This window comes from Rhincodon typus, chromosome 21 (assembly GCF_021869965.1).
Source record: "Rhincodon typus isolate 14 chromosome 21, sRhiTyp1.1, whole genome shotgun sequence".
NCBI lineage: Eukaryota > Metazoa > Chordata > Chondrichthyes > Orectolobiformes > Rhincodontidae > Rhincodon > Rhincodon typus.
In genome coordinates, this window is record NC_063352.1 from 37,322,086 (window position 1) to 37,390,136 (window position 68,051).

Sequence of the window (68,051 nt, forward strand, 5' to 3'; positions counted from 1 at the left end):
TATAGCGGTTGGAGGGGAAGATGATAAGGTGGTTCTTCGCAGTGTGGAGAGCTTTGATCCCATTGGCCGTCAATGGAAGTGCCTTGCCTATTTGCCTTTTGCTGTTAGTAAGCATGGACTTGTTGCATCAGGTATAGCCGATCTCCACCTTTTTAACCATAGTGTTTATCATTGTAAATGTAAGCACGTTCGCTTGGTCTTATAAGTTTTGGAAGTCTTGCAGCACCTTTTTAATTTAGATTTGAGTTAAGAACAATTAAAAAATTACATCAGACATACAACAAAGCAAAACACCATTCCGCCTCACCTATCTATGCCAGTGTTCATATTTTACTTACCTCCCTCCCACTTTTCTTCAGATATGTATTATTGAAACCCTCTCCCCATTTCCCTCAATCTTGTAAAGCTCCACCTTCAGTGCACCTGTACTCATCTCTTCAAACCACTTCCTGTGACCTTGAGATACAGCCCAGCTGTTGATCCTTTCCTAATATGTATACTCTCTCAATTTTGGTATCATCCATGTAAATTGATCTACGCCCTCTCTGCTGCCTTTCAATCCCTTTTTGTAACATTGTGCCTATAGCTGCGCACACATTCTGTAATCTAACCAAGGTTCAATACAGTTTGAAGCAACTTCCCTACTCTTCAATTCTAACTTTCTAGAAGTAAACCCTTAGTGCTTGGTCATTTTAATGATGGCCGAAGACCAGCATGGATACAATAGTCGTTTTTGCATGCTGTATAACCAAAAACTGACATTTTCCTAGCTACCATCAGTTCTGAATAAGGGTCACTGGACCCGAAATGTTATCTCTGCTTTCTCTCCACAGATGCTGCCAGATCTGCTGAGACTTTCCAGCAATTTCTATTTTTGTTTCTGATTCTATCCTTTTGTTCCTCTATCTCACCTAGACCTGCATCTTCCAAGTAATAAATGACCTGTGTGTTCTTCCTACTAAAATGTATTATCTCTGTACTGGTACTATCTACTATCTGTGTTGAACTTCATTTGCCAATTATTTGCCCATTCTGTAAGCTTATTAATGGTCTCTTGTAATATGTTGCAGTGCTTTGTAATGATTATCTTTCACAAATGGGCAACATTATCCAATGAACTATGTAATTGTGAACAATGTTATTTCTCAAGATTTTTGTAGAAAGTTGTCCTCCCCTCACCCTTCGCTCTACTCATTATACCTCAAATTTTGTGTACCTTGTATTCTGTGGCATGCACCTTGTTTGGGGTTATTTTCTCAGATCTGTTCTTAAAGATTTATTCCTACTGCAAAATGTAATCATGTTATATTTGGAAATGTAAATGGGAAAATGGAAGTTTAGATTATTAATCATATTTTCATAAGGAAAAAGTGGAATTGTGCTCACTTAATCGTTACACAAGAGCATATAATTTTGTTGGAAGCTGGATTTTGGCACATTTGTGGCCTATCCCAGCACTGGGTATCTTTAGGAAAGAAAGTAACTGTCTGGCAGAGTTTTTGATTTGGTTGTAAGTGGCAATTTGCCATTGAACTGAGAGGAGAGTAATCAGTTGGGATTCATGCCTTTAAGCCTGACAGCAAGCAAAATTACATTCTCTTTTAGAGGAAAAGAAAAGACTCTCAAAGACTAAAGAAAGAAAACTTCTAGTTCAAGCCAAGACCTAGGTCCAACTGACCGGCTATTGATTTGCGGATCACCACAATTGGTAATGTGAAATCAGTGCCAAAAATAAAAACAAAACTGCGAAAATCACCTCATTTTCCCCTTTTGGATTGGACTCTGATCCATAGACTTGGTGCTTTTTTGCCTAAAAGTTTTCATGATATACCTAAAAATTTGTTTTTTTTTCTGTCATGGGTGTTTAGATTTAAAGCAGGTCTAGTTAAAGTTTGCATGTTAGTAATAACTGTTACAGGATAAGTTTTATTATGATTTTGTTCTCTTTTCCTTGGAAACCTGGCATGTTTCTTTTATCTTAGACCGTCAGATATTAATTATCCTAGAAAATAAATTAATAAATTTAAATAAGTTACAAATTTCATTTGTAACGTGAAATAGTGGGTTCAATTTACAACATGCTATTTCTACCAGGGCTGTGACACCATTGTTTTAAATACTGAAGTATGTGAATCTTCAAATGGTAAATCATTGAATGCATTTGCTTGAAGAGTGTCCCTGAAAGTTTTTAATCTGAAATCTCTGCTTTGTGTTCATTTTTGTCAAAGTTGGAGTGGTTATAGATATGCCAGGAGAACAAATGAAATGGGCCAATTTATAAACAAGTTAGATGTTACGTTGAAGGCTGTGTAATGAAAAATCTACTTTAGTTCCTTCTAACTTAATATTTTGGAATGGTTTATGCGAGTGGTTTTTTTCAAGTCACGTCAGTATAAAAATGTGCAGTATCAAGGGAGCAATGTTCAACTTGATACATCCAATTGTTTCCTTTGCCCTTGCTTCACATAGACAGAAATTCAGTTTATAATTTTTTTAAAAATGGTTCACGAGAAAAAATAGTCATAAGATGGGGAACGTAGGTGGGATGCAAATCAATCTTCTGGTAAAGAAAATGGACTGAGTTTTTAGTTGTTTGGTGCTTCTTGTTGACTTACTTATTGGTCCACTGAAGTTGATTGTGTTTTTTTTTGCTGTAAACCTGGAGGCTTACCTTGTATCATCTATTACCAGCTTTGTTGATTGATAAAACTGTCTCCAATGGCTCCCTCCTGCATTTATGTAGCACCTTTTAACATATTAAAATGCCCTAAGATGCTTTACAAATTGTGACACAGCTCCCCGAAAGTAAATTTGGTATTGGTACCTGAGAGCTTGGATAAAGGGGTAGATTTTATTGAGTAATTTGTGGAGAGGTTTAGAGAATGGTGTTATCTGTGAAAATCTATGTTGTGCTATAACCCTCGGGTAATTATTAACTTGATAACTAGCTGCCCTATGTAGTGCATATGTTATATTCTGCTGTAGAAGATGCCCTTTTGATAAGAACAGAAGTGTTTTTGGAACAAGTAGAAATCCAATAGATACTGTGAGAGCAACTGATCCCAGGGTATTTTACAACAATTGAATTTCTTTTGATTTTAATTTTGCCACGTGTACTCGAGTACAAAGTACAGGAGTACAATTGAAACGTGTATAATGTCACTAAACAAGGTGCCATCTTAGGTACAAGTGCCAAGGTACAGAATCTTAAGAACAAAGTTAAAAGTTAAACATTGCAGTAATTATAGTAGAGCTAAAGCATTTGAAGTAAGGTTAAAAGTTACACGTTACAAACCTTTATTTTCAACTTAAAGCTAAGAAATAAAGCTGAAAGTTATAACATTGCAGTCATAAGTGTTTAGCGATGGTGGGACTGCACTTTGAGGAATCACCTAGAGACCGGAATTCCACACTGAGGCCGCACTGGGCCGAGAGACCGCCACGCCGGACTAAAGAGATCACTATGCCAGGTCAGGAGGCTGAGAGTCCAGAGGCCATAGAACATAGAACATAAAACATAGAACATTACAGCGCAGTACAGGCCCTTCGGCCCTCGATGTTGCGCCAACCTGTGAAACCAATCTGAAGCCCATCTAACCTAAACTATTCCATTATCATCCATATGTTTATCCAATGACCATTTAACTGCCCTTAAAGTGGGTGAGTCTACTACTTTTGCAGCCAGGGCATTCCACGCCCTTACTACTCACTGAGTAAAGAACCTACCTCTGACATCTGTCCTATATCTATCACCCCTCAATTTAAAGCTATGTCCCCTCGTGCTAGCCATCACCATCCAAGGAAAAAAGCTCCCACTGTCCACCCTATCTAATCGTCTGATCATCTTGTATGTCTCTATTAAGTCACCTCTTAACTTTCTTCACTCTAACGAAAACAGCCTCAAGTCCCTCAGCCTTTCCTCATAAGACCTTCCCTCCATACCAGGCAACATCCTGGTAAATCTCCTCTGCACCCTTTCCAATGCTTCCACATCCTTCCTATAATGCGGTGACCAGAACTGTACGCAATACTCCAAGTGCGGCTGCACCAGAGTTTTGTACAGCTGCAACATGACCTCATGGCTCTGAAACGCAATCCCTCTACCAGTAAAACCTAACATACCGTATGCCTTCTTAACAACCCTATCAACCTGGGTGGCAACTTTCAGGGATCTTTGCACATGGACACCGAGATCTCTCTGCTCATCCACATTACCAAGAATCTTACCATTGGCACAGTACTCTGTATTCCTGTTACTCCTTCCAAAGTGAATCATCTCACACTTTTCCGCATTAAACTCCATTTGCCACCTCTCAGCCCAGCGCTGCAGCTTATCTACGTCCCTCTGTGACCTGCAACATCCTTCCGCACTATCCACAACTCCACCGACTTTGGCGTCATCCGCAAATTTACTAACCCATCCTTCTACGCCCTCATCCAGGTCATTTATAAAAATGACAAACAGCAGTGGCCCCAAAACAGATCCTTGAGGTACACCACTAGTAACTGAACTCCAGGATGAACATTTCCCATCAACCACCACCCTCTGCCTTCTTACAGCTAGCCAATTTCTGATCCAAACCGCTAAATCACACTCAATCCCATGCCTCTGTATTTTCTGCAATAGCCTACCATGGGGAACCTTATCAAATGCTTTACTGAAATCCATATACACCACATCAACTGCTTTACCCTCATCCACCTGGCCGGGAGAAGGGAAAAAAAAAAAAACAGGGAAAAATAGAGGGGAAAAAAGGAAGGAAATGGATGGAGTGGACGAGCTCCGTCTGAAGTGCCCTACTGCACTGGCACCTTTGTCCTCTTGAGTGTGAGTTTGCTCTGTAATAACCACAGGATATGCATCTTCTGTTGGCCCAGTTATCTGGCAGAGGCTGGCTAAAAGACCTTTCTGAATTGTTGGGTAATTGACCAATGGTTAATGATTTCTTTCTGTAGGTTCTACCCTTTACTTGGCCGGAGGGGAGTTTCCTGATGGTTCTGCGAGCAAAGAAATGTGGCGCTATGACCCGTGTTTCGATATGTGGCATGAAATGGCAGCAATGAATGTGGCACGCTCTGAACTAGGTAAATCGCGTTTGTCAGAAATGTCTCTCCTTTTCTCCCCTCCCACGGCCCACCCAATAACGTGGGGAGAAGAAAAATTTAAGAGTTATGTGGTCTGTGGTTTCCCACCCAAATCTCTGCTCGTGTCTGTGTTTGTTTGCATCCCTAAGCCAGCGTCTCCTGCCTCAGCAGTCATGATATGTGAACACTTTCTTTGAATGACAATCGGAGGTTGTGGAAGGTCTTTCCACATGGGTTTTGTGATTTTTGTTTTTGAAATGTATGTGGGGATGCCTACATTAACCATGATTGAATGATGAAGCAGATGGGCTGAATGGCTTTTCTCTGCTCCTTTATCTAATGGTCTTAACAAGGTGGTGAGCTGAGGTGTTGTAACCATGACAGCATTTGATGAGACTACCAAGTCTCTGGTTAATTCACCATCCAGCTCCAAGCTCTTACGGCTTTGCTGGAGGTTCAGTAGTAGGACCCTCATGACAAGAGGGAACGTTTAAAGGCCAGTGAGTTAATCCTGAATTAAGCAGCAGCCTTCTCTACCTGTAGGTGATGCAGCCCTACTACAGAACAAATCAACATTGACTGTAGTCATTCCCAAATACAATCCCAAAGTCAATGACTTTGCATTAGAGATCAGATCGACGAGACTCAGTGATGGTGATTTGCCAAAAACGCTGGTGGAAGACAAATTCTCAACATCCTTTGGTGGGCAAAATACATATGGTTATTTTTAAAATATTCAAGGCTAAGAACATGGAAATAGGATGAACTTTTGAGTGTTAAGTGGAGTTCTCAACAATTCCTGTTGACTAGATGTTGGTTTAGTACTTGAGCTCCGTTACAATGTTTGCCCTGATGGCGTAGGAGGATATAATCTTTCCTCGGTAGCAACAGATGGTACAGCACAAGCTCACGATAAAGGTTGTCCCTGGTTTCCTCACTTGTGTACCACTTAGGAGTGTTCCCCTGGGAGATGAGGGAAAGATCCACTGTTCTGAGCTGAATACCTCTGATGCTAGCCAATCTGGCTGTTCTGATCTACCATTTCTCCCAGTGAGACAGCAGCCTTTTCCAACACTGTCTGAAGATTTCATCCAGGTGCTATTGAGTCCATCAATTCTGTTCTGATTTTCCATTAGCTATTCCCTGAATCTCATTTCCATAATTTCATTTTCCTCTATATCCACTTCCCAGTCATTGGTAATTCTGTTTCTGGCACTGTTTCAAGCTCTATGGTTTATATAACCAGCTTTTGTACATTTTCTTTTGTGAAGACGGGACATTCTTGGAATTTGAAAAAATGGTTCCTGCCTTGTTGATGAGGTCAGTACTAAGCCTATTGTAGCATTCAATTAAAAGCAAAATACTGCAGATGCTGGAAATCTGAAATAAAAACAAAGTTCCGAAGAATTCAGCAGGCCTGGCAGTATCTGTGGAGAGAGAAACAGAATTAATGTTTCAAGTGTAATGTGACTCTTACTCCTTCGGTTAGTTTAGTTTCTGACCCCTTTTTAGGATACTGACTGCACCAAGCAAATTAGTCCCAGACATAGGGGTTATAGTCTATTACACACTTTATTTAAGAACTAGTTGCCCATTAGATTTTAATGTTCTGGGGACGGTTCTGCTAAATGAGGTAAAGTTCCTTGGAATCACTTGCAGGTAGAGGAGGCTGCTGCTTAATGCCCCTCTCAATCCCTGTTTGCAACATCCCTCGACTTTTGTTTTCAATGCTGTGGCTGGCTAGCTCATTTCCAAATTGGTGCATGGGACCAAGACCACACAGACTGATCATTGTACTGGGTCCACAGAGCCATTGACCCACAGGATAGGTGGGTTATATTGGGCTATTTCTCAGGATTGGGGATTGTTGGCAAGGCTGTTCCTAATTGCCCAACTGTAGCTGACTTGAAGGTGATGGTGGGATATCTTTAATTGCTGCATGTAGCATTTGATGTAACTGTGTGTCTCGCTGGGCCACTTGACAGAGTTGTGTGTGGGACTGGAGTTGCCTGAAAGGCCTTGTAAAAATGGCAGGTTTGCTTCCTTCAAGAACACAGCACTGAGCCAGGAATGACCATTTATGATCTTCATGATCTCTTTGATTGAATTGATTTTTTTTCTTAATTTCTAGATCATTTTCAAGTCCTCAAACTACAACAGTAGAGTCTAAAGTGTATTCTTTGCATTTTTTTAGATCAATAGCATTCTGCTGGAGGTGAATAGCTACTGCATAAATCCACTGTATAAACCTTTAGATGTTTTTCCACTCCACATTCTGCCTCCTGCCCCCCTCCCCACTGCAAAATTTGCTTTCTAGAGGAATTACCAGCTCCAGCTCATTTGGTGGGACAATTTGGGAACTAAAGGTTGGATTGATTTCTTACTTTCTTCTCCCCGCTCTTGTCCCCGTCCTCCCGCCTGCAGGCCTTGCTATGTTGGATGGTTTTGTTTTTGCTGTGGGAGGCTGGGAAGGATCGTCAAGGCTGGATTCCGTGGAATGTTACAATCCCCACACAAACACTTGGCACTTCCTGGAATCCATGAAGATGGCAGTGACTAGTCCAGCTGTGGTGGCACTCCATGGGTTCTTGTATGTAGCAGGTAAGTGAATAATGCTACCTGTTAGACTCAGTCATGATGTGAATACTGCCTTGTGTGGTTAGAAGAGAAAGAGGACTTGCAGTTATGTAGCACCTGTTATGGGCCAGACAAGGCGCACACCTTCCCTGCCTCAAAAAATCAAAGTAAATTTTGGAGATAGTCTAGACTTACACTTATCTTTCTAAAAAAAAAAATTAAGGAACTATATTCCAGATATGATTTGATTGGTCCGCCACTAGGCTTTAATCAAAACACACTTTATTCTTACAACACAGTTAAAATACAACAAAAAGAAGAACTGGCATAACTTTACTCTATCAAAATACTTAACAAGATAATGTATAATTTAACAACTAATCATCAAATGTTCCAAAATAGGCAGAATTCCATAAATACAACCTTGGCAAAGACAATTCAGTTACACAGTTATTATTCTCACAAGCTGTCTCTTTCCAATCTGGAAGAAAGTAACAATCTACCCCTTTTGATTTTTGAGTTCAGTCTAGCAGCCAGAAAAACCACCAACAAACTGAAAGCAAAACCAAAATCCTCTCGTCTATTGTGAACCTGAGCCCGCCCACTCCTGATTCTTTTGTCTTACTAAAAGAAAAACACCTAGGAAAAACACCACTGTGACAACACCCCTCTGCAAGAGAAACAGGGAAAGAAGACATCTCGAAGGCACAGTATCATCACACACCTACTCAGGATCTCTCGAGTGCCAAAGTGTATTATAGCCCATGAAATAATGGTCCAGTTATAATGATGTAGGATGTGTGATCCCAATTTATCAATATCACACTTTCCCAGTGGTGATCTTTTGGTTGGAGGACAGGGTGACCTCCCCCTCCAACATTCCCCAACCCCCCCGCCCACCCCATTCGAAACACCTTGCTTCCTGCAAAACGGGTCAGTTTCCTGACATACCTTTCTCACGCTTGAATAGTATTGGTGATTTTTAAATTTCAACCAAATTTTGCCTCTTGGATAAATTAGAGGCAAGTTGAATTCAAAAGCACAATGTGGAGGAAGTTGGATGTTGTGCACTTTAATGTTTGAAGATTCCATCCACCTTTTTTTCTGTAGTTAGTTGTTCCACAATTCTCCTGTGCAGCTGATTTTGCCAAGACTTTGACTTCAGCCTTGGGTGTGGGAGGTATTTTAATTAGTTCATGGGTGTAGCTGGCTGTATTGCCATCCCCAATTGCCTTTGAACTGAGTGTCATTTCAGAGGATAGTTAAGAATCAGCCATGTTGCTGTGGATCTGGAATCACGTGTACACCAGACTGGGGAAGAATGGTAAGTTTCTCTCCCTAAAGGACATTCGTAAACTGGATGTTTTTTTTAAAATCAATCTGCAGTGGTTAATTTTCATTATAGAGTCATACAGCATGGAAACAAATCTTTTGGTCCACGCTGACCATATCTCCAAACTAAACTCGTCCCACCTGCCTGTGTTTGGCCCATATCCCTCTAAACCATTCCTGTTCATGTGCCTATCCAAATGTCTTTTGAAGATTGTAACTGTACCTGCCTCCACTACTTTCTCTGGCAGTTCGTACCACGCACTAACCACTCTCCTGTGTTTTTAAAAATAAGTCCCCCTCGTGTTCTTTTTAAATATTTCATCTCTTATTAGACTAGCTTTTAATTCAATTTTTTTTAAAAAATTCAAATGTCATGATGGAATTCTGGTCCATTTAAACCTATGTCCCTGAAACAATTAGTCTTGGATTCAGGATTACTCACCCAGTGACATTACCACTACCCAACTGCCATTCCTTTGATACATATGATGTGAGGAAGATCTCAAATTTCTACTGGTGGAAGCAGGAGTAGTGCCATTTCACAATCGAGAGTTGCAACGTTAGAGGGAATGTTTGCGGCAAATGGGGGAAGGAAAGGTGACCGACAAAAACTGCCGAGTATTCACTTTGATAGCATTTTAAGAATTGTTGAAGTTTAAGAAGTGTAATGTTAAAGAGGCTTCACTTTGCAGGAGGAGCTGTCTTGGAGGATGGCGATGGGATGGATCTGGTTCAGGTGTACAATCCTAAAATCGACTCCTGGTTTGAGGTGGCTCCAATGCAGATTCCACGTTCTGGTTCTGCTGCCTGTGTCCTCCAAGGAAAGATTTATGTTATTGGTAAGTGAGAATGATAGACCTGCCTCTTTGTAGCACCTTTTACAACCCAAAATACATTCTCTCCATTGAAGTACATTTGAACTCTCTCGAAGTTTTGATTACCTGTCATGCCTGTGCTTGCTGTTATACATTAGTTCCCATCCAACAATGCCTCAATTTAAAAAAAAAAGTTTTCCAATCCCAATATTGCTTTGGCCTTCCCAAACTCTAGTTTCCCGCACCCCCACAGTGCTTTCCCCAATTTTGCCGCCTCCTATGAATCCCTGACATTTCATTGCTCCACCATTGATGGCCGATTGACCTTTATATGCCTAAGCCCCCTGCCTTGGAATTCTCACCTCGACCCCTTCTTCATGCTTGAGGCTTAAAACCTGCCTCCTCACCAAGTTTAGACCACCTGTTCTAATCCAACGTGATGATGCCCTTGTGACAGGCTGAGATAGTAAGGACATTAGGGGTAGGCCATTTGGCCTGTTCATCCTGCTCCACCGTCCAATTGGACCCTAACTGATCTGATTGTAGCATGTTCATTTTCCTCTCTTTGTTTTGTATATTCAAGGGATATCATTGTTGCTGGCTAGGCCAGCATATTTTTTGCCCATCCCTAATTGAGTGTGTTATGTATCTCTCTTCCTAGGTGGCTGGCATGCCTCAACAGAGAACACTGACAAGGTGGAGCAGTACGACCCTAAGACCAATACATGGAAGATGTGTGCCCCCATGAATGAGAGACGCTATCGACCAGGGGTGGCTGTGATTGACAGCAAAATCTATGTGCTAGGAGGAGAGGAAGGTTGGGATCGGTAGGTATAAGCAGTTCCATGATTGAATTAGATTGCCTGGATCTTATGGCTGCCTAGATTCATATAACCTTCCCCAACAATCAGTCTCAGCTTTGTGACAATTTCAAATCAACAGATTAATGAGGGAAGACGATTCCAGATTTAAGACCATAAGACATAGGAGCAGAAATTAGGCCATTCAGCCCATCGAGTCTGTTGCGCTAATCAATCATGGCTGATAAGTTTCTCAACCTCATTCTCCCGCTTTCTTCCTGTAACCCTTGATCCCTTTGACAATCAAGAACCTGCCTGTCTCTGTCTTTAATATACTCAATGACCCGGCCTCCTCAGTCTTCTGTGGCAGTGAATTCATAGATTCACCACTCTCTGGCTGAAGAAGTTTCTCCTTATCTCCGTTCTAAAACGTCTTCCCTTTACTCTAAGGCTGTGCCCTCAGGTCCTAGTCTCTCCTACCAATGGAAACATCTTCCCAACATCCACTCTGTCCAGAGTTTCAACTAGATTCCGCACCCCCAATCCTTCTAAACTCCATCGCGTATACCGTAACTTTGCCTTTCTTACAAACTTTTTCTGTTTCTTGGTGTATCTTGCGCCCCACCTCCTGACTATTGTTTGGAGGCCTGTACACAATTCCAACTATGGTTTTTTTACCTCTGCGGTTCCTCAACTCTACCCACACAGATTCTGCACTATCTGACCCTACTTCGTTTCTTACAATTGACTTAATTTCATTTCTTACTAATAAGGCAACCCCACCCCTCTGCCCACCTCCTATCTTTTCGATAAGCTGTATATCCTTGGATATTCAGCTCCGAATCCTGATCCCCTTGCAGCCATGTCTCCGTGATGCCCACCATGTCATATCTGCCAATTTCGATCTGCACCACAAGCTCATTTACCTTCTTTCTTTATACTGCGTGCATTCAGATATAACACCTTCAGTCCTGTATTAAGCGTCCCTCTTCTCATTGTCACTTGTTTATCCAGTGCGCTTGAAGTTTGGTTCCTAACCCTTTCCAAACACCCTGTCCTATTTGTGTCTGTGCTGGAGACTTTAATAACCTCTCCTGAGTTCCCCTTTCCCACCATTTTTTTCATATTTTTCCACAGTGAAATCTACCCCTACAGATGTTAGCCTGTTGCTTTGCTGCCCACTGGAGGAAGTTTTACCCTTCCCTTCCCCATCACTTTCCAGTTTAAAGTCGTGTTGACCAGCCTATTTACCCTTTCCGCTAGAACATTGGTCCCAGCTCGGTTCAGGTGGAGACCGCCCCAGTGGTACAGATCCCTCCTGTTCCAATACTGTGTCTATTACCTTTGTATACTTGGGAAGCCTTGCTTTTTGTGTCCAGCAAAATTGAACTGGAATCATTTGAAGATGTCACCACAATGATTAAATAACTTCAAACAGTTAAAGTGTTTGAGATGATTTTTTCTTGAATGTCTGTACTTAATTTATTTCTGTATAAATTAATCAGTGCATTTGCATGGACAATGTGCATTTGCAGCCTCCACCTAAGTACTGTTGACAAGAGGTTTATTAGGCTAATTGTTTTTATTCTTTAGCGCTGAACAACAATTCAATTATGGAAACATTTCTGATCAATATAGATTACAATTTGAAAAACAAGATTTTAGAAGGAACATTTACTCTCCCACTTGTGCTAATGGATGGAATCTGATTTGAAGCCTATAATTTTCAAAAATTGTTTAATGTTAGACAGAGATCCCAGCCATCCTAAAATGGTAGGAAAGGCTGCTGCCTTTCCTATTGCCCTTTTGAGAGGAACAGAGAGGGAGGCTATTGTGCATGTGTTTTCTCTTTGAAAGAGTTACCTAACATGTCCTAATCTTCTGTTGTTTTCCCTAATTCCTGCAAAGCTTTTTCCCCCCTTTTTTATTTGGTTTAAAATGATTTCTATTACAACTTGAGTTGTAGCACACCCTTTTAGTGTTAAACCAATTGGAGAAATCAGAGAGATGGGGAGATTTCTGCCAGTGGTTCATCCAGCTACCAGACACTGCTCCTGTGGTGAAAGCTTAGATACTTGCTCCTTTATATTTCATGCTTTTGAAGGTTGTATTTTGTTCATGTAATCCTTTAGCAAACTTATTCTTGAAGTACGTTCTTGCACTTGATTTTGCATTTTCTGGCTTGTTTACATTGGCAAAAGTTTTGTGTATTATAAGAGAATTCTGAAAAAGGCAGATTTTCAAGTTTGTTCTTGTTAATTAGTTCACTTCCAATATTCCACTGCATAAGAATCGCAAACTTTGTTCCCCCTGCATAGCTGTCAAGTGTTTTTTTTAGAAACAAAATTTGTTTAAAGACCTGACCTAATAGATGTAAACTCTACATTGATTGTGACCCAACCATTATACACATAGCAGCAATATTTGTTACATATAAAGTGACATTGCATCGGATTTGGAAAGCCACAGGACTGAATATCCAGAGGAGGGTGAAGGTCTAGCTCTATTTCATACTCTATCTGTAGAGTCATGATAGCGTGGGAGGCCATGTGGCTTGGAGTTCATGTACATTTCTGAAGAGCAATCCAGTCAGACCCATTCCCAGTTCTGTCTCCACGGCCCTGCAATTTTTTTTCCCTTGGGTCTTTGATTTAGTTTGTTTTCAACTTTCATTGAACAAATAAACTAAATTGTATTAAAAAAAACAAAAAGGAAATGCTAACTTTATTTTGAAGGTGTGCTGTAGTCTCTCTCCTCAATTCACTGTGCAACTTGATTTGTAGCAACTGTGATCACAGGTAGCACGGTAATACACACTTTTCTGTCATGTTTCTAATTAGCTGCAGAATTCTTTTTAAAGGTCCCATTTTCAATTCAGGTCTGTGTGCAAGTTTTGTACAAAATCCAGTGATTCTCTACCCTCCTCCTCATTGTTTGCAGATACCATGACACCATTGAGCAGTACAGTGAAGAAACTGGCAAATGGGAAATATATGGAGAAATGCTCACAAGTCGCAGTTGGTTAAGTTGTGTCTCTGTGAAGATGCATGGCCCGGCCCCACAGTTGATCAAGAACATTGTATGAACCAATGTGAACGTTTTCCATCTTGTGCACTCTGGATATGTGCCATTGTCAGCAACCTTGTGTGAAGGTTGTCACCTGCAATTTTCAGAATGTTTGAACTGTTCTTGGGGGACTCCTGGTTCTATGGTGTAAACTTAGAGAAGCATGTTGAGACTAATTTTTAACATTGTAGCCCAGGTAGTAACCTGATGCAGAAACCCATTGAGATTTTGATACAACAGTTTCAATCGGATGAAAACTGGGTGGGTTGATTTAACAAGGACAATGGGAACTGGTCTGTTTCTCCGAGTTATTGCCCAGATGGTAAGTTGAATGTTTCTCCTGTTTATTTTAACCAAATCAACCTCTGAAGTAATTCCTTAATTTTGACTGTCTTAAGAAGAGCTAACAATAGCTTCATGACAGTGGTGCTAACTCTCATTTTGAGTCTGACTCTGCAAACATTTTTTTTAACTAAGCAGGTTATTCATTTTGGTGCAGTAGCTGTTCCTGAATAGGGCCATTTGTTCCAATTGTTTATTTCTCATACATCTCAGCTAATGGCATCTGGTCCTGCTGATTATACGCTGTATCGAGACTTTTGTTCCAATCTATCTACCCTGTTCCTTACCAAATTCAAACCCCAAAAGAAACTGTGATCAAGACTTCAGCAAATTCATTAACTATTTTGAAGGACTTTATGATATGGATGGTAATTTGCTCAATGAGTTTGGACTTCTGTAGTATCTAGAGAAGAGTTGTGTTTTCATACTCAAAACATTCAGAATGAGCATACTTATTCCTTCCTACACAGAGCTTGATCCTCGTGCCCTGCAAGTAGCAATAAGATACAGGGAACGAGATACTGCATCTATGCTCCAGTTGCTACAAGTTTATAAGTTGGTGTTAAAATCTCACCACTTGTTCAAAGGAATTTTTAAACTTGTTCTCACTTCAGGAAAGGCTTCACTCAGATGCAAATTCAAAATTTTGGTAATCTCAACTTAAAGGTTTCAATAGAGTGCTGAAGAAAACCAACCTGTCCAATGGTCTTAAGACATATGTTACTATCCATTGCAAGATGTGTTCAGTAAGTATCGCTGCAAATATTGAGGATTAAATTTAGTCAAATTTTAACGTTCCAAAAGCTTCACGTATTGTACTTGGTGCTGTGCTTAAAGACAGTAATCACAAATGATGCAATAAAGGTATTGTAGCTATACGAGTATAACCCTATGGGTTTTTTAAAAGTTGCTCATGCACAAATGCTTTTGTACCTCAGTATATAACTCTTGCTGTAAAAACTTAATGCAAATAATGTGTAATAAAATTTTGTATTAAAACATTCATTGATGTAATTTTGAACATGCACACTATCAACAATTATTTGCCACTCCTATAAGGCACTTAGTGATGGCTGCAACACCAATAATATTTAAATGTGATGCTATCCAGGACAACTTATATTGACAGCAAATCACTCCCCTTTACCTTCACATGGAAATATGACTGGTTCTGTGCTGGGTGGTAAATTTCCTCCTTCACAGCCCACTGGCTCACTATCATCTTCAAAGGGCAATCTGGAATGATGGAATGTATATGTACATACTGGCTTTATTGGTGCCACTTACATCCCCATGAATGTAGGAAAATCCTACATCTTCTGCAGCAGAGAACACAAGTTTCTATTACCTACTTATTTCTCTACTGAAATCTTAACACTTTTACCTGGCTTTAACTATTGAGGTGATTACAGCCAATTTTCTACCTACTACTATGTAGTGCATAAAGCAAGTGACTTGCTGGACTAAAGTCTTCAGCCAATTTGGCATATAGTGATGATTCAGATGTCCCCACAGGAGTATGTGGATGTACCTACTGGAGGAGCAAAACTTGACCTACTCTTGGGAAATGAGGCAGGGCAAGTGACTGAGGAGTCAGTGGGAAAGCACCATAGGGCCAGTGATAGTTTTATTAGGTATAAAATAGTTATGGAAAAAGATGAACCTGCTCTAAAAATTAAAATTCTAAATTGGAGGAAGGCCAATTTTGACAATATTAGGCAAGAACTTTCAAATTGTTGATCAGGGGAGGCTATTTGCAGGTCAAGGGATGGCTGGAAAGTGTGAGACTTTTAAAAATGAGCCCAAAGACAGTATGTTCCTGTTACTGTAAAGGGCAAGGTTGATAGGTGTGGGGAATGCTGGATGAGTAGAGAAATTGAGGCTCTGGTCAAGAAAAAGGAGGCATGTGTCAGGTATAGATAGCTTGGATTGAATGAATTCCCTAGAGGAGTATAAGGGCAGTAGGAGTATACTTGAGGGGAAATTAGGAGGGCAAAAAAAAAGTTAAGGAGAATCCAAACAGATTCTCCAAATATGTTAAGGACAAAAAGTGACTAAGGCCCTTACAGATCAACCAGAGCGTCTGTGAGAAACCATCAGGAGACGAGTGAGACATGAAAGGAATATTTCATGTCAGTTTTTAATGTGGCAAAGGATATAGAAGCTAGATAACTTGGAGAAATAAAGTGATATTGAATGTTTTAAGACAGCTGTCTTTAAGCTAAATGTTGTGTAACTTGGAAGGGTTCAGAAACAATTTGCAAGGATGTTGCCAGGGTTGGCGCTATAGGAGGGGCTCAATAAGGTAGAACTATTTTCCCAGGAGCATTGGAGACTGAAGGGTGACCTTAAAGAGATTTATAAAATCATGAGGAGCATGGATAGGGTGAATAGCCAAGGTCTTTTTCCCAGGGTAGGGGAGTCCAAATCCAGTTAGTATAGGTTTAAGGTGAGAGGAGGAAGATTTAAAAGGGACTCAAGAGCCTACTTTTTCCTCACAGACAGTGATACGTGTGTGAGCTGCCAGAGGTGGTGGTGATGATGATATGTACAATAACCACATTTAAAAGACATCTGGATGGGTACATGAATAGAAAGGGTTTAAGAGGTATATGGGCCAAATACTGGCAAATGGGACTAGATTAATACAAGATATCTGGTTGGCACAGATCATTTGGATCACCCTGGTTCCATGCTGTACATCCGACTCTAAGTTAGGGATAGGCAATAAATAATTGGCTATGCCATCAACATCCACTACCCTGAATGAATACTGGAAGAAATGACTCATTACAGCATATCTGCACAGTCAAAAGCTGGTATTTTGGACACAAGTGCTTGTGCTAAATAGGTGAAAGGCAGGGTTAGAAAAGCCTACTGATGGAAAGACAAATTTACCTTTTATAGATTACAGATTAATCCACCTCCACTACCATCTAAAGTGGAAAGTGAGTACTGTTACACTCTGCCAGTCTAGCATCGGAAAGAATTTTCAGAGGCAGACACGTTAGGCAGTGTTCAGCCAAAGCACTTTTATTTAAGAAATTAAAGTAGATTACAAATGCACTCTTTGAACAATCCTACCATGATGTTCAAAAGCATCTTAGAAAAAAGTAGAATGTACATAACTGATGGTTTGAAGCCATTTCCTGTTCAGCCACTGAATATTCCACTGATTGTCACACCAATTCAAACTAGTAAACGTTCAACCGCCTGTTGAACAGACTGAATCTGTGGTTTCAGCTGAGAGCCTTCCTTTATGGTGACAGAGGATGCAATGACTGGTCGACACACACCACACGCACGGCCCAGAGCCTGTTTAGACCTTACAAAAACGTAAGGCACATTTTTATCTTCGCACAGAAGAGGTAAATGAAGGATAATCTCCAATGGTTCAGCATCTGCAGCCATCACTATGAACTCGGCAATTCCTCTGTTCAAGGTCTTGGTGGCTGCAAAGACAAACATTTCTATTAAATCAATTTTTGGCTTAGAGAGTTGAGGAGAAAGACAAGGGAAGCACTCCACCCTTCCCTCTGCAGAAAGAATGGTTGAGTAAAGAAACTGATATTCACCCCTACCCCCCAGTGAAATTGTATACCTCTACATAAAGAGCTGATGGAATACCAATTACAAGTGATCTAACTGCTTCAATATGTACACTGTACTTGGGAACATAAATAAAGTACCTTCATTAGCTCCCTTTCGAAGCTGTTTGTAGTTCCCCGCTTGCTGCACAAGATCTAGAATTGTCTTTGTTAGCTGGGCATCCGCAAGAGGATAGGCTTTAGGGTTAACGTCTTGCTCAGTCTACGATGAAAAAAAGAAATTACAGTTGTATTTGTTAGAGCTAAAAGATATGTATACTCAGACCTTATTGTTCATGATAATATACAAAAGATTAAATGAGAATGTGGAGGGATAATAAATACATTTGTGGATGACAAAATGCTATAGGATGGATATTATTAAATTGGAGAGGGTGCAGAAAAGATTTACATGCTACCAGGACTGGAGGGTTTGAGTTATAGAGAGGTTAGCTACACTGGAATTTTTTTTTTTTTTTTAAATCCACTGGACCATAGGAAATTGAGGGTTTATATAATCTTAAGGGGCATAGAAAAGGTGAATAGCAAGTCTTTTTCCTCAGATACAGGAGTTTGAAACTATTTTTAAGGCGAGAAGGCAAAGATTTTAAAAGGGACCAGAGGGGCAACTTTTTCCCCACACAGGGGATGGTTCATGTGTGGAATAAACTACCAGAGGAACTGGTAGATGCAGGTACAGTTACAACATTTAAAAGACATTTGGACAGGTACATGAATAGGAAAGGTTTAGAGGGATATGGGTCAAACGCGACCAGATTAATTTAGAAAACTGGTCGGCACAGACGAGTTGGACCAAAGGGTCTGTTTCCATGCTGTATGGCTCCACGTCAAAGATTGGTCAGGTGATTGAATTAGGAAGGAGGTCTTGGGTTACAGGAGCATTTCGACAGATTGGTCAGATGGACTGATGGAATTTAATTGTGAAATGAGAGAAAGAGATAATGCACTTTGGAAGTAGTAACAAGACAAAGGAGTCCTCAATGACTAGCAGGACACTAAGAAGCTGTAAGTAACAGATCCCCGATGGTGACAGTTAAGGCAGCATTCAGGACACTTGCCTTTATCAGTTATGGAGCTGTACAAAAGTTTTAGTTAGACCACAGCTGGAGGACTGTGTAGTTCTGACCACCACACTATAGGAAGCATATGACTGCCCTGGAAATGGTACAAGGACATTGCCTGGGAAAAGAACATTTTAGCTAATAAGAGGCTTGATAAGCTTGGGATGTTCTCTTTACAGCAAACAGGGCTGAGGAGGGATCTGACTGATGTGCATAAAAAGATTGAGGGCACGTGCAAGGTAGATAGAAAGCGGTCATTCCATTTAGTTTAAGGGTCAATAACAAAGGGACATTGGGCCCTAATGGTGCAGTCATAGCATACCTCTGGGCCAGGAAGCCTGTGTTGAAGTCCAATCTGCTCCAGAGGTGTTTAATGACAGCTGTGAACAGACAGATTAGAAAATATCTAACAAGGGGTCACAATTTTAAGGTGAAAAGCAGGTGGTTTAGAAGGGATTTTAGGAAGGAAAATTCACCCAGAGGGTGGCAAAAATCTCAGGCACACTGCTTCGTAGTACACTAGACACAGGAAATAGCTTGACCTTTACAAAAGTACTTGTATAAATTCTTAACGTCATAACATTCAAGGCCATGGGCAAACTGCTGGAAAGTGGGACTTGCAGATTTTTAGTAGCTTAGTCAACGCAGACTCCAAGGGCCTCTTCTGTGCTGTATGATTCTATGACAAAGTATATTAACACATTATAAAAGGGACATGCAGTTGTATTGCATTATGCCAAGTCGATCCAGAGGGTAGCAAGGTCAGTAATTAATTATCTGAAAGGGTGGCATCATAGAAGAATGGTTACACAGGCATTCTATCAGCCTGCTGTATCCACACCAGCTCCCTACAAGGATAACTTTGCCAGTTCCACTCCTTGGCCTTTTCCCATAGCCCTATAATTTTCTACCTTCAAGTAATATTTAGGAAAATATTATTTAATTGGAGACAGATCAGAGAAAGCTCACTAGGGTCATCCCCAGTGTGGAGGGATTGTGTTATGAGCAAAGGTTGAACAGGTTGGGTCTCTATTCACTGGAGTTAGAAGAATGAGAGGTGATCTCGTTGAAACATACAATTCTTTAGGTGCTTGACAATGTAGCTGCTGAGAGGATGTTTTCCCTCATGGGGCAGTTAAGAACCAAAGGGCACAGTCTCAGAATTAAAGGGCACCAATTTAAGACTGAGGTGGAGGAAGAATAATTTCTAAGGATTGAGTGTCTTTTCTTTATGATCTTATAATTATCCGAGTCCCTGTTGAAAGGCACAACTGAATCTGACTCCAGGCAGCGCATCGCTAAAAACGCGCTGTGTTTTTTAAACAACGTGGCCCGAAATAATGTTCTGTGATATATATGTTTAAAGTATATTTGGAAATAACACTTGAGACAATATAATCCCAGCGGCTACCGGCATAAAGCTGAAAAGTGAGGTTGGTTTGGTGCTCTCCTGGCTGGCACAGACAGACAGGATGGGCCGGTTGGTTTCCACGGGTGTCGCACATGTAATTCCCCACCAGGTTGTCAACAGGGCCCGAGGAGGTCAGCCACCTACCCCCGCCAGGTTGAGGAAAATGAGGAGCAGGAGGTGGCCGCAGGGTCTGCGGAAGCTGCAAAGCAGTGGCTTCTAATGGGACTAGGTCCGCTAATCCGGCGGGACTGAGCCCCGAGGGTCCGGACGGGAGGCACTCCATCCTATGGCCGCTCCAGGGAAGATGGGACCCGGAAACTGCGGCCTCCACACGCGGGATGAACGGGCGGCTGACCGACCTGCCTCGCTCACTTACCATCTCCCTCTCTATACAATCCGAGTTCGTAATCAATTTCTCACTGTCCCCTCAGCTACCGCTTCACGGAGGACCGACCCGAACAGGCAGCACCGTACACACCGCTCTCACTATAACCGGCGAGACCGCCGTCAACAACGCGACAACACCGGGCAAGAGCAGACCCACCTGCTTTCATCGGCAAGTGCAAGCTCAGAGCGCCATCTCCGCTGGGCTGTATCAATTACAAATGAAAGCCACTTGGCCCACCGAAGGTTTATTTAATCCAGAATGGACACAAAGTCTCAGCAACAAAATATCCAATTTATTTTTTAAATGATTTATTGGTGGAAGAATCGAGAACCAAAATAAGTAGGTCATGAGGAATAAAAGTATAATCCTGCAGATGATGGAAACATGAATCAAACACAGAAAATGTTTGAGGAATTCAGCAGATTTGGCATCATCTGTGGAGAGAGAAATTAACTTTTTGAGTTCAGTATGACTGTTATTCCTCAGATGACATGAGGATTTTGTTTTAATGCAGCAAACGGTCAGGATCTGGAATCACTGCTTAAGAGTTTGGTGAAGACAGAATCAATCGTAGTTTTCAAAAGAGGTTTGGATCGTTACCAGAAGAACTATTTGCAAGGTTATGAAGGAAAGACTTTGACCACCACTAGGTTAATTGCTGTGGCACAGATGCAATGAGCCAAATGTTTTATATTCTGTGAATTTACTATTCTGTGACTCTATGATTTCAGAGTTTATAGGTTCTCTGCCATATCCAGCTTTGTGACCAGTTGCCATTCCATATTCTACACTACTGTATCGTAACATACTGAAATTACAACTGCACTTCAAAAGTACTTAATTGGCTGTAAAGCACTTTGGCATCTTCAGTGACAATGAAAGGTGCTCTGTCAATACAAATCTGCTTTCTTGTAATGTTTGTATCTGGATGTCCATAATAACATTGTCATGAATTATTGATTGTTCACTGTATTTGTGGACATTTGTTTTATTTTAGTCTATTTTGTGTCTGCTCAGTGACACCAGTGTTGTGGGTAAATCACCACAAGCTATCTTTAATTTGGCTACTTATTAAAAAATCTCACAGACAATCAAGTACTGAAACAATGATTTAAACTTTATTGCATGTAGCAACCAAAATAAGACCCCTCAAGTAACCAAGTTAAACTTCACAACCCAACTTGGCTATTACCTGATTAATGGTGGAATATAGTCAGAATTCTAACCAACAGTATCTGTCTCTGGAAGTGCACAGGGTTCAATCTTTTTATAGTGATTTCCTTGGAAGTTCTGCCACTGAATTGTTCTGGTGTTGGATTCTTGTACAATTTTCTGACTTTCAAGTTTGTGGTGTGACATTATTGATGATTCAATAGATGCTTTCACCTCTAATATTGATTGCACTTCTGAAGATCTCAAATCTATAGCTTGCTTTCTTATCAGAAGTAGCTCCCCTGCTCCTTGTGATGTTTGGGATTAGCTGTCTGTTTAAAACTCAGCTTTTTACTGCATTTGACCCTTTAACTTCAGAACATTCCTTCTGCAGGCAGATTTAATTGCCCATTTGTCATGAAGCAACAGGTTATCAAGCAGTGTTATCTCCTCTTTCTCAGGAAACAGCGTGTTTATGTTGTTTCTTCCCAAAGATGCTTAATTCACACATTGTTTTTAATTCCTTTATAACAGCTTCTCCTTGTCCCTTTTATCTTGAGAAACAATTTATTCCGGAAAGACTTATCAACTGCTTCTTTCAGTTCATGAAGTTATTAAAGTTTTGAAGTTTACACCTGGGTAATTTAGTCTTACTGTCACAGTTGAACTTAAAAAAAAGCTTGCTGTTTCTGGGAATCCATGTAAAATTGTCTTTAAATAACTTGCTTTTATACTAATTGTGATACCAATTCTCACATAAGTTAAATTTCCTTCTAGGTTATGTAAGTGTTAGGAGGTTGAAACCAAGGTGGTGGAAGATCTCAGCAGGCGTAGCAGCATCTGTGGAAAGAAACAGAGTGAATTTGAATCTAATGTGACTAGATTTATGCTGTTGTTACAGACTGGAGCATTTTATCCACCAGCGGGTGACCTCTAGGAAGCTCATAGTGTTGGGGGTTGGAGGACTGGTGCTACCTCTCTCTGTGACTGAGCTTTTGCCCGGACTGCACAGCAGACAACTGACAACATTTCCACCGTTCTGTAGCGTCATTGGACTCGAAACGTTATTTCTCTCTACTGATGCTGCCAAACTTGCTGAGTTTCTCCAGCAATTTCTGTTTATATTTCAGATCTCCATCATCTGCAGTATTTTTTTAGATGAGATTAAAGTAATTGTTTTTAGGTTTGACAACAACTTTATAGTTTTAGTAATCTATTATGCCCTTATAAAATTGCTACATTTACTGTATTGTCTCGTTTTATTAAAAGCAGTTACTGGTTGGTCGTCACATTGTGTAGGTCTCATCTGGTCGCTGATGGCACGCCATATTGTGTAGGTCACAGAACTGGAAGTTGGTGGACACCATATTGTGTAGGTCACGTCTGGCCGCTGATGGTCCGCCATATTGTGTAGGTCACGTCTGGCCGCTGATGGTCCGCCATATTGTGTAGGTCACAGGTCTGGTAGCCGGTGAGCCACCATATTCTGAGGGGTCAGAGCTAAGGCGGAGATAATGAGGTCGGTGAGGAAGGTGAATTCTACACTCGCCAATCTTGTCGTAAGTGTCTCCATTCGTATTTTCACCAAGGAACAGATTATTTATTCGAGAAGTACTCGGCTCCGTGTCTCTCGAACCGCAGACGGTAAATTACTAGTCAGCCCGATACGGTGCAGGCCGCTTTTTGGGTTGTAGTGGCCCTTCGGTGCTTCAGCGCCTACTCCGTGTAGACTCAGTCCCAAACCGATATCGACCTTTTCATCTAGTCCGACTGGAACCCGGACACCGGGGAAGCTACTGTGTGAGGCTGGGTCTGGGAGGTTGCTGAAGGTCATCCGCTGGCTAGACGTGAGACACCAACCTGCCTGTTCGGTTGAAGCAATCAGAAACACTGTATCTTCCCATTCCATGATATATTCTGCAAATTGTGTTTACTTAAAAATGTCATTGTTCTATATTCAAAATCACGAAATACAGACAATACCTATGTAGGGATTTGACATTGCGAAGGTTATTTTGATATAGTACCAGCTGCACAATACATCTGTCAGGATCTCGAATTTTGTATTTCTATTTCAGTAACAATAATTTTGAAATGGCAAGTGGAATTCTACTTTCACCAAAATTGTCCAACCATCTTTATATGTCTTTGTTAAACTGGGTTTCTTCATTTAAAAATTTAGTTATTAAGGTGAGAGCAATTGCCCTTGACATCAAGGTAACATTTGCTTGTGGTATTAGGGAGCACTACAAAAACTAGATTCAGTTGTTAGGGTGGAGGGGGAGGGGATGGAATCTCTCCACTGTTTGGAGTCATGCCTAACACCAAGAAAAATTGCTATGGTTATCATCTTCATCTCATCATTGTAGCTGCACCTCAAGTATCTGAGGTCTGACCATCTGCTGCTGCTGCTGCTTCATCTCTAAACTTCCCTCCATCATAAGGTCAGAAGTGGGGATATTTGCCGATGATTGGAACAATGTTCTGCACTATTTGCAACTCCTCAGATACTGAAGCAAGTTGTGTCCATGTACAGCAAGACCTAGACAACATTCAAGTTTGGGCTAATAAGTGGCAAGTTAAGTTTTTGCCATACAAGTGCTGGGCAATAGTCATCTCCCACTGAGATTCAATGACATTATCATTGACCAGAAACTGAACTGGCTGAGCTATATAAATACTTTGCTACTGAGCCAAGTCTGCCGTCAGTAATTCACTTTACGTCTGCCAATGTCTGTCCACCAACTACAAGGCACAAGTCAGGAGTGGCATGGTGGCATTGTGCTTAGCACTGCTGCCTCAAATGCCAGGGACTTGGGTTTGATTCCAGCCTTGTGCCACTCTCTGTGTGGAGTTTGCATGCTCTCCCCGCATCTGTGGGTTTCCACCTGATTGTCCAATTTCTTCCCACAGTCCAAAGATGTGCAGGTCAGGTGGTTTTGCCATGCTAAATTGTCCTGTAGTATCCAGAGATGTGCAGGTAAGTGGATTAGCAAGTAATATAGAAACAGGCAGTGAGGGATTGCTTACTTGTATAAAAAGGAAACTTGAGGCAAAAGTAAACATAGGCCACTTAGAAAATGGGGAAAAATGGATAACCAAAAAGTTTAAGAGGAATTGGATGAGTATTTTGCATCAGTCTTGATGGTACAAGACACTAATAACATTTCAAAAATACTAAATCAAGGGGCCAAAGGTGGAGAGGAGATAAACACAGTAACTATCACGAGAGAAAAAGTGCTCGGGAAACTAATGTAACTGCATACTGACTTTGTGATTTAAGTACCAGGAGATCCAGATCCTTCTGCCATCTCGGTATCCCATTTTCACCCTCTCCCCATGCCCCTGAGCCCCTTTAGCCGCAAGAGCCACATCCACCTCCCTCCTGAATATATCTAATGAACTGACCCCACCAGCAGCTTGTGGAAGAGAATTGCAGAGGTTCACAACTCTGAGTGAAGAAATTCTTCCTCATCTCAGTCCTGAATGGCTTACTGCTGATTCTTAGACTGTAACCCATAGTTCTGGACTTCCCCAGCATCAGGAACGTTCTTCCCACATCTAGCCTGTCCAGTCCCATCAGGACTTTATATGTCACTATGAGATACCCCCCTTCTAAATTCCAGCGAACACAAGCCCAGTCAATCCAGTCTTTCCTCGTATGTCAGTCCTGCCATCCTGGGAATCAGTTTGGTGAACCTTTGCTGGACTCCCTCAATAGCAAGAATGACCTTCCTCAGACTAGGAGACCAAAACTGCACACAATACTCAAGGCGTGGTCTCACCAAGGCCTTAAATAACTGCAGCAAAACATCTTTACTCCAATACTCGTATCCTATCGCTATGAAGGCCAGCACGCCATTAGCTTTCCTCACCACCTGTTGTACCTTCAGCGACTGTTCCACCATGACACCCAGGTCTCATTGCACCTCAGCTTGTCCTAAACTGCTGCAATCAGAAAATCTGCTGCCTTGTTTTTGCAACCAAAGTGGATAACTCACATTTATCCACATTATACTGCATTTGGCAAGTATTTATCCACTCGGCCGTTCTGTCCAAGTCACCCTGCAGCTTCTTAACATCCTCCTCGCAGCTTAGTGTCATCTGCACATTTGGAGATACTGTATTCAATTCCTTCATCCAAATTGTTAATGTATATTGTGAACAGCTGGGGTCTCGGCACTGAGCATTGTGGCACCCCACTCATCACTGCCTGCCACTCTGAAAAGGATCCATTTATTCTAACTCTCTGCTTCCTGTCTGTCAACCAGTTCTCAATCCATGACAATACATTACCTCCGATACTGAGCATTAATTTTGCCTGCTAATCTCTTGTGTGGAACCTTGTCAAAAGCCTTTTGAAAGTCCAGAGATTCAACATCTATTGATTCATCCTTGTTCACTCTACTGGTTACATCCTCAAAAAATTCTGTAAGATTTGTCAAGCATGATTTCCATTTAGTGAATCCATGCTGACTAGGACCAATTCTATCGCTGCTTTCCAAATGCTCAGTTATTTCATCCTTAATAATTGACTCCAGCATTTTACCACCACCGATGTCAGGCTAACCTGTCTATAATTCTCCATTTTCACTCTCCCTCCTTTTTTAAAGAGGGGGGGGGGGTTACATTAGCTATCCTTCAGTCCATTGGAACTCTCCCAGAGTCTACAGAATGCTCGAAAATCGTCATTGATACGTCCAGTAGCACCACTTCCTTAAGTTCTATGGGATGCAGAGCATCAGGCCCTGGAGACATATCAAGGTTTAACCCCATCAATTTCCTCAATACCATTTCCTGACTACAAGGATTTCCTTCAGTTCCTCCTTCATGCTTGACCCGCTGTCCCCTAGCATTTCGGGAATGTTCTTTGTGTCCTCCTTAGTGAAGACGGATCCAAAGTATTTGTTCAACTGTTCTGCCATCTCTTTGTTGTCCATTATGAATTCACCTGATTCTAACTGCAAGGGACCTACATTGTCTTCACCAGTCTTTTTCTCGTCACATTTCTATAGAAGCTTCTGCAGTCAGTTTTTATGTTTTCCACAAGATTACTTTCATATTCTATTTTCCCTTTCTGAGTTAAACCCTTTGTCCTCCTCTGCTGAATTTTAAATTTCTCTCCTGCACTACCTTCCTACACTTCCTCTGTCTGTTGGTCACCCATTCCCTATCTTCCTTAGTAATTTTTATCTGCAGTGTGACCAACTTGCTGAACATGCTATCCATGATTCCCTCAGCCTTGGAGTGATGGTGTGCATTACATTGAGTTCTTCTGATGAGGTCTGCACTGCAGAGGGGAATTGAGGAGGGTCAGATGGATAAGAGCTATCCCTCGTCATCTGTTATTCAGACGGACAGTTGAACAGATGATCACTCATCATCCAGTATGGGCCAGGACATGTAGGCTAAGCTGAAGAGGAATGACTGAGTTCTTTTGAATAATAGTTTATGCAATCTATATTTTATGCTATCTATAAAATTAAGCAACTTTTAGAATGCTGTGTTCATTTCTGGTCTCCTTGCTGTAGGAAGGATGTTGTTAAACTATGAAAGGGTTCAGAAAAGATTTACAAGGATGTTGCTGAGATTGGAGGGTTTGAGTCATTGGGAAAGGCTGAATATGCTGGGGCTTTTTTTGCCTGGAGTGTCGGAGGCTGAGGGGTGACCTTAGGGAGAATTATAAAATCATGAGGAGTATGGATAGGGTGAATAGCCAGTGTCTTTTTCGCAGGGTAACAGGGTTCCCAGGGAATCCAAAAAGAGGGTAGAGGGCTTAGGTTTAATGTGAGAGGGAAGAGATTTAAAAAGGACCTGAAGGGCAACTTTTTCACGCAGCGGGTGGTGTGTGAATGGAACGAGCTGCCAGAGGTGGTGTTGGAGGTGCCTATATTCACAACGTTTAAAAGACATCTGGATGTGTACGTGAATAGCAAAGGTTCAGAGGGATATGTGTCAAATGCTGGCAAATGGAACTAGATCAGTTTAAGATATCTGGCTGGCGTGGACAAGTTGGACCAAAATGTCTTTTTCTGTGCTGTACATCTCTATGACTCTAAGTAAAAAAACTGAATAAGCTGGAAACACTGACCAGGTCAGACAGCACCTGTGGAGAAAGGAATGATTCAGGTCAATGGACTTTCGCCAGAATTGGAAAGAGTTAGAAATGCAATGGGTTCTAGGTGTGTTTAGAGGTAGAGAAGGGGTGGGAAGAACTGAAAGGAAGGCATGAGATAAAGTGGAAGACACTTTAAATTGGAGATTAAATGATAAAAGGAATGGTATGTAAGGCCAAAGGAAGGTCATTGACCTAAAATATTGGTTCCTTCTCTTTCCACAGATGCTGCCAGATCTATTGAGTATTCACAATTTTTATTTTTATCACAGCATCTATAATATTTTTCTTTTGTAGAAGTTTATCATAGATAATAATCAATAAAAGAACAGATTTGGAGTAGGAATTATCTTCTAAACATGAAATGTGAAATGTTGCAAACCAGCTTCCCTGAGGTATCCAGGAGAGATGCATCAATCTTTCTGAAACATTTCAATTGATTGTTGACATTCGTGTGAATTTTTGATTTCAGGCGAAGAGGCTTTATTCGCCCAAAGTTGCGGCTAAGCATGAGTTCACAGCATCTGCAGAGAAACAACACCTTCCAGCACAGGAATTGCAGGTCAGTGAACAACTATAGTCTTTGTCAGAAGTGTGATTTCACCTTGATCATTTTTTTGAAAAACCTTTCTTTGGCATCAAGGCTTTATGACCCTTTGAGAAGATTACTTGCAGATAATGTCCACGGAGGTGTCCGGTAATCAAACAGTGTGCTGCAGGACATTGAGGTTGCAGGTTGTCTGCACTTCCTCTGTTACGTGTGTTTAATATGGTATTTAAGAATATTTGCAGGACTTGAACACTTCCTGCTCTCTTAATTGCCATTCACAAGGCACAGAAGTAAAACAAATCTAAGATACTTTGGGATAACAAGGTGTAGAGCTGGATGAACACAGCAGGCCAAGCAGCATCAGAGGAGCAGAAAGGCTGATGTTTCGGGCCTAGACCCTTCTTCAGAAAAGATACTTTGGGACTGGTTCATTGATCCAGCAAATAACTGACTCTCTAAATCAGAAATTCTCAGGTTTGATTCTTAATCAGTGCTGAGTCAGCTGACTTTAGTCAGATGGGGTCAGGGACGTAACTGTGCTTTTCAGCTCTTTACTGTCGTCGATTTGTGTATGATGATTGACCACTGAGGCAAAATACCAGAGAGCATGAACACAGGAAATTGTGGTGGTGGTGGTTGGAGGGTGAGTGGGTGGCGAATAGAGAGAGAGAGCGATGACATATGGCTACGCAGTTGGCCGAAAGCATTAGAAATACTTTCAGCTGGGCTGACAAAGACACTATCTACAACAACATGGCAAAATCAGCAGGTCTGGCAGATGAAGAGTCATCACACTCGAAACGTTAATGCTACTTTCTCATAGCGTCATCCAGCATGGAAACAGACCCCGTGGTCCAACTAGTCCACACCGACCATGTTACCAAGCTAAACTAGTCCCACCAACCTGCTTTTGGCCCATATCCCTCCGAACCATTCCTACTCATATCCTTATCTAAATGTCTTTTAAATGTTGTAACTGTACTGGCATCCACGTCCTCTGGCAGTTCATTCCATACACTAACCGCACTGTGTTTAAAAAAAACAGTCACCTCTTGTGTCCTTTTTAAAAATCTTTCTCCTCTCACCTTAAAATTATGCCCCCTAGTTTTGAACTTCCCACCTTAGGGAAAAAGGTGCTAATCAACTTTTTTCTGCCCCTTATGATTTATAAACCTTTGTAAGGTAACCCCTCAACCTCCTACGCTCCAGTGAAAGAAGTCCCGGTCTATCCAGTGTATTTTTTATAACTCAAACCCTACATACCTGTCAACATCCTGGTAAATCTTCCCTGAGCTCTCTCCAGCTTAATAATATCCTTCCTATAACAGGGCGACCAGAACTGCATGCAGTGCTCCAGAAGAGGCCTCACTAACATCCTATACAACCTCAACATGACGTTCCAACTCCTATACTCAAAGGTCTGAGCAATGAAGGCAAACATGCTAAATGCCTTCTTGACCATCCTGTCGTCTTGTGATGCAAATTTCAAAGAATGATGTACCCGAGCCCCTAAGTGTCTCTGTTCTACACTAGCCAGAGCCTTAACCATTAATTATATAAGTCTTGCCCTTTTTTGCTTTTACCAAAATATAACACCTTGCATTTATCCAAATTAAACTCCATCTGCCACTCCTTAACCCATTGACCCAATTGACCCATAGACAATAGATAATCTTCACTGTCCACTACACCAATTTTGGTGCATTGTAAAATTACTAACCATGCCTATATTTTCATCCAAATCACTTATATAAATGACAAACAAAAGAGAACCCAGCACCAATCCCTGTGGAACACTGCTGTTCATAGGCCTCCAGTCCAAAAAACAACCCTCAACCACCATGGTTTGTCTCCTACCATCAAGCCAATTTTGTATCCAACTGGCAAGCTCAGCCTGAATCCCGTGTAATTTAACTTTACTGATTGGCCTACCATGCAGAACTTTGTCAAAGGCTTTACTAAAGTCCAGCAAACAATGTCAGCTGCTCTGCCCTCATCAATCTTTTTGGTTACTTCCTCAAAAAACTCAGTCAAGACCTTTGTGAGATTTGGTTTCCCTCACACAAAACCATGCTGACTATCCCTAACCATTCCTTGCCTCTCCAAATACGTGTAAGTCCTATCTTTCAGAATCACTTCCAACAACTTACCCATCATCAATTCAGACTGTATAGTTCTATAGGTCTATTGTTCCCAGGCTTCTCCATACAGCCTTTCTTAAATAAAGGCACAACATTAACCACACACCAGTCCTCTGGCATCTCACCCGTGGCTATAGATGATGCAAATATTTCTTCTAGGGGCCCTGCAATTTCCTCCCCAATTTCCCACAATGTCCTGGGATGGACTTGATCAGGTCTTAGAGATTAAAACTTCCAGTACTTCCTTTTCTGTAGTATGAACTGTTTTCAAAACATCAATATTTATTTTCCTGCGCGTTCTAGCCTCCGTTTCTTTCTCCACAGTAAAAATTGATGCAAAATATTCATTTACTATCTCTCCCATCTCCTGAGGTTCAACACAAAGACAACGTCATTAACTTTTAACCACAGATGCTGCCAGACCTCCTGAATTTCACCAGTAATTTCTGTTTTTTTCAGATCTCCAGCATCTACAGTTCTTTGTTTTGTTACAAAGGCATTATCTACCAGTCTTGATTATTTAAATGCACTTTTCATGTTTTCAAGTTGACCAAGCGTGAATTTCCTTTGAACTGTAGTTGCTGTTGTAATGTAAGAAAACATAATAAGCAATTTGTGCACAATAAAGTCCCACAAACAGCATTGAAATGAATGATCAGATGTTCTGTTTGTTGATAATGATGATTGGTTAGGCCTTTGGGAAACTTCCCAGTTCTTTTTTGAACTGGTAATTAGGGCCTTTGTGTAATCAAAAGGACAGGATTTCCAATGGTTTGATAGTCCCTCAATATTATCCTAAGATGTCAGCCAGCTATTATCTTGAGATAATCCCTTGAGATCGATGTTCAATGCACTGTCCAATTAATAAACTTGACTGAATACATTGTACATGTAATTACTGCGTAGGGGAATTGAACCTGTGCTGTTGATGTCATGCTGCTTTGCAAACTAGCTGTGTAGCCAATTGAGCTAACTCACCCTAAAATCCAGTCTTCTCAACTTTGCCCCTCACCTGAGACATGGTGACTCACTGCTAGTTGTCTCTTTCTGATGAGAGAGCAATCCTCTGAGGATGGTGACTTTACTTTCACTTTGTGACTGTTATGAGATTAAAATGAGACTACAATACCACCTAGTGGTTCAGACTATCAAGGCACCAGGACCTGTTTATGAGGGCATTCAATCCTAGCTTAAGGAGGCAACTTGTTGAGATAAAAGTGTGACCAAAGGACTTTAGATAGAAGGTCTGTACTTTAAATTTAAATTGTTTAATTTGCTAAAATCATATGATGATCAATTCTTTGAAGGAACGCAATTTTTCTTCTACAGGTATCTAAATTGCCAAATGGATTAGTAATTGCCTCTCTGGAGAATTACTCACCGACCTCAAAGATTGGAGTATTTATAAAGGCAGGAAGCAGGTATGAGAGTGCCAGTAACTTGGGCATCACTCATGCCCTTCGCCTGGCAGCAAACCTGGTAAGTAACATTTTAATGGAAATCTTAGCACTTTAAATAATTCTTTACCATTGCAACACTATTTCAGCATTTCTTTCTTGCTTTATTTTAAATTGAAGATAAATTGTAATTGTTCTCACCATCCTCCGTGTGTAGATTGTTTTAAATGATCTAATTGAACTGAATTGTTCACAGTTACATTTGAGTGGATAAAGCCTGTTCCTTGATGTCCCAAGGGCACATTCACTTCACCCCAAGTTTACACATCTGTTTTCCGTCTTTCTCTCTTTCTCTACATGATACCTTATACTTGCTGGGAAATGATTCCACTGGTGCTGACAGATCTCTGGCTTATCACCTTAGTGGCTATCTCTTAGAATGTGATTCGGGATAGTGTATGTTGCTAGATGCTTAGTTTGGCAACAATAAGGTCAGAAGTCACATGACACCAGTTTATAGTCTAACAGGTTCATTTGGAATCTCTCGCTTTCGGGGTGCAATGAGAGAGCAGGGCACACAGATACAGAGTTTATCGGCAGAGAGATCAAAAGATCATACAACTGGTGTGAGTGGAGTGTCAGATGATAAGTCTCTGCAGGTGACCAAGAGTGTTAGATGGTGTGTAAAGTGTTTATAAAGTCAGTGTCAGTGCTGTGTTGTCATGACAATCACACAGAGCCACAGGAATATACAAAAGGTGACATCTCAGGTCAGACACTGAATTGTAGGTGTGAGGCTTTGTCCAGAATCTGTCTCGGAGTTTTAAGCTGGAATCAGGCTGGTTTTATTCCAAAAGCTGGAATTTATAAGATACCACACTAACTGTGACTACAAATTGTGCGTTTTGTGAACAAATAGAATATATCTGCAAATAAACAAACATCTTGGATGAAATGATTCACCCATAGATTTATTTATATATCGCGTGTGTGTGTTGGGGGAGGGAAAGAGAGTGAGTGTGTGCGGGAGGGCTGGGGGAGGGTGAGAGGGAGAAAGTGAGTGTGCATGCATGCGGGAGGCTGGGGGAGAAAGGGAGAGAGAGTGTGTGTGCGTGTGGGGTGGGGGGGAGATGGAGAGACAGAGAGTGTCCGCTGAGATGAGGAGGAATGTGACAGATCCCTGAAGGTTTTGAAAGACGTCCTCATAAGAACAGGATATGATGCTTAACTCATCGATCACCAGTTCCAACGTGCAACAGCGATAAACTGCAAAGACCTCCTCAGAAGACAGACACTTAATAAGACTGATAGAGTACACGTTGTCATCCAGTACTTCCCTGGAGCAGAGAATCTACACCATGTTCTTTGAGCTTTCAACACGTCATCCATGTGATGAGCATCTCGCCAAAATCTTCCCTACACCTCCACTTCTCACCTTCAAACAACTACCAAACCTCAAACAGACCATTATTGACTGCAAACAACCCACCCTTCAGGACAACATCGACCACAACACCACACAACCCCGGCATGGCAACCTCTGCAAGACATATCAGATCATTGACTCGGATACTACCATCGCATGTGGGAACACATTGACGGCAGATACTCGTGACTCAGTCACTGTTGCGTATCTCATACACTGCAGGCAAGGATGCCCTAAGGCATGGTATATTGGCGAGACCATGCAGATGCTACGACAATGGATGAATGGACACCGTGCAACAATTGCCAGATCAGAAAATACCCTCTCGATCGGGGAACACTTCCGTGGTCAAGGACATTCAGCCTCCGATCTTTGGGTAAGCATCCTCCAAGGCAGACTCCCATGATACACAACGCAGAACTGCCGAGCAGAAACTGATAGCCAAGTTTCGTACCCATGAAGACACCCTCAACCGTGATCTTGGATTCATGTTGCACTACAGGTGATCCCACCACTGTATAATCACCACTGTATCTGTATAATCTTCCTTACTTTCCTGTTTTGACAAATTGATAAATTATGATCGCTCTACCTTAATTGGTTTGTACAGTCTTGACACATGCTCGCTCTCACGCAAGTATATAAATCTATAGGGTGAATCATTTCATCCAAAACATTTGTTTATTTGCACATACATTCTATTTTGTTCAATAAAACACAATTTGTAGTCACAGACAGTCAGTCAGTGTGACATCTTATAAATTCCAGTTTTCGGAATAAAATCAGCCTTATTCCAGGTTAAAACTCTGAGACAGATTCTGAACAAAGCCTCACACCTATAATTCAGTTGACCTGAGATGTCATCTTCCTAGTCTCTCCCTGATTATGATGATAGCACAGCACTGACATTAACTTTATAAACACTTTACACGCTGTGTTACATGTTTAGTAACCTGCAGAGACTTACCATCTGACACTCCATTCACACCAGTTGTATGATATTTTGATCTCTCTGCCCTTGATGTATCTGCCAATAAACTCTGTCTGTGTGCCCTGCTCTCTTACTGCACCTGACGAAGGGCTTGTGTGATTCCAAATAAACCTGTTGGACTGTAACCTGGTGTCATGTGACTTCTCACTTTGGCTAACCACCGCCACATCATGGCAACAACAAAGTCTGATTGTAGCTGTTCATATGTGCAAACTCTCCAGCGAGAATCACTGGCTATTGATCGCGAGCAGAAGTTACTGGGATGCCATCAAGAGCTGGATTCCTGGCTCGTTTTCTGTCAGTGCCATTAACAAACTAAAATTAAGTTTCTACCTATCGTAACACAGAGAAAGAGGGACATATTCTCAGGCAACAATATAATTTGAAATCAGGATACGTTAGTTAACTTCTCAAAATACTTATTTCTGCCTTGAAGCATAGATATGGCAACGCATCACCCTCTACATTAGCACATTGTTGCTGTCTGTTGTTCCCCAGTAAAGGATAATTTCACTGGTCACACTGAATTGTCCAGTTGCCTTGGTTGCATCTCCTAATGTTCTTTTAATAGAAATTAATGTTGAAACCACTTTAAAATATACAAATTTTGAATATTTCTGTTTTTTAGAATGCAGAACTCTGTTAGAAACCATTATCTCAGTTTTAACAAAAGTTTGTTCTGTTTTACAGACGACAAAGGGAGCCTCGTCATTCAGAATAACCCGTGGCATAGAAGCTGTTGGAGGCAGTCTGAGGTAAGTGTACTTATTTTACATTTTCTGCTTAATGTGTAATCACTATGATGATCAGGAATGGATCACCGTCCCCCACAGTCTCAAAAGCAGGTAGTCCTAGCTGTGTGCGTAACATTCTTGCCTCTAAGTCCAGAAATTATAAATTCAAGTCACGGTCCAGAGAGTTGAGCACATACTGCTGGCTGACATTCCCAGTACAGCTGTAAGACAATGCTGGATTGTCAGAGGCACAGTCTTTTGGGTAGGACATTGACTGAGGCCCCATATGAGTTGGACATAAAAGATTTGCATAACACTATTCAAAGAAGAGCAGGGAAGTTCTCATTAGTATTTATCATTCAATCAATATTACTTTCTATAAAAGACAGCATATTATCTAATTGATGTTTATGGGACTTCTGTATGCAGTTTGGTTGCCCTGTTCTCATTAACAGTGACTACATTTCAAAACATATTTAATCAGCAGTAAATCACTTTGCAATGTCCTGAGGTTGTGCAAAACACTATGTTAATACAAATTATTCTTTTCTATTCTGAGCGTCAGATTTTGCATGGGTGAAGTGCTGAACAAAACCATCCTGTGCTCTGTGACTGCCAGCAGTATGTTCTATTTGCAGAACTTTTTTCTGCACCAGCTTTTATTGCCTTTTCAAATTAACTTGTCTGTTTAAGTACAAATAGTAACAAATCTTTTTCTGCTGGGAACTGGCTCAGAGTGGGCAATGTCATCTCACACTGCACACACTAGAATCTTTCATTTCAGCAACATGGGGGTATCTCCCAACCTCCCAGTTTTTGGAACCGAACATCCAATTTATGAAAATCGTCCAAATCCACTCAGCTTGATATGAATTTTTAATTCCTGAAAATCTTATTGCAGGACAAGTTTAATACCTTTAAATTCAATGTGCGTCTCGTTGAAAACAAACACATGCCACTTTTTAATCCTGACTATTTTTCTACACTCCTAATTATTTGAATTTTCTGGTGTTGATGTGCATTGGGTTGATTATTTGCTAGAACCATTTTAAAGCGGGTTTACAAAGACCTTTCTGAGTGCAGCTGACTTTAGTCTGTTACACCCTGAAATTATTAACCATTTCTACTATTGCAGTGTGACGTCTACAAGGGAAAACATGATCTATGCAGTGGAATGTATGCGCGACTATGTGTGAGTATTTCATACGTTTCAGAGGTGGCCTCTGGTTTTTGCATATTTTGAAAGTTGGGGGTTTTATGCAAATCATTCTTGGTTAACACACAGGAACAGGAGGAGGCCATTCAGCCTTTCAAACCTGTTCCACAATTCATTAAGATCATGGCTGTGTGACTTAACCCCGTTTTCCTGTCACAGTTCTCTTCTTTTATTCCCATATCTAACAAAAGTCTAACAATCTTAAATTTAAAATTATTAATTAAACTAGTATCTACTTGTTTAGCTTTGCTCTAAATTTTAACAAAATCCTCAATTGATGTTAAATAATTATCATATTTGCACTGAGCAGACTGTTTGTATAGTACTAACTGGTACAAATCCTTTCTGCCTCTTCTTGTAGTAAATGATAGTTTACAGTACAGTATTACCTACAGATTTGTACATGGATCTGTAATAACCTCGATTCCTTCCTCTGACTCGGCATCCATACTTGATTTTCATTTTTTAATCTTCGCCTTCTCCGGCTGACTTTACTGGCACATTTTCCCACGTTATGCAGAAAAAAATGTGAATGCAAATTGCTGTCGATAAGTAACCCCTGAACTTCTCCCCTCAGTGACACTGTAATGGAGTATCTGATCAATGTTACTGCTGCCCAGGAGTTCAGGACGTGGGAACTTTCGGAACTCCCTTCAAGACTGCAATTGGATAGAGCGGTTGCCTTTCAGAATCCACAAATAGGTGAGATTTGAAAGACCTGTTGGGCAGATATTAAAAGAGTTGGCCTCCGCAGCTGATGTTACTTGAAAATCAGTCCCATTGTAAAACTGCTTTGAGATCACCATTGGAGCCAGTGTTTGTTGGCAGCTGAATGAATTGTTTAGTGAGGTCTGGGCAGCCGAGTAAGGGTCAGGATCCTTGCAAATTGAGGCATTAAACATAGTTCCGTAGCTTATCCTCCCAGCACGTAAGAACTAGGAGCAGGAGTAGGCAATTCAAACTTTCGAGCTCGCTCCACATTTGTTACAGTCATGGCTGATCTCATCTTGACCTCACCTCCGCTTTCCTGCCTGCTCTCCATAATCGTACAACTCATTACTGTTTAAAACAAATCTATCTCCTCCTTAAATTTATTCAATGTCCCAGCATCCACTGTACTGTAGGGTAGTGAATTCCACAGATTCATGACTCATTGAGAGAAGTAATTTCTTCTCACCTCTGTTGTAAGTCTGCTATCCCTTATTCTAAAACTTTTGTTCTAGGTTGCCCCACATGAGGAAGCATCCTTTCTACATCTACTTTGTCAACCCCTTTAATATCTTCCATACCTCAACTATATCTCCTCCAATCTTCTAAACTCTAGAGATTATAGGTCTAAACTGCTCAATCTCTTGTGATAAAACAAACCTCTCTTCTCTGGAATCCATCTTGTGAATTTCCTCTGAATCGCCTACAATACAACTACATTGCTCCCCGTGAACTATATTCTCTGAAGTGTTATGAGTTAACTGGAAAGAGCATGCCAACAATACTGTCCCACTGTTCCAAAAACAGCCACAAAATACTTAAGTATATAAAATAGCAACGGGACTGCAAAATGACCAATTTGCCTGACTCTTCTTTTCCTGAGTGGCAGTCAATTCACACACGGTTTCTTGAGGTGTCAGAAAATAATAACTGTTCATTGTAACACACGTAAAATTAAATTAAGTAAAAAAATAGGATTTCTAATCTATGCAACTTAGACTATACCCCTTCACAAACCCATTGATACCTCTTAATCACAATTAAGGAAAAGGTCAACTGGTTTAACATCTATACAATGGATGGAAAAAAAAATAGACAAGGTAAGAAAATTCCAAAGATCAAAGGTCCATACCACCAGCTGGAAAGTTATTTTTCTCTCTGTCCTTTTCATTTTTGCAGTGATGATAGGCTGTTGCCTGAAGGGTCGTTCTTCAGTTTGATGGTTAATCAGGTGAACTTGGGTCTTTTCTTGTCAAAGACGAGAACAAAGAACAATACCGCACAGGAACAGGCCCTCCAAGCCTGCGCCACCACACGTTGCCCGTTCATACTAAAACTGTCTTCACTTACAGGATCCGTATCCCTCCATTCCCTTCCTATTCATATATTCATTCAGGTGCTTCTTGAATGTTGCTATTGTGTCTGCTTCCACCACTGCCTCTGGCAACACATTCCAGGCACTCACCACCCTTTGTGTGAAAAACTTGCCTCACACATCTCTTTTAAACATCCTCCTTCACACCTTGAACCTGTGTCCCCTAGTAATTGACCCCTCCAACCCAGGAACAAGCCTCATACTTTCCATTCTACCCATGCCATTCACAATCTTATAAACTTCTATTAGGTCGCCCCCTCAACCTCCTGCGTTCCAGTAAAAGCAAACCCAGTCTAGCCAACCTTTATTCACAGGTAAAATCCCCCATACCAGGCAACATCCTGGTAAATCTTTTCTGTACCCTCTCCAAAGTTCTGGTAGTGTGGTGACCAGAACTGTATACAATATTCCAAATTTCCCAAAAAAAAAGGAAGGGGAGGCGATGGCCTAGTGTGATAATCACTGGACTGTTAATCCAGAGACCCAGATAACATTCTGGGGACCTGGGTTCGAATTTTGGAATTTGAACTCAATAAATATCTGGAGTTAAGAATCTAATGATGACTGTAAATCCATTGCTGATTGTTGGAAAAACCCATCTGGTTCACTACTGCCCTTTAGGGAAGGAAACTGCAATCATTACCTGGCCTGGACTACATGTGACTCCAGACCCACAGCAATGTGGTTGACTCTTAACTGCCCTCTGGGCAATTAGGGATGGGCAATAAATGCTGCCTAGCCAGTGAAGCCCTCATCCCGTGAATGAATAAAGGAAGTGTGGCCTAATTGATGTTCTATAAAACTGCAGCATAACTTGTCTATCTTTATACTCAATGCCCCTTCCAATGAAGGCAAGCATGCCGTAGGCCTTTGTTACTACCTTGTCTACCTGCATTGCCACCTTCAGTGATTTGTGGACCTGCACACCCATACTTGTCTGCATATCAATACTCCTAAGGGTTCTGCCATTCACTGTATAATTTCCACTGTACTTGACGTTCCAAAATGCGATTAAATTTTAAATTCTGTCTTTGAGGCTTTCATTTTTGGTCTTTTCCCCATAAGGAGAGGGAGAAAGAGCGATGATGTGTTCCATCTGCAGCTTCTGGATGTTTCTTCCACTCTCTTGCTCTTGAAAATTACAGCTTTTAAATACTTTGCAACTTAACCAATAGAGAGCTGCTGTAGTAGAATTTCCTGAACTTGAAAGATTCTTGGTGTTGTTGCAATCTTGAATTCTCCCTCTTACTGCCTCCAAAAAGCAACATTGTACTACACAGCTCAACAATATGCAATGCTTGATTTTCAAGTTGCAAAACCTTAGTGGTACAGCAGTCCGGTTTACATTTCAGTTTATAGTTCCAAAAATATGAAAACATTTGAGATTTCTCACAGGGGCTGCTTTTACATCTATTTTTAGAGATCTGGCGGAAAGGTGATGGGCTGAATGGCGTGCTTCTGTGCTGTTAAATTCTTGGGATGTCGGAGTCATCTGTAAGGCTAACATTTGTTGCCTGTCCCTTAGTTGCCCTTGGGGAAAAGCAAACTTGAACTATTGCAGGCTATGTGGCAACAGTACCACTGGTTAGGCAATTCCAGGATTTTGAGTTAGCAACAATGGAAGAGTGACATTATTAATTTGATGTTAAACCGGCATGCCACAGAAATTCAGACTTTTGTTGTTAATAACCATATTTTGTACTTGGAATGTAAAACTTTGCCTTCAGGGGTAGTTAATAGAATCCCTCGTGTGGAAACAGGCCATTTGGCCCATTGAGTCCACAGCAAACCCTCTGAAGAGCATCCAACCCAGACCACACTGCCCGTCCCCGTCCCCGTCCCTGTAACCTTACATTTTCCATGGCTAATGTACATCTTTGGACTGTGGGAGGAAACCAGAGCACCAGTGGAAACTCACATGGACACTGGGAGAATGTGCAAACTCCACACAGACAGCTGCCTTAGGGTGGAATTGAACCTGGGTCCCTGGCACTGAGCCACTATGCCATTCATAGTTAAGTTGAATAACTTTAAGGAGAAGCTGTGTAAAGCATTGAGTTACAGGGAGAGGCTGGTACTTTTTCACTGGAGCGTAGGAGGTTGAGGGGTGACCTTGTAGAGGTTTTTAAAAACATAAGGGGTACAAATAAGGTATGTTCTTCCTAGGGTGGGGGATTTCAAGACTAGGAGGCATATTTTTAAGGTGAGCGGAGAAAGACATGAGGGCAACTTATTTACACAGACTGGTTCATGTGTGGAATGAACTTCCAGAGGAAGTGGTGGATGTAGGTACAGTTACAACATTTAAAAAACATTGGGATAAGTACATGAGTAAGAAAGGTTTGGAGGGATATGGGCCAAGTGCAGGCAGCTGGGACTGGTTTAGTTTGGGGTCATGGTCGGCATGGACTTGTTGGACCAAAGAGTCTGTTTCTGTGCTGTGTAACTCTGACTATAAGAGAAAGGAAAGAACAGAAGGATATGTTGATAGTGTGAAATGAAGTGAGGAAAAGACCATGTAGAGTATTGACACTGGTCCAGACCAATTGGGTCAAATGATACTTGATTTAGATTGCTTCATGAGCAATTCTGTGTTCTTACTGTGGAAGCGGTTGTGAATTATTTTTCTTTTATAGGTGTTCTGGAGAATCTGCATTCAGCTGCTTATCGTAATGCCTTGAGCAACCCCCTGTACTGTCCTGGATTTATGGTTGGTCAGCACACAGCAGACCAGGTATGATCAAAACACAACACAAGCTCCACCTAAAGAAAATCTTTTAAAAGGAATCTTTGAAGCTTATCTCTAATGCGTACTTGACACAATGTCTCCACAGCTGCACGAATTTGTACAAAACAATTTTACAAGTGGAAGGATGGCTCTTGTAGGGGTGGGTAAGTGCCATATTAGCATAAGTTATAGTTTTCCATGTTCCTTTTTTTTGTGTTTGTCTTTTGGTGACTTCTTTGAATTACTGTTCCTGACTACATTTTCTGAAATACTTAATTGACTTTGAAGTGCTATGGAATGACTGATATTGTGAAAGAAATGCAAGTCTTTTAGTGCTTTCTGCTGAGCCTTTAAGAAACAGACTAGTATATTTTTCAAATCTGAGTTTAGCACGTTGGTATGTTAAAGCACTCAGTTGTTTACATTAAATTCTGCAGAGGCTGCACACTCTGTCACACTCCAAAGAAAATTCAAACGATAGATAATCAGGTTGTATTTTTCTAAATGTTCATCATTATAACAATGATCTGCTAAATTACAATTTATTTGACCAGATCAAAAGTAACCAAAATCATTTAAGATCTATTTTCCACAGGATACCATCCCAGCAGCCTCTAGGTGTTTTACTTTCATTTTGTTTTAATGCTAGTAGCTGTTTTGACATTTTTTAGGTTACCATACATTTGGATTGTGCATCCAGCATGCTTAAATTACTGCTTCTCTTTCTATTCACAGGTGTGAACCATACAGTATTGAAGCAAGTGGGTGAACATTACCTGAACATGAGGAGTGGTACTGGTGCAGCTGGTGTGGCGGCTAAGTTCCGTGGAGGTGAGCTTTGTGACTAATGTATGTAGGTAAAATGGTGTGGGTTTAATATCTATATCAGCATACTGTACCTACTAAGAAACTAATTGGAGTATATGGCCAATTTTAAGGTCTTCAACTTGAAGACATAAAAGACATAGTATGTTTTCTTATTTTTCCTGGAACAGGTTGCTAGTTTGAAGCCAAAGGTTATAACAACTCTGCGTAAAGTGTGGCTGACCACGAGGGTCTCCCACTCTTGCTGCCAGCCATAGACATGTTGGAATAATCTGCAGGTTGATAATCAATTTGTTTGGCTACATTATGAATGTACCTTCTGTGTGGGACTCGAAATTGGAGCTTCTGGCTTAGATGCTGGGATGCTTCCTCTTGTGCCTCAAAATGTCTTATCAAGGTGTTTGCTTTTCTGATAATTAAATGCAGGAGTTGCATCCTTAGGTGAATAAAGCAGACAGAACATCTTCCCTCTGGTAACTACAATACCATGTAATTTTACTACATGTATTTTGGGCTATATGGTAAATTGTCTCTGCACCAGTTTGTCTCAGTTGGGCTGTTGAATCCCTACATGAAGAATATTAACTAACTTCACATTTTAAAAAAAATCTGTCGTATTAATATTGTTATAGCATTTGGTCCTTAAGCCCTAAAACTTTTCTTCTAAACACACACACTCTCCTCCCTTAAACTGATCTCTTTCTATGAGCTCTGGGTGACCTGTCTTGATATCTCCTTATGCAATGTAGCCTCCATTGAAATGATGTTATTCTGTCCCGCTCTGAATTTATATGGTCCGGTCTGTCATGGTGGGCAGTCTTGTTTCTGGTTTTGTACTGTAGTGGTATATAGATGGAGTCTATTTCAACATGTTTGTTTATTGCATCGGTGGTTGAAAAGCAGGCCTCCAGGAGTTCTCGTGCTTGTCTTTGTCTTGCTTGTCCTAGTACTGTAACTTTGTCCCAGTTAAATTGATGTCCTTCTGTTGAAACGATGGAGAGTTGGTCGTGTCGTTTTGCTGCGAGTTGGTGTTCATGTATTCTGGTGGGAGTTTCCTGTCCTATGAAGTGTTTCTCGCAGTTGCTGCATGGTATTTTATATATCACGTTTGTCCTGCTTATTGTGGGTATGGGGTCTTTCGATTTTGAGAGTAACTGGCAAAGTTTGGCTGTTGGTTTATGTGCTATCCTTATTGCAAGAGATCGTAGGAGTCTTGTAGTCAGTTCTGATGTGTTTCTAATGTAGGATAGGGTAGCCAGTGTGTTAGGGTGTCGTGTTTTCTTGGTGTTATTTGTCTGCCAGGCATCAGCGGACAAAGCTGTTAGGATAACCATGTTTACAAAAACTTTGTATAGATGTTCCTCTTCGTTTTTGCGCAACTCTGGGATGTTGCAGTGAGTTATTGCTCATTTAAACAGAGTCTTGACACAGCTATATTTATGGACACCTATGTGTAGTCTTTCTGTACATGCTGGTAAGGAATTCACCGTTGTTCGTTCGTTCGTTCCACCATTACATCTAGTAATGACAGAACAGTAGTGCTTCAACAGAGGCTACACAGCACTGAAGATGTCACCTAGAAGGGAGATGAGACGTTTACATGAAAACCAGTCAACTCAGCGAGCCAACCAACAACTCCAACCACAACCCGAGCTACAGATCGTTGCTAAAACATTAAATCTCCAAATGGAATTTGGTGTCAAATTTTGTTTGGTAAAAACCTGTGAAGCACCTTACTATGTTAGAGGTACTTCATAAATGCTATTCTGCTCCCCAGTAACGGATCTCAATTTCTCCCTTTTCTTCAATGATGGTAATAAACCCAGAATTTTCCCTTCTCTGAGACATTATGATTTCTGGTTGAATTCTTCATATTAAATAGAGGGGAGAATCGAATTGCATGCATTTTATTCCATTTAGTTTTCTGAAAATATTAGTTCAGACTATTACCAAAGAAAAATATTAAGTGTTACTTCCTTATGAATACTTTCTAATTAATTTGCTGTTTAATTTTGGCCATACCATATGGACATTAAAGTCCAATTCGGGTGGTGCAGATTAAACAAGCAAAACCCTTTATCAGCAACTGTGTTTTGAAGTATGTTTCTTGTATTATTTAAATCTTTAAGGATTGTTACAGCAGAAATATCTTGCTGTTAGTGTATGTGCATGAGAATATGTTTAGTTATAAATAATTCATACCGTTCCTAAAGAAAGCTGCCATTCTGTTAGCTGAAGTGGAAATTAGTCAGGGTAAAGTCCATTTTGCATAAACTGCGGCCTTTAATTGCAGGTGAAATCCGTGATCAAAATAATGACCATCTGGTTCATGCTGCTGTGGTAGCTGAGAGTGCTGCCTCTGGTACACCTGAGACCCGTGTGTACAGTGTTCTGCAGAATGTTCTTGCTGCTGGTCCATACATCAAAAGGGGCAGTAATGTGTCCAGTAAGCTGCATCAGGCAGTGGTGAAGAAAAATGCGGATCTATTTGATGTGAGTTTTGCTCCTGCATTAAATTACATTTTGTATTTTGAATCCACTTTTATTTTTAACCGTATTTCATTTTGTATTCCTATAAATAGGTTTCGGCATTCAGTGCAAGTTACTCTGATTCCGGACTGTTTGGTATTTACACTATCTCACAGGTGGATTCAGCGAGCGACGTATGTATAATCAACGCCATAAATTTTTAGCCAAAATCTGCCAGCTTTTAAATGATTGCCCAGCTGCTATTGTTTAGTTCAAGGAAGCTGCAAATTGTAGCAATAACACAATGATCTGTAACTCACATTTATCATATTTGCTGGAAAATCAAGATGGACTGAACAGGTGGGGGTTCTTTTTCTTAGGAAGGAAAAGGGCAGAGGATGATCTGATGGAAGTCTTTTAAAACAATTGAGAAATTCAGTGGAATAGACAAAAAGATGATGTTTCCACTTATGAGGCAGGATCCACAGTGAGGGATCATGAATATAGTAAAATCACTGATAAATTCAATAGTGAATTCAAGAGAATCATCTTTACTCAAAGACTAACAAATGTGGAACTCACTGTGACTTTATATGTCTTAGGCAAAACAGCACAGATGCAATTCAACAGAAGCTAGATGAATACCTGAAGGAGAAAGGAGCAAAAAGTTATATTATTAGGGGAAGTGGAACATAAGCCTGCTGGGCCTAATGGTCTATGTTGTAAATTCTGAACAACTTTTCATGTACTCAACATAACTGCAATTCCAAGTGTCACCAATGATTAAAATTTTGACATGCTAGTTAATTTCTTGTAGCATTGTACATAAGACCAAATGTAATTTTTACATAAAAGACAGGCCAGAGAAGTAGCAGCACAAAGGTAAAGTACTTCGTTGTAAGTGAAGAGAGTACAGGGTAATTAGAACAAGGTTTTCCAATGTAATTTCACTAACCTTAAAGTAATACATTATCTTCTTATAAAACTGAATTACCCTTAGAAAATATTACTGTTTGCTTGATTGGCTATAAAGCAACTTGGGACATCTCAAGACTGTAAAAATTATTACATAAATGTAAGTTTGTCATTTGTATAACAGTATCTTTGCCAATTTGGACTGTAGAGAGGTCATTGGTGGGAGCATGAGTATCCCAGCAGAGCAGGCTGAGGGATTTAACTGAGGTGCTACAGCACACCTACTGACAGGAGGGTGTAATTACCAGGTGACATTCTTACAGAAACAGTTTGCATTATTGTAATGGACATAATTTTTAAAGAAAATGTCTGACAGGAAGTTGGTGAAGGATTATGATCCTTAGTACATATTACAAGTTAAGAGAAAGTGTACTTTCTTATTAGTATCAATATTTTATACCGATTTGCTTTTTTACTTGTCTTTAAGCAGTTTGGTAGATATTTCAATTTTAATCCAATGCTCTGATTAGCAATTGATCAAAAGAGGACTGTATTTTAGTAGGATGGTTGGTAATAATCAAAAACATTTTTGGTTTTGATTTGAATTTTTTTGATGAAAAATGTAAACTTTTAATTGCAGGTAATCAAGGCTGCAGTGTCTGAAGTTAAGAACATTGCTCAAGGCAATGTCACTGAGGCTGATATCGCAAGGGCCAAGTAAGCTGCCGGCTGTTTGTACAATAGAATGCTTTAATAAAGTCACATCTGGGGCTATCAAGAGTAAACCCAATGATGTGGACTATAAGTAAAAAGAAAATGCTGGAACACTCAGCAATTTAGGTAGCATCTATGGATGGAGAGACCGATTTAAGGTTCCAGTTTGATGACGTATCTCTAGAGATCAATGAATCCCCATGAAGAGAGACCCAGGAACAAGTGAACAAGCAGGAGAGAGTGGGGTGATCAGGGAAAGAAGAAAGAAAAATAAGTTGAATAAAATGCTTAGATTACAGAATTGCACAGCACAGAAGGAGGCCATTCAGTACATTGTGCCTTTGCCAATATTCTTAAAGGGCTTTCCAGTTAATTTCAATGTCTGTCATAGCTTTGTGCAGATTTTCCCATTAAATATATTTCTAATTCCCTGTTTGAATTTGCTACCAAATCTACTTCAACCACTTGTTCAGGCAACAAATTCCAGATCATCATAATTCATATTTAAAAATAAATAATCTTGTGTCCTTCCCTGGTTTGTTTTCTGGTTACTTGAGATCTGTAATACCATGTTTGCCAACCCTTCTCCCAGCGCATTTACAGATTTGGACTCTGCTGCTAATTCAAATTGTTACAGAGCAGAGATGTATTCATGTTGTAACTATATCTGGTAAAAATCTAAACTACTGAATTAAAATTCTCAGTTTGAACATTGCTTCTTGTCATGGTGCAGTTTTGATGAACACTGAGTTTTTTTGCAGGAAACAATTAAAGGCCAAGTGCTTGATGACCGTTGAAACATCTGATGGACTGCTGGATGAGATTGGCTCTCAAGTATTGCTAACTGGTGCTTATGTGCCCACACCTGATCTGGTTCAGCAAGTTGACTCTGTGTCTGTTAATGATGTGGTGAATGTAAGTAATGTTTTTACTAACCATAAATAATAGTCACGTATTCTATTATCACTGGAGTCATTTCATCTCCCATTTCTCAAATGATGGCACTGAATATTTAAGTATGTGTATGTTCACAGCATGTTGGCAGGCGATTAGGGTTGGGGGAGGAGCAGCATGAGCATCACAGCTTGGTTCTAAACCCCCCACTTTCATCCCCTGCTCAGACACATAGACCTTCCAACAGTTCAAAAGCTTAGAGCCTGTGGCAAGAAAGCCCAAGCCCAAGTCCAAGCTGAAATATTTCACTCATTTCAATCTGTGGGATGCATGGACATCACTGCCCATAGTTTGTTCCCTGTGAGCACAGTACTGTCTCCTTGATGGCAATGGTGTTCCAGGTTTTCGAGACTTAGTTCATCCTCTCTTTCATCCCTGTCTTGGCACACACAACCTCCCAATACATCAACAGCAGAGTGCTAATGTCCAGTAAAGGGTATGGTAATCTTAGGTTAGACCTGAACCAACATTGTGCAACTGTATCTTAAAGAAATTAGCAGACTAAACATAGTCTAGATATGCAAAGCCACATCTTTCTGACTGTTCCACTCATTTTGACTTGTCAGAGCTACTCAGTCATCCTCTTATGCTTTGAGGTAGCTGGATTAGTATGTACTGTGTTGGCTCATGTGCTTTGGGAAAAGCCTGTATTTTATTTTCATGTGATGTCTCCTTTGAGACTGAGGTGAACATTCTCAAAGAGGGGTAATTAGCCTCTTGACTATGATTATCATTATATTCCAAGAAATGCCCATGTGACCTGAGGATGCCATGAGATGAAAAACTAAGAAGCAACGGCTAAATAGAAATTTAATTGTAGTGGTGCCATGTTTCGGCATGGTTTTGATTATACATAGCTCGGAATACCCACAATTGGCGATAGTGGAAGCAAGCAAGGTTCTCTACAATTGGATTTCTGTTTGGCAGTTCAGAACAGATCCTTGTGTTGAACCAGATCCCTGAGAACAGAGTGAAGACTATTGTTGTGTTAGAAAGGATAGAGAACTAAAGATAGGAAGAGCAAGGGATGGTGAATTCGGCCATTGCAGCTCTTTCATGTCACCAGAGCCTACCAGACTGTTTGAAGGGGTTGTAAAAAGAAGTCTCTGGGATTATGTACCATCGAGATGCCAGTGACCCCAGAGTGGGTTTCCAGATATAATACACCTTGTCGGTGTTCACTGTATGCAGAGTCTTTAGATGGGGAAAAATAAATAGCTGCTGTGACTCAAGGCTTAAATCAGTTGACTGGGAACTGAAAGATCCTGCATCACACAGGCTGAGTTGGAAAGATTGAGACTGCATGCAATGCGATGTTTATACAAGAAATAATAGGAATGCTTGAGACATATCTTTGTATTATGTATTTAAAATGCAACTCCTCTTTTTAAAAATATTAGTTAATGTTTGAATTATGTTTTTAGTTGGCTTGTTACAGAAAAAAATTAAATGACATTTTTGTCAACATCAGTTTTCTTTCTAATGCTGTTGTGAGAATTCCTTTCTTTTAAAAGTGATTGGTCTCTATGGGGATTATAAATGTATGTGGTGTCTAACGGTACTTTACTCTAGCAGGGGGTTGCAGTTCAACTTCTGTCCTGCACTCCACAGTTTGAACAGTGGGTATTGGGGAGCAGGGTCACTGTGGGCACTGGGGAGTGCTGTAGGTATTCATACCTCAAACTGTCACTCTGATAGCAGGCAAAAGAAAGGAAATATTTAACTCATTCAATAACAACTTGCACATACATGGTACCTGTAAAAAAAAAAAGCAAAACACCCTCAACTGGCCAGCTAGATCTCAAATTTGGAAATATAGTTGACATTGGATTTTGAAATTGTTATTTAAGTGACTTATTCCAGAGGGAGGACCTTGCCCAGAGACTTGTGATGTCATATTTCAGCCACTAGAGCCTAATACGTTCTCTCTTTGCTTTACAGGCTGCAAAGAAGTTTGTTTCTGGTAAGAAGTCCATGGCGGCCAGTGGCAATTTGTCTAACACACCTTTCCTTGATGAATTGTAAATTTATTCTTTTAAATGACCCACCTATTAGAGCTGTATTGGCATTGTAACTATTAATAAAATATATCGTGGCCCTTGAACAGGCTCATCATTCTTTATTCACATACCAATTGTTCACAGGAGGAAAGAAACTTCTGAATTTTAATATTTGAAGAATCTTTGTATGGTAGTACTGACACTTCCCTGTGCAACTTTTTTTTTCTGTCAACAAACTAAGAATTCCCTTGCTTAACTGTATATCCTGCCTTGTGCTGAATACAACTCATTCTTTAAACTTGATGCAAGCACTAGCACCATATGCTGGTGAAGGGGTATGCTTCTGGCTGTCATGTGGGCAAGGTTCTTATCTGCTTGGTGCAATTGCCTGCATTCTGCTAAAAAAAAAAGTCACCCTGCTTCCAACAGAAAGTTGACCATAATCCATGCTGGAAGCAAATGGAAAGGTTAACAAGGCCATAAAAATTCAACAAAGCAGTTGGGTTCATTTCTGAAGGAATAGAATTCAAATGCAGTGAAACTATTTTGCAGTCACATAGAAACTTTTTTTAGACCACGTTTTGCACAGTTTTTGTTTCCAAGTTACAAAAATGATTTCGAGAAGATGCAAAAAGGTGATACTGGAACTTGAAAGGTTGGAACCATTAGTTTTGAATGGGCTAGGAAAAGAAGGCTGAGAGTAACCTTGAGAGAAAATCTTTCAACTTGTGGGGGAGACTAGAACTAAAGACAATAAATAGGAGAGTCACTAATAAATCTAAGAAATTTGGATGAAACCTTTTCAGCCAGAGAATTTAAAGAAATTGGAACTTGCTACTATTAGGCAAACGGCATAGATACATTTAAAGGGATATTAAATAAACATGAAGAAAGGATTAGAAGAATATATTGACAGGATTAGATAAAGAGGAATTGGAGGTGGTCTCTATGGAGCATGGTCACTTTAGACCAATTTTTGTGCTATAAATTCTGTCTTTAGAGAAAGTGCTATTTAGCCATCTTGAAATAGAATATTCTCTTTGTTGGTGAGCGTTGTCAATGATTGTGTCCGAACTGGAAGATCCTGTCATCTGATCTTCTGTTGAGGTAGAAGTTTCTGAGTCTGTGTCGTTGGATTGTGTGAAAGTGTTCAAGGATCCACTTTTGGAATTCTGTGACGGGGATTCAGACCTGGGGCTAACAGTACTCTCTAGGGTAGTGGTAATGGTTGTAGATTCAGTGGTGTCTATCTTCTCACCCTGCTCCTCCCCCCCTAGCTGTTTTGGATGTGGAATGGGACCCTGTTGGGGTAAATTATCCAAAGGATTCTTGCCACCAATGGAGCTCGAAGTTTGAATCCAGTCCAAGTCTGTGGACGATGAAGAGGACGATGTGGAGCTTGTGGTATCTGACTCTGCAGACCACAGCGGGTGAAGATTAGGGATGACCTCCTCATCATCATTGGAAATGACATAATCGTCAAAAGCCTGGTGCAGCACTATGTCACAGCCAACATGGGGGCCAACCAGGAGTACATTCCGATTCTTTTTTGGTGCATGCCATGCTCTGGAGATGGGTGGGATGTATATACCTTTGTCATGCCAAAATAAGGAAAGGGGCTTAAAGTTCTTGAACTTTACTTTAGTGTGTTCATCATTGTCCTCTTCATCACTGCTGCTTGACCAGTCTTCTTCCTCATTGCTGAATTGAATGCTGGAGAGAAAAGAAAGACTTGCATTTTTACAACAGCTTTTAAAAACCTCAATTTTCCAGAATGCTTTACACCTCATGAAGTGGTTTTGCACTGTAGTCACTGTTTAAAAGCAAAACTAAATTTTTCACAATTGTAAATACTTGACACTGAGGGAATATAGGTTTTGTTTTTCAAGTGAGAAAAGGCCCAGTTTAGTCATTCTGTCTTCATATGCCATTCCTTTAAATGTACTGTGATTGATGGTGCATTTTTGTACCATTCAATAACTCAATATCCTTTCTAAAATAAGTGAAATTCAAACAGTACCCCAGATGTGGTATCACCAGGGACAAATACAACAATTCAGTTCATATTTGGATTCATACAAGAAAAGTAACTGGCAAAACTCAGCAGGTCAGCAGCATCTGTGGAAAATAACAGAATAAATGTTTCATGCCAATGATTTATCATCAAAATTGAAGAAAGATAGAGATGTAAAAGATGGATGGAGTGGAGAAACAAAAGTTGTATCCAAATGAGGCATGGCTTGTCACATAAAAGCCATTTGACTGCAACATGAAAGGATAAAGAAACAAGATGAAGACCAACCCACCAAAACAAAAAAAAACAAGAAGGAAGCTGGGTATATGATCTAAAGTTGTTGAATTCTGTATTGAATGTAGAAGGCTATAAAGTGCCAAGTTGAAAGATAAGGTGTTGCACTTCAAACTTGAGTTTTACTGGAACACAGTAGCAGACCATGGAGTGAGAGATCAGCATAGGAGCAAGGTGGAGAACTAAAATTACTAGAAACATTATCTCTTTATTTGCACAAATGCTGTCTAATTTGCTTTTTCTTCTTGTATCAGATTTCCAGCAGTGACAGTATTTTGATTTTGTAATAGTATAGTACATTTAACAGTAAAACATATCAAATTTATCCCTTTTTATGCATCCTAAAATTCTGTTTATTCATACCAGCCTGGGAATATAATGCTGGCTTAATAACTCCATCGCTCTCCTGCTCCAGTATTTCGTATAGTCCCACTTAGCACATTACAGCTCATTGAGACTATACTCAAGAAGAATGAGAGGTGATCATATTGAAACACAAGATTATATTGTGTTTGCCAAGGTAGATGATGGGAAGATATTTCTTCTCATAGGAAAATGGAGAACCAGATAGAGGCACAGTTTCAAATTAAAGTACTTAAGATGGAGATGAGAAATTTCTTTGCTCAAAGGGTCATTAGTCTTAGGTGGCATTCTCTTCCCATATACATTCAAAACTGAGGACATATTTTGAACAACCAGGGAGTTGAGGGTTGTGTGAGATAGGCCCACTTCATTGGCACCCCAACTGCCACCTTAAACATTCAGTCCTTTCACTACTGATGCACAGTGGCAGCAGTGTGTACCATCTACAACATGCACTGTGGTAAGTCAGCAACACTCCTCTGACAGCACCTTCCAAACCCGTGACCTCTACCACCTAAAAAGACCAGGGTCGTGATGCAGGAAAACACCACCAGCTGCTGAGTTGAAACTCGTTGCTGTTTCTTCATTGTCATTGATTCAAAGTCCTAGAATCCCCCTCCTATTAACACTGTGGGTATCCATACACTCCAAGGGTTTCAGTAGTTCAAGAAGGCAAATCAATGTCGGGTTGAGCCATAGATACTGGCCTAGCCTGTGACATTCAGATCCCGTCAATGAATTTTTCAAAAAGTGGAAATAAGGCCACGATTAGATTGATCATAACCTTATCAAATAATGGAGTGTGTTCAATGAGCCACAGGCTGATAAAACAATTTACTCTTTACTTGTTCCCAAAATTTAATATAGTTCTGCCCAGAAACTGAACCATTAAATATTTAAGCAGTACCTCTCGTTTGAATGTGTAGTCATTGGCTGTGTTTTCCAGGTATCTGGGAGGTCTTTATAATTTCTGTACACAGTAAGTTGCAGCTGAGTTCCCATTGGAATTTCGCCCACTAGGCGGCGCAATTCCCGCAGATTGTGGCCCAGGACATTTTTGCTGCCGATTTTAACCAGGATGTCTCCTATTTGTAAATACAAATGAGCAAGAAAAATGAAAGGAGAAAGGAACACACTGACAAAAATGAACACACTGTGCAGATTTCCCTTTTCCACCCTGCCATTACATCATCATACCAAACATAGCAAATCTATAGACGTTTAAATAAGATTATCTATTGTTATGAAGATGGTTTATATTTAATATTGTTTGGACAACTTAAGTTTTGAAGGACTGTGAAAAATTGATTCCTAGAAATTGCATGACTGGTGATAACTGCTTCGCTGTAGACCCCCTTACTGGGCTCCTTTTAAACAGTGACTAGTTTGGACAGTTCTTATTTTCTTGTTCAATTGAAGAAGCTGAGTTGGAGGAAAGCCTGCTGAGAACCAGCTGAGTTGGAGGAAAGCCTAATAAGCTAAATTGGAAGAAACCCAGTTACGAACACAAACAGAAATTGCTGTAAAAGCTCAACAAGTCTGGCAGCATCTGTGAAGAGAAGTCAGAGTTAACGTTTCAGGTCCAGTGACCTTTCCTCAGAACTAATGGTAGCTAGGAAAACATCAGTTTTTATGCAGGAGATAGGGGGGGGGGAGGGGGTACGGAGTAAACGATAGGTGGGGTTCGAGCCCAAAGAGAGAGAAGAACGGTTGGACAGACAAAGGAGTGGATAACAATCTGGCTAGGACAGTGAATAGCTATTAATAGAGACTAACAATGGCTTGTATTTAATAGCAGACTGTGATAACAAGGCATGGTGTGTGAGGCTGGGGGCTAGGAGAGTTCAAACCTGAAAGTTATTGAAATCGATATTGAGTCTGGAAGGCTGCAGGGTCCCCAAACGGAAAATGAGGTGTTGTTCTTCCAGCTTGTGCTGAGCTTTCCTGGAACACTGCAGCAAGCCTGAGACAGATGTTGGCCAGGGAACAAGGTGATGTGTTGAAGTGGCAGGAAACTGCAGGATCAGGGTCATTTGTGCGGGCAGAACGTAGATGTTCTGCAAAGCGGTCACCCAGTCTATGCTTTGTTTCCCCAATGTAGAGGAGACCACATTGTGAACAGCAAATGCAGTAGACTAGATTGTGTGAAGTTCAGGTATAAGCACTGCTTCACCTGGAAGGCATGTTTGGGGCCACGGATACTGAGGAGGGAGGAGGTAAATGGGTAGGTGTTACACCTTCAGTGATTGCAGGGAAAGGGGCTGGGGATTGTTGGTAGTGAAGGAAAAGTAGACCAGGGTGTCCTGGAGAGAACAGTCCCTGCGAAAGGCAGACAAGGGAGGGGAGGGGAGTATGTGTCTGGTGGTGGCTTCTGGCTAGAGGTGGCAGCAGCTGATCTTCTGGATGTGGATGCTGGTGAGACTGTAGATAAGGAGAAGGAGAACCCTATCACTGTTAGGGGAGGGGAGGAGTTGAGGACCAAAGTTCGGGAGATGGGTTAGACCCAATTGAGGGCCCTGTCAACAAAAATGCTGGGGAATCCTCAATTGATGAAGAAGGTGGACATTTCAGAGGCTCCCTTGTCAAAGTTGGCATCATTGGAACATTGCCACGGAGATGGAAGAACTGGGAGGAACTCTATTCCATTCTCCCAGTTCCTGCCATCTTCTAGACTCAATAGTGAGTTCAATAACTTTAGGGCTTGAACTCTGCTATGTCCTAGACCTTGTACCCACACACACCAGGCCTTGTTATCACATTGTCTGCTATTACACACAACTTATTGTTAGCCACTAATAGTCTCCATTAACAGCTATTCATACTCCTAGCAAGATTGTTATCCACTCCTTTGTCTGTCCAATTGTTCTTCTCCCTCTTTGGGCTCTATCCCCGCCTATTATTTATTCCTTACTCCCTTCCCCCACCCTTTCTTCTGCATAAAACTGACATTTTCCTAGCTACCAACATTGTCAGGAAGGGTCACCGGAACGAAACCAAAACATTAACTCTGACTCGTCTTCACAGGTGTAGCCAGACCTGCGGAGCTTTACAGCAATTTTTGTTTGTTTCTGATTTACAGCATCCACAGTTCTTTTGGTTTTTATCCAGTTATGAACAAGCTGCCTAGCAAATCTCTCCCATTTCTCAACATGAAACCCTCTTGTTGAGTTCAGGATGAAACCTATTTCTTGTTTTCAAAGTGTGATTGAAAAATTGTCTCAGGCTTGTATTTCCTGAGCAATGTGTCTGCAAGACCTCAAAGGCAACAATGCTGGAACGTCAGTGCAACAGAGTCTGAAACATCCTATGTCCTTTTGACTTTTGAGAAAAACCCCATGGTCAAAATGTATTTTTTAGAAAATCAATCTTTGCAGAGAAATCTTTACTTTTCCTGAAAACTGAGGGTTTATTTATGTGTACATTTTGGTGATATTTAGAGGGATATATATTTATACTACAATATTATTGCATCTTTATTGAATAAGTTGTTTTGATAATGCAATAACTGCACAGAGGCCAGTATCCCATCACCAAGTCACCCTTTATTTACTTATACATAGTACACTGTCTGTGGCCAGCCAGCTCAGAATCAGTCCACTGATCTCCTGGTTATATTGGGAAGACAGGCTTTCCTGATTGGCCCAGGTTAACAACCTCAACCAAGGATTTTGTAGACAGCAAGGTCCACCTGGTTCCAATCACTATAGATAATAAACCCATAATTGTTTATTAAGAAGTCTGGTTGATAGAACTTCTTGCTTTCAATCCTGATATAGACAAGGTCTTTCATTAGCTATCTTGGTAACTGGAAAAGATATTTTTGTTCCATGCTTCGAGCTGTTGAATAGTGGTACTATAGTGACAATGCACTCTTCAGCTTTGATCATAACACTGTGGCTAGTCAGTAACTTCAGTTGCCAACACTGTGACTGGTACTCTTGGTATGTTCCATTACAGTTTCTCTTGTGCTGAAACTGATGGACCTATCCCTTGAGGCAATATTTTAATCTTTAATGTTGGATTAAAACCTGAATTTTTGTTCAGACACTCGCAGAAACCTTATTTGTAATTTATATAATTAATCCCCTTAAGTAGTTTAAGATTCATAGCTTCCAGATTCTGTAACATGCATTTCAATTTTGAATTATGCAGCATTGACATTTTCTATCTTAATTTCATGCATAAATTGAATGTATTAGCATAATTGAAATCTGTTATCCTAAGTAGCACATTGATTTTAACTGACAAATTTTTAAAGATGCAAATTTGGATATTAAATTAGAAGCTTAAAAAAAGGAGAAATAATTTTAACATTAAATATTCTCCCATAAAAATCCTTTATAAGTCTCTTACTCCATGGGAAGAGGATGCTATTCTTAGCTTTTTTCAGGTGACTCCTCAAATTTGAGGAGCCATTCAGATTGGCCAAACATCAGCCGTGACTCAGTAGCAGCTTTCTCAATTCACGTCAGAAACTGTGGGTTTAAGTCTCACTCCAGAGATTAGACCACAAAATCCAGGCTGACACTCACTGCGAAGGACTTTTGGAAGTGCTATCTTTCAGATGAGATGTTAAATGGAGGTGTTGTTTGCCTTCTCAGGTTAATATACCAATACACCATTTGAAGGACTTTTCCCAGATTAACTCTGGAAGGACAGCTGGTTTGCAATGCAGAATTTTTCCAGCAGTGGGGGTTCTGTTCCTGCATGAGGTTACCCATGAAAGACTCTCCTCCTCAACCAAGACATGGTGACTTTCAGGTGAAACCGCCACCAGCCAAATCTCTCTAATGAGAGAGCCAGCCCTTTTGTCTAGTAAAAGTATGGCAATTCTACCTTTATTCTATTTCTAAGAAGTACGGGTGGTTAGGTAAAGCCCTAAACAAAACCTTTAAAAGGATTACAATTACCTTTGGGGAGCGTTGCGGACAGAGGTGAACCTGTAAGAAGTACACACGGTAGGGAGGAGGTATATAGAGTCATAGAGATGTACAGCATGAAAACAGACCCTTCAGTCCAACTTGTCCATGCCGACCAGATATCCCAAATGAATCTAGTCCCATTTTCCAGCATTTGGCCCATATCCCTCTAAACCCTGACAACAGAGTCTGGAGCTGGAGGAACACAGCAGGCCAGACAGCATCAGAGGAGCAGGAATGTTGATGTCTCGGGTCGGGACCCTTCTTCACAAATGATTTTAATCGTGACTATGTTATGGTTTTCACTTCTATTTTTGGACTAACCCCGTTGCTCCCAACACAAGTGGAAAGACATATCTTTTTGTGATTTATTTTTTATTAATTCATGGGATGTGGCAAGGTTGGCATGGATTCCTCATCTCTTTTTGAGTAGGTGGAATGCTGGCTCACTTCAGAGGGTAATTAATATGGGTCTGAATGGCAGATTTGTTTTGATAAATGCCATGAGAATGAATTTTTATGATAATCTACTAGTTTCACATCCCCCATTTTTGATACTAGCTTCTATTTCAGATTTATTTAATTAACTGAATTGAACTTCCCACTTACCACCCTCCCTGCTCCCTTGGTCAACTGGTTTTGAAAGTGTAGTCATGTTTCATCAGATTTCTTGTAATAGATTATTTTGTTTTTAAATTACCTGGCTTTAGGTTTGCTGCTCTACTGCTGCCTCCGGAATTGTTCCCAATAATACTAACAATCTGCAGAAAGGATCCATGTTCGATCAGGACCAAACCCAGGCCGTTAACATCCTTTTTGATTAACGTATTTAGGCTGGGACCTAAGTTGTGTTCTGGAACGTCTTTCATATCTCCGACTGGTTCTGTAACACAGAATAGCCTTGTTTAACTCATGGGACTGTGGCTGTTACTATGTGTATCAGCTGCACACTCTAATATAACGAAGAAAGTGCAAAAAGTAGAGTCATAAGGATAAACTACAACTGTAACAGGAATGCTGGAACAGATTGGGGTTCTAATCTTAAAAAAAAAAGGCTGAGGGGTGATCTGATAAAGCCTTTAAAATTATAGCATAGGTGTAGAGAAGATGTTTCCATTGACAGGGAGTCTAAAATTTGGGGCCATCTGTATAAAACAGTCACTAAAAAATCCACTGAGGAATTCAGAAGAAAGTTCTCTTCCCCAGGGATTGAGAGTTGAAGGTGTAGACACTAAAACACATCAGGGAAGGTGAACATTACCTGCACATTTTATCCAAGAGGCTGTCATACTCCTGAAGATAGGGTTGTTCCATTTGGTCCATGTACAGGGAAAGGAGGGTGTGATTGTGAATGAGGCAAGTAAGGGGAACCAAGAAGATAGAAATGGAGGAGCCTCTGCCATGCATTTGTCCAATAGGTTTATGATTCTTGCAACCTGTATGGATGAAATTGGGTCACACCATGGATGAGTAACACACCATGGCACCAAAGTTCATGAAGCCATTCAAGCAGGGGCATTATAAGGAATATGGTGGTAGTACAGGGTGTCATATCAGGGAGAGAGACATTCTTCTCTGCAGCCAACAGCAACAGTCTAGAAAGCTGTGTGCTATCTGCCTGGTTCCAAAGTTCATGACTTATTCTTTGAGCTAGAGTCATCGAGTGAACAGACGGAAACAGGCCTTTCGGTCCAACTCATCTATGCCAGGTTTCCTAAACTGAACTAGTCCCATTTGCCTGTGTTTGGCACACATCCCTTTAAATCTTTCCTATCCATGTACCTATCTAAATATCTTTTAAATGTTGTAATTGTACTTGCCTCTACCATTTCATCTGGCAGCTCATTCCACACATGCACCACCCTCTGTGTGAAAAAGTTGCCCCTCAGGTTCCTCTTAAATCTTTCCCCTCTCACCTTAAACTTATGCTCTCTAGTTTTGGATTCCCTACCATGGGGAAAAGTAATTTGCTGTGGGATGGGGAGGATCCAATTGTCATGGTCCACATAGGTACTGATCACATTGAAAGGAAGAAAAGGGTTCTGTTTAGAGAGTATGAGCAGCTAGAAACAAAATTAAAAAACAGAAATTCTGGATTATTATCTGAGCCAAAAGCAAATTGGAGGTGCGTAAATAAAATTAGAGGGTTAACTCTATGGATCAAAGATTGGAGTGGGAAAAATGGGTTTCAATTCATGGGTTATTGGGAGAGTGGGAGCTGTACCACTGAGATGGTCTTCACCTGGACCATGCTGGGACTGATGAGTCATATAACTAGGGTGGTAGAGAGGGCTTTAAATCAAATAGTGGGACCAAGGGAAAAAGGGGGATCAAATGTGACAAATTAAAGGAGACAAGTGAGCAAGTAATAATAAGGTAAGATGTTATTGTGGTAGGAAGGGACAGAGCATACAAATAAGAGTGCCTCCACAAATAATTTATGAAATCAGTGCATCAGAGACAGGATCTTAGGTTGAACGATCAAGATGTAGGATCAGTACAGATGGGGAAAACAGCAAAAGGCAACAAATATTGGTAGGATTTAGGCCACCATGCAATAGTGGTAACGTAGGGCATAATATAAATCAGGAAATTACAGCACATGTAACAAGCAGTTATATAGGGGACTTCACATACAGACTGGATAAATTAGCACTAATGTTGTGTAGGAAAAACTCCTGGAATGTATAGTTTTCCAGAACAGTAAATGCATAAAATAGATAATGGGCCATTTTAGATCTAGTACGGTGCAATAAGAAATGGCTAACTAATAATTTTTGGTAAAGAAATTACTGGGATTGAAAATGGATTAATTACCTGGCCCTAATAACCTCAAGGTCATGAAAGAGGTGCCTGTTGAGGTAGTAAATACATTGGTTGTAATCTTCCAAAAGTATTATAAATTCTGGAATGATTCATGTAGAATATTCTATTTAAGAAAGGAGGATGAGAGAAATTTGGGAAATTGAACCTGTTAGCATAACATCAGTAGTAGAAAAATACAAGAATCAATTACAAAAGATATGATAACTGAGCACTTAGAAAATAATGTTAGAATTGAGCAGAGACAACATCAATTTGTGAAAAGGAAATCATATCTGACAAACTGATTAGAGTTTTTTTGATAATGTAACTAGCAGAGTAGGTAATGGGGAACCAGTGGATGTGGTGTATTTTGGATTTTGAAAAAACTTTTGAAAAAGGTTCCATAAGCACATGGAACTGGAGGTTATATATTGGCACAGAGCGATTCATACTCTGATTGGCAGGTTGTGACTAATTGGGTACTTTAATGTTTGAGCCCCAAATATTCACAACCTATTTTATTGATTTGGAATTAGGCATCAAATGTAATATTTGTAAGCTTGCTACTGATACAAAACTTGAAGGAAATGTGACTTGTGAGAAGGATGAGGAAAAGGCTTCAAAAGAATTTAAATAGGTTAAATGTGTGGGTAAGATCATGGCAGATAGAATACAACAACAAAAAATGTGGTTATCCACATGGCAGGAAAAACAGAAATCCAGAGCATTTCCTCTTCTCAATGGTGAAAGATTGGGAAGTGTTGCTATCCAAGGGGTCCTGTGTTTCTTTGTTCATAAGTCAGTGAAAGCTAAAATTCAGTTGCAGCAAGCAACTAAGTGAGTCAATAGAGTGTTAGCTTTTTATCCTGAGGACTTGAATACAAGAGCAAAGAGATTCAATTTTAAAGAACCTTGGTAAGCCTTCACTGGAGTACTGTGTGTTGTTTTAGTCGCCTTACTCAAGGAAGAATATACTTGTAATTTAGGGAGTGCAGTGAAGATTCACCAGACTGAACCCTGGGATAGTGGAATTAACCTGTGAGGGGAGATTGAAGAGACTGGGTGTACATTCTCTACAGTTTAGAAGGGCAAGAGATGCACTTATTAAAGCATTCATATTTCTTAAAGGGCTCAACTGGGTAAATGCAGGCAGAATATGGCTGTGAGCACAGAACAAGGGGACTAATGTCAGCATAAAAGGACATTAGGACTGAGATAAGGAGGAAGTTCTTAATTTGGAATGTGTGAATATTTGGAATTCTACCCCAGAGGCCTGTGGAACCTCAGTCATTGAGTATATTCTAGATAGAAATCAATAGATTTCTAGATGTTAAAGTTATCAAGGGACAAAGCAGGAAAATTGCGTTGAGCTACAATACCAGCCATGATCCTGAGGTGCTGAATGTCCAATTCTCCTTCTGTTTCCCATGTTGCCAGAAATGTGGAACTTGCTACCACAGGAGTGGGTGAAGTGAATAACACAGATGCATGTAAAGTTAGTCTGGACAAATACAAGAGAGAAGGGAATTGAAGAATAAGTTGATAGATTGAGATGAATAGAGGTGGAAGGAGCACATAACATATGGCACATAAACATCAGCAGAAACCCAATGGCTCGTTTCTATTGTGTAGCCTGTATTTTCAGATATTTAGTTTTGTACTAATAATCGGCTCAGCAACTGCAACAATTTGCATTTACATATAAAATATATATATAAAATATAAGTACGTTAAAGGCGTTTGGTCACAATATCCAACCTGTTCAGAGATGTTATTACACACCTCCAGAGCAGGTGGGACTTGAACCCAGGCCTCCTGATGCAGGGTTAGGGACCCTACAACTGCACCACAAGAGCTCTTAAAGAGCATCTTAAATAAAGGATGTAAGGTTGAGAAGCAGAGAGGTTTTAGGGCGGGAATCCTACAGCTTGAACTGAAGGTGCAGTCACACAGAAAATCAGGATGTACAAGAGGCCAGAATTTGAAAAAGCACAAAGACCTCAGAGAATTGAGTGACTGGAGGAGAATACAGATATGAGGGGATAAGGAGAATTGAGGGATTTGAACAGAAAGAAAAGAATTTTCAAATCAATGCATTGTGGGACTGGGAGCCAAAGAGGGAGTCAGAGAACAGAGACAGTTGACAGGTGAACAGGACTTGGTGCCAGTAAGGTGGCAGACCTTTGAACAACATCAGATTTACAGGATGTGGGCAGCTGAGTTGGAGATTATCAGAGCAGTGTGCATAAAGATAACAAAGTTAAAATGAGGGTGTTAGCAGGAGATGTGTTGAAGCTGGGCAGCGTGGAATGGATGTGGTGGTCTTAGTGGCGGGGCAGATATACGGAAACTCATTTCAGGATTAAATAAGGGCTCCTTAAAACCTACCTCTATGACCAAGCTTTTGGCCATCAGATAAACTACCTCCTTCTGTGACTGAGTTTTAAAATTTTAATTTGATTAAACTCCTGTGTAGCGCCTTGTGACGTTTAAGTACGTTAAAGGCGCTGTGTACATGTAAGTTGTTAACGATAATTTTCCGTGCATGCACCATCTATGGGATACCCTAATGCACAACGTGTTGAAAGCGGAAAAAGTGCATAAAACACGGCCAAACAATCTAAAACTCCCCCTCCCCTGTGAAATTCTGCTGTTTTCCCCATCAAGCCCACCTCGTATAGGGCGTACATTCCAATCTTCAGTTGTCATGATTGCAGTGGCCCTGGACCAGGAGACAGTGGCAGTACAAATAAACACGTGGGAAGTGGTGAGATTTAGGTCACTGCGTGGTTCGCTCAGTCCCCGCGCAACATGACAAGCAAAGTTGCCTGCGCATTCAAATACAAACCCCACATCTCCCATAGCAACAGAGAACTGTTCAGGGAACCTTTCAAATTCGAAAATGTTATTACTCTGGAATGTTGCAAATCCGATGCTTCCAGATTGCTTGGGCAAATAGGCAAATCCCGGAGCAGATAGCATGCAATTGGGAAACTTCCACAAGTTACTTTTGTATCAATATTCACCACCTCGATTACAAATGACTACTGCAAACTCTTGAACTGCTCCAATTCCGCTCCGTTACTTGCGGTCTGGGTGGTCCCGGATTTACGTCTGAGTTCTAAGTTACATACTGACTGAATTAATTCATTTCAATGGGATAAATACGTTTTAAAAACCTTTTTTGAGGGTGAAGATTTCAAAGGAAGTAAATTGAACGATTGGCGTTGTATGTAGGTGGTCCGTGTGTTAAAAAGGGAAATGGAGTGAGTGAGAGGGAGTCTGGATAGCTCAGCCAGAAGAAGCTCGGTATATTAACCTGAGGGTCTAAAGGGTTCAAACCTTGATCTAGGTGCTGCTCTGGTCTCAGTTTGTGCTAGCGGGTACATCACCCCTCGGGAGGGAGCTTCGTTCAACTCACAAAAACAGACCCTGTGAATTCTGTGGACTGCGTGTGAAACACTCATGAACAGTAAGGATTCTGGGCACGTTTTGAAAGTTGATATGGAATAAAAGGGGATAGTAATATAAAGAAGTGACCGGTTGTCTGTCATTGACAGGCGCCTGAAATAGCTAAAACAAGAAGAGGGTTGAGAGTTCGGACCAAGGAACTTGATGAAATTAGACGGAGATCGAGGGAGGAAAACAGTAGAGATATCTTGGTGACAGTATTTGGGTGGGCTGCAGTGATCTTGTAGGATTGTCTTTCAAATAGCATCAACAGGGAATAAATCATCTGCTGCTCTCTACTCAGGAACAACTCTCCCTCTATGATGTGCAACCAACCCAGTTGCGCAAAAAATTAACCTGCACACTTAGAAAACTTGCCACACAGTACAAATAAAAGTTCAAGTAGTAGGGGTACTCAGGATTCAGGGATCCAGTTATGATTTATCGAGAATTAATCTGGTGAGGTTTCCACATTGTAGATCCTTTACTGTGTTAAGCTCCATGTTTTAGAGGCGATAAACTTTTCCATTCAGTTTTAACATAGAAACATAGGGACAGGAGCAGGAGAAGGCCATTCGGCCCTTCAAGCCTGCTCCGCCATTCATCATGATCATGGTTGGTCATCCAAATCAATAGCCTAATTCTGCTTTCTCCCCATAACCTTTGATTCCATTTGTCCCAAATGCTATACGTAGCTGCCTTTTGAATATATTCAGTGTTTTGGCGTCAACTACCTCCTGTGGTAATGAATTCCACAGGTTTGCCACTCTTTTGGTGAAGAAATGTCTCCTCATCTCCGCCCTAAATCGGTACCCCAAATGCTCAGACTGTGACCCCCTGGTTCTGGACACACCACTGTTGGGAACATCCTCCTTGCATCTACCCTGTCTAGTCCTGCGTTCATAATGGAGTGTGATGGCTTCTTGTAGGTTCTTATTAAAAGCTTCTGCTTAAATGCATTAAACTGCTTCACCACATCTGTACAGTCTGCAGCAACAGGATTCTCTAACATTAGCACACGAGGGAGCTGCTTCCCATTTAGATCCTCACCTCAGTTCAGATACATAGCCTTCAGATTTCAGTTTAATGTCTGCTCTGGAATTAATTCCTGAACCATTCACCAAAATTGTGTATTCTATTCATTTTGAACTTTATTTTAAGCCTCTTACCGTAAAAATATTTTTTCGCAGTATTTTTGTCTTTGTAAACTTAAAATCAACTACGGCCACATGCATTTATATAGCGCTTTTAACATAGTAAACCATCCCAAGATACTTAACAGGAACAACAGAAAGCAAATTTAACACCAAACCATATTAGGGGGTATTAGGACAGGTGATCAAAAGCTTGGTAAAGAGGCACATTTTATGGAGCACTTTAAGAGAAATGCAAAAGTTTAGTGAAGCAACAATTTCGAGCTCATGGCCCAGGTTGCTGAACATGGCTATTCACAGTGGGACAATTGAAGTCGGGGCTATGAAAGAAGCCAAAGCTGGAGGATTGTGGCGATCACGGAGCCTATTGCGGGTAGAGAAAATTACAAAGATAGGGAAGAGCAAATTATTTCAAAACAAGAATGATAATTTTAAAATCAAGGCAATTAGGAACCAATGTACAGAAATGATAGAATCTCTACAGTACGGAAGCAGGCCATTCGGCCCATCGAGTCCACACTGACCCTATGAAGAGCCATCCTACCCTAATAACCCTGCATTTACCACAGCTAATCCACCCAACCTACACATCCCTGGACACTATGGGCAATTTTGCAGGGCTAATCAACCTAACCTGCACATCTTTGGACTGTGGGAGGAAACCAGAGCACCCAGAGGAAATGCACGGAGACACAGGGAGAATGTGCAAACTCCACACAGTCAGGACATGACGAAGGGTCCCGACTAACGACACTGTATTTCCTGCTCCTCTGATGCTGCCTGACCTGCTGTGTTCCTCCAGCTCCACACTGTATCGACTCTGACTTCCAGCGTCTGCAGTTCTTATTATCCTGTAAATACCCATCTGGTTCACTATTGTCATTTGGGGAAGGAAACCTGCCAAAGTCTTATCCAATCTGGCCTATGTGTGACTCAATACCCACAACAATGTGGTTGACTCTTCACTGTTCTCTAAATGGCCAAGAAAACTGTTCTGTTCAAAGGAGTTCAAGGGCAATCAGGGATAGTTTTTAATTGGAGTAAGACAACGATGGATGAATAAAGACATTGAGGTTCTAGTCAAGAATAAAAGAGAATGTTATTTTAGATATAGACAACTCGGTTCAATTGAATCTGTTAATCAATATAAAGAGTGAGTGGGCATTCTTAAGAGAGAAATCAGGAAGGCAAAGAGGGGATATGAGACAGCATTGGGAGATAAGGTTAAGGATAATCGAAAGAGATTTTACAAATACATTAAAAGTAACTAGAGAGAGGGTAGGGCCTGTTAAAGATCAAGGAATCATCTTTGTGTTGAACCCCAGCAAATGGGAGAGATACTAAATGAATATTTTGCATCAGTTTTTACCGTGGAGAAAGAAATGGGTCGAGAGAATGCAGAGAAATAAACTTTGATGTTTTAAAAACAGTTCACAATACAGAAGAGGAAGTACGGGAGATCTTAGAGAACAAAAAGGTGGATAAATCTCTGGGACCTGATCTAATGTATCCCAGAACGTTGTGGGAAGTAAGAGAGAAAATTACGAGATCCCTTGCAGAAATATTTGCATCATCTATAACTACGGGTGAGGTGCCTGTTGACTGGAGGATGGCTAATGTTGTACCTTTGCTTAAGAAAGGTTGTAAGGAGAAACCGGGGAACTATAGACCCAGGAGTCTGACTTTGTTTGTGGGTAAATCATTGGAGGTGATTATAAAAGATAGGATTTATGGACATTTAGAGAGGCAAAAATTGATTAGGGATAGTCAGCATGGTTTTGTGCAAGGAAAATCATGTCTCACAAACTTGATTGAGTTTTTTGAGGAAGTTACCAAAACGATTGATGGCAGAGCAGTAGATGTTGTTTATTTGGATTTTAGTAAAACCTTTGACAAAGTTCAGCATGTTGTTAGGTCATGTGGGATTCGTGGTGAGCTTGCCAACTAGATACATAATTGACTTAACGGCAGGAGACAGACAGTAATGGTGGAGGGTTGCTTTGCGGACTGGAGGCCAATGACCAGCTGTATTCCAGGGATCGGTTCTGGGTCCTCTTTTGTTTGTCATTAATATAAATGATTTGATGGGAATATAGAAAGCATGGTTAGTACGTTTGCAGATGACTCCAAAATTGGTGGCATAGTAAACAGTGAAGAAGATTTTCTAAGATTATAGAGAGATCTTGATCAAATGGGTCCATGAGTTGAAAAATGGCAGATGGAGTTCAATCTGGATAAATGCAAGGTATTGCATTTTGGTACAACAAACACAGCTAGGGCTTATACAATTAATGGTAGGACCTTGGGCAAGTGTTGTAGAACAGAGGGACACAATTCTTTTAAGTTTGCATCACATATAGACAGGATGGTTAAAAAGACGTTTGGCACACTTGCCTTCGTAGCTCAGTCCTTTGAGTATGGGAGTTGGGAAGTCATGCTGAGGATGTACAGCACATTGGTGAGGCCTCTTCTGAAATACTGTGTCCAATTCTGGTCGCCCAGTTATAGGAAGGAAAATATCAAGCTGAACAGGATTCAGATGAAATTTATCAGGATGTTGCCGGGTATGGAAGGTTTGAGTTATAAAGAAAGGCTGGATAGGCTGGGACTTTTTTTCACTGGAGCATAGGAAGTTGATAGAAGTTAATGAAATAATGAGAGTTATACATAGACTTAATGGTAGTTGTCTTTTCTCTAGGGTGGGGGATTTCAAGACTGGGGGGAACATTTTTAAGGTGAGAGAAGAGAGATTTTTAAAAAGAGGCAAAGTTTTTACACAAAGGCTGGTTCATGTGTGGAATGAATTTCCTGATGAAGTGGTGGATGTGGGTACAATTATGTTTAAGACATTTGGACAATTACATGAATAGGAAAGGTTTGGAGGGATGTGGGAGAGGAGCAGGCAGGTGGGACTAGTTTAGTTTAGGATTATGTTCGGCATGGACTGGTTGGACCGAAGGGTCTGTTTCCATACTGTATGACACTATGACTCTATTAAATGCTGGCACAGCCAGCAACACCCGCATCCCGTGAATAAATTTTTAAAAATTGGAATATTTAAGTTTATAAGTAACTAAGAAATTAATGTGAGTTTTAGCAAGAAATGGATTGAGGCAGGGACAAAGTTATAGAAGTGGAAATAGTCTTACTGGATAAATTGTCAGAAACTTATCTTGGGGGTGTCAAATATAATTTCAAGATTGTTCAGCCTCAAACAGTAGCCAGAGAGGAAGTGAATCAGTGTTTGGCAACACAGTTTTTGCAGTTGGGCCCAAAGGCAATGCTTTCTGTGTTCCTGTTATTTACTGGAGTGAAGTTCTATTCATTGAGTACTGGCTGTCAGATAAGCAGTCCGACAATTTAGAGAAAGTGGAGGGGTTGAGAGAGGTGGTAATGAGATAGAGCGGAGTATATTCAGTGGACACGTGGAATGACTGATTGTGTTGCAAAGGGGCAGGATGAAGATGAGATACAAGAGGGAGCTAACGATCAATCCTTGGCAGAAACACAAGGTGAAGTGGGGGGGAGGGGAGAAACCAGGAAGCTACGATTAGAGAAATAAAAATTGAACTGAGCAAGTGCCATCCAAATTAGCTGGACAACAACGTGACAGAACTGGAGGAAAATGACGTGGCCAATTTTGTCAAAGGCTGCAGCCAGATTGAAAAGAATGGAGAGGAATGGTTGAAGACACAAGGAATGTCATTAGTTTCTTTAATAAATGTCATTTCAGTACTGTGGGAAGAATATTGATTGCAATTATTTTGGAACAGAGATAAAACCACACGATACTGCCAGTAACCATAGCAATGAAAAATGCTAGAAACACCCTGCACATTCTGGGCACCTACAGAGAGAGAAACAAAGTTAATGTTTCAAATCGATGATCTTTTGTCAACTGCCATTGGTCAAGAGTCTTTTAGCCAATGTATTTCCGATTTCCACTTCTGCAATTTTACTTCCCCACTCAACGTCCCTTTAACTTCTGTACCCCTCCCTTGTCTGTCTGAGCTTCAAGAAGAGCACTCCGTCAGTGTTGACCCGCCAACAGTGCGTTGACCATCCGACAGTGCGGCGCTCCCTCAGCGCTGATCCTCTTACAGTGCGACGCTCCCTCAGCGCTGATCCTCTTACAGTGCGACACTCCCTCAGCGCTG

General features: G+C 40.7%; 4 protein-coding genes across 8 annotated transcripts in view; 2 read left to right on the top strand and 2 right to left on the bottom strand.

Moving 5' to 3' along the window:
• Window positions 1-15,018, top strand: part of si:ch211-256e16.3 (kelch-like protein 20) — a 26,452-nt gene extending 11,434 nt beyond the window's left edge. For all 4 annotated transcript variants that reach the window (XM_048609884.1, XM_048609887.1, XM_048609885.1 and 1 more), the window contains 6 exons: window positions 1-131; window positions 4,957-5,085; window positions 7,510-7,686; window positions 9,687-9,833; window positions 10,471-10,636; window positions 13,550-15,018. The exon at window positions 1-131 is cut by the window's left edge and continues 16 nt beyond it. In XM_048609884.1, the coding sequence (XP_048465841.1) occupies window positions 1-131; window positions 4,957-5,085; window positions 7,510-7,686; window positions 9,687-9,833; window positions 10,471-10,636; window positions 13,550-13,694 (895 nt within the window). In that variant the 3' untranslated portion in view covers window positions 13,695-15,018. The remainder of the gene's footprint in view (window positions 132-4,956; window positions 5,086-7,509; window positions 7,687-9,686; window positions 9,834-10,470; window positions 10,637-13,549) is intronic.
• A 2,011-nt stretch (window positions 15,019-17,029) lies between these two features.
• snu13a (SNU13 homolog, small nuclear ribonucleoprotein a (U4/U6.U5)) lies at window positions 17,030-20,638 on the bottom strand. Its single transcript, XM_020512625.2, has 3 exons — window positions 20,474-20,638; window positions 17,707-17,827; window positions 17,030-17,469 (listed from the first exon to the last, which is right to left on the bottom strand). The coding sequence occupies exons 1-3, from the start codon at window positions 20,474-20,476 to the stop codon at window positions 17,207-17,209; spliced, it is 387 nt and encodes a 128-aa protein (XP_020368214.1). The 5' UTR covers window positions 20,477-20,638; the 3' UTR covers window positions 17,030-17,206.
• A 2,425-nt stretch (window positions 20,639-23,063) lies between these two features.
• LOC109934114 (cytochrome b-c1 complex subunit 2, mitochondrial) lies at window positions 23,064-48,999 on the top strand. Its single transcript, XM_048609864.1, has 14 exons — window positions 23,064-23,196; window positions 28,225-28,314; window positions 31,773-31,922; window positions 34,948-35,012; window positions 36,127-36,183; window positions 36,785-36,909; window positions 40,927-41,024; window positions 41,125-41,182; window positions 41,754-41,849; window positions 44,137-44,336; window positions 44,426-44,506; window positions 45,868-45,944; window positions 46,703-46,856; window positions 48,837-48,999. The coding sequence occupies exons 1-14, from the start codon at window positions 23,152-23,154 to the stop codon at window positions 48,918-48,920; spliced, it is 1,380 nt and encodes a 459-aa protein (XP_048465821.1). The 5' UTR covers window positions 23,064-23,151; the 3' UTR covers window positions 48,921-48,999.
• LOC109934111 (PDZ domain-containing protein 9) lies at window positions 47,459-60,711 on the bottom strand. Of its 2 annotated transcripts, none has more exons than XM_048609867.1 (4): window positions 60,670-60,711; window positions 57,186-57,368; window positions 52,474-52,651; window positions 47,459-50,608 (listed from the first exon to the last, which is right to left on the bottom strand). In XM_048609867.1, the coding sequence occupies exons 1-4, from the start codon at window positions 60,674-60,676 to the stop codon at window positions 49,855-49,857; spliced, it is 1,122 nt and encodes a 373-aa protein (XP_048465824.1). In that variant the 5' UTR covers window positions 60,677-60,711; the 3' UTR covers window positions 47,459-49,854. The 2 variants fall into 2 exon arrangements, with proteins under 2 accessions (XP_048465824.1, XP_048465822.1); XM_048609865.1 differs by lacking the exon at window positions 60,670-60,711 and adding an exon at window positions 57,747-57,969.
• Window positions 60,712-68,051: the final 7,340 nt, after the last annotated feature.

What these genes read in the sequence shown, in the direction of transcription:
- snu13a (XM_020512625.2), bottom strand. An exon ending in TCGAAAGGGAGCTAATGAAG is followed by an intron (nt 17,470 to 17,706) that starts GTACTTTATTTA and finishes TTGTCTTTGCAG; the next exon opens with CCACCAAGACCTTGAACAGA.
- LOC109934114 (XM_048609864.1), top strand. Translation starts at nt 23,152, where the DNA reads ATGAGGTCGGTGAGGAAGGTGAATTCTACACTCGCCAATCTTGTC. An exon ending in AAAATGCGGATCTATTTGAT is followed by an intron (nt 44,337 to 44,425) that starts GTGAGTTTTGCT and finishes TCCTATAAATAG; the next exon opens with GTTTCGGCATTCAGTGCAAG. An exon ending in GCTGATATCGCAAGGGCCAA is followed by an intron (nt 45,945 to 46,702) that starts GTAAGCTGCCGG and finishes GTTTTTTTGCAG; the next exon opens with GAAACAATTAAAGGCCAAGT.
- LOC109934111 (XM_048609865.1), bottom strand. Translation starts at nt 57,888, where the DNA reads ATGGCAGAGGCTCCTCCATTTCTATCTTCTTGGTTCCCCTTACTTGCC. An exon ending in AGCAGCAAACCTAAAGCCAG is followed by an intron (nt 52,652 to 57,185) that starts GTAATTTAAAAA and finishes ATTTACAAATAG; the next exon opens with GAGACATCCTGGTTAAAATC. An exon ending in ACTACACATTCAAACGAGAG is followed by an intron (nt 50,609 to 52,473) that starts GTACTGCTTAAA and finishes TTTTCTCTCCAG; the next exon opens with CATTCAATTCAGCAATGAGG.